Source organism: Trichosurus vulpecula, chromosome 3 (genome assembly GCF_011100635.1).
Source record: "Trichosurus vulpecula isolate mTriVul1 chromosome 3, mTriVul1.pri, whole genome shotgun sequence".
In the NCBI taxonomy this organism is placed as follows: Eukaryota; Metazoa; Chordata; class Mammalia; order Diprotodontia; family Phalangeridae; genus Trichosurus; species Trichosurus vulpecula.
Window position 1 is genome coordinate 55,409,610 of NC_050575.1, and position 72,089 is coordinate 55,481,698.

At 36.8% G+C, this 72,089-nt stretch overlaps 1 pseudogene; it reads right to left on the reverse strand.

Annotated features, from left to right (window-relative positions):
- Nucleotides 1-33,857: 33,857 nt before the first annotated feature.
- LOC118842067 lies at nt 33,858-34,324 on the reverse strand (annotated as a pseudogene).
- Nucleotides 34,325-72,089: the final 37,765 nt, after the last annotated feature.

The window sequence follows — 72,089 nt, forward strand, 5'->3', positions numbered from 1 at the left end:
GTTATAAAGTATCTAAAGGAAAAGAAGATTTTAAAGACATGAAAACATTATCTGATGCTATGGATGCCCAAAGAAAAGCTGACTAAAAAATTTCCAACTCACCAGTAACTACCAACCTTCTCATACACACATATGTATGTATATGTGTATGTATGTACACAAACATACATACATATATCAATGTTGTATGTGTGTATATACTATACAAAATATTTGTGAGGGTCATCTATATCCTAAGTGAGGCATCTTTGAAGACATTAGTAGTAGAGATGAAGGAAGTTTTCACACATGATGTTCAATGAATCACTTATTTTCCTCTTCATTATTGAAATATATAGAAAATATAAGATTCCATTTTGTTTATTGTTTGTTGCTTATGAGAGAATATGATAAAATGCTACCTTACAGGATTTTTACAAGAAAGTATCTCTTACCCATAATTCAAAATTATTTAAGACTTCTTGGAAGATGGAATAGAAATAATCCTATTCAATGACACTCTGATAATAAACATAATGTGAGAATAAATCAGGGAGACATATATTTGACAAAATTATTTATCAGTATAATGGAAGAGGTCCAGCATAAGGCCCCATGTCAAGGAGGGATTCCCAGGAAATAGTGGGGTATTCCAAATATTCCTGTTTGTGTTTGAGTTTATATTGATTGCTTCAAACTCTCAAGACATTGCAGATCATTCTGGAAGAGATCTGCAATAACCCAAAGCAATTTGGTTTGTCTATTCATACAGGAAAAAGTAAACAAAGGAAGAAAGTCTACTACCTAGATTTCAAAGTGCATGATTTCAAAATGCATCTGAATGGACATCCCATTCAGTTTGTCCAATAACATGTATATCTGAGACAAACAATGCAGATAGACGAGAATCAGGTCCAAAGATGAAAACAAAGAAGAGAACAGATTGATTTTAAGAAATTGCAAAGCACTTTTACTGAACTCATGCTTCTCATAAGAACAAAGGTTCATCCCTTCAGTATTAGCATTTTACCATGGTGCTTCATGGCATCAAGACTTGGAGCACCATTACTTCTGATGAATTAAAGAAGTTGCTTCATGGCAGCAAGACCTGGAACACCATAATTTCGAAGTACTAAAGATCAAACAAAGTGCAAGAGGCACATGGTAGCTATGATGAGGCTGTAGCACATAACCATAGAGGAATTCAAAAGAAGAGGAATTAGGATATCATCAAAAATTTATATAACAGAAATAAATGGGCTGGTAATTTGTCAAATTAGAGATAGCATTGACAATGGATGCCTCAATCAATCCACTACTATCTTTACAAAGCCAAGAGAAACTGAGGAAGGTGTCTAGTACATTTGGTGAATTGTTGGTAAATTTTTGGTAGATATAGATAAGAGTAGCACAAGATCAGCAGACTTGGATTTGTAATAACGTGAGTCACTGAAGGGATTTCCCAAATTTATGATATCACAAATACATCTGGGGATATTTGCATCTTCTGTATGACTAGTAATAGGAAGTACAGAATTTGGGGTTCGTGGGCTATGGTTTTAGAAGTTGGTTGATTGTTGTCCTTCGTTCTCAAAGACATCACTATGCTAGAGTCAAGTTTCAATGTGTCCAGCTGTGGCTGATCATACCAATATGAGCTCAGAATTCTCTACCACAGGTCAGGCACAAATACTCCCTGTGAATATTCTAAATTTGCACATCCTGTGTTTCCTTTGAGCTGTTTCAATTCTGCTTTGATGTTATGGTAATTAGGGTGGGACTTTTTTACTGTTTTCTCTTTTGGAGCACTTGGGTAATCAAGTGCTTTTGATGAGTCTGGACTTTGTTTCTTTGATTAAAATCTAGAGTCTTCGCTGACCTGCTTCTGTCAAGGGAAAACCTAATTCACATAGGTTTGATTCACATGGCTGTGACACCTGAAGAAACGTTATGTGGTTTTGAGTCATATGGCTGTGACGCCTGAAGAAGTATTACATGGTTTTGAATAGCATGTGACACCCTTTGTCCCTGAACAGGGCATATAAACTCAGAGGTTAGCATTTTCTTTGGGGCTCTCACTCACTGGAAGAGTGTTGTGTAATTTGACTAGACAAGACTCTGGTCAGCCATTGTCAAGAGCCCCCCAGCTTGAAAACCCATATGTTGGTGCTCCCCTGGTAACTATGTACTGAGATATTGGAGAGAAAACTAGAAAACTGTCTACTGGTTTGTGTTATTTGATCTGTTCATATTTTATGTTTGTAATTTCTGTTTGTATTTGCTCTGAAGTTCAGGTTGCTGGCTTTTCCCCCTGAACCAAGTGAATTATATATGTATGTTTGATTAAAGTGAGATTTTTAACCCCTCAAAGTTGCTTTCCTTAGAAAAACAGATCAAAGAAACCGTGCTGGCAGCCTTTCTATGTGTTGGTGTTGTTGGCCTTACACAGCCACAGTAGTGGCAAGCCACATTGCTGTTACATTTGCTCATAGAGCACAGCACTTTCTCTGATGTGGACATGCCATGCTGAGCAGTCCTCTGCCAGTATCTCCCATGTCACACAATCAAATACAAAGTTCTTGAGAAAGACTTTAACAGTGTCTTTGTATTGCTTCTTCTGACCACCATGTGAATGCTTGCCCTGTGTGAGGTCTCCAAAAAATAGTCTTTTTGGCAAGTGTACATTTTGCAATCAAACTATGTGGTCAGTCCATCAGAGTTGCGCTCTCTGAAGCAGAGTTTGAATGCTTGGCAGTTTAGTTCAACTAAGGATCTCAGTGTCTGGTACCTTATCATGCCAGGTTATCTTTAGAAGTGCAGAACCACAAAAAAAGACCCTAAAACATAAAGGTAGCATTCCCTTCCCTAGGGATCTAACCCACAAGTGTGAGTACAATTTGGAGAAATACCTAAGAGGGGGTTTGACTAACTAACTCTAGTCGAATCTTCTCTACATAAAGAGGAGGAAACTGAAACCCAGACAAAAATGAAAGTATCAACAGTTGTACAACTATTTATTAGCATAACACTGGTTTAACCTTGCACATTATAATTAAACATCTTCTACTCCCCAAAGTTCACAATACTTGAGTTTATCTAAAACTATATTCAAAATCTCATTAGCCTTAAAACAAAAATTACTTGGGTCATTTAATATAGAAGAGAAACAAGGATGAAGTCTCATCACAGGGACGTATCTTTAGAGATCATAAGTGTAAAGCAGGTCTAGACATCTTAGAAAGCCATAGAGACAAACAGTTCTATTTTGCAGATGAGGAAACTGTGGCCCAGAGAGTTCAAGTAACTTGTCCACAGTGATACATGTAATAAGAAAGGAACTTGTATTGAAACTCAAATTTTGTGACTCAAAGTTCAATTCTCTTTTCACTATACTAGTCTGCCTCTTGTATAATGCCTGTGCCATGAATGATCCTAATAATAACTGTGCTACAGCTGCTAGTCAGGTTATGCTGGAATGATCCCATGGAAAGAATCACACCATTTGCAGGTTATTTCAACTTTCTTTTGATAAATTTAGCTTTTACTTTCCAGGAGCCAAGATGGCAGAGTAAACAGTAAATTGTTGTAGCTCTCCTATATTCACCTCCAAATAACCATGAAATAGTACCCCAGAACAAACCCTGGAACACCACAGCCAATGGAAAGATGAGGTGGAGTAATCTTTTAGCAGAGGACACTTGGAGGATCAGCAAGAAAAGTCTGTCTAAGTCGTGTAAAAGGGGAACACATTCCAGGACAGGTAGTGTCCCAGCAAGCCCCAACTCAGCAAACGAGGAGGAGATCTTGAGCCCTAGTGGGGTGAAGTAGACAAATGCCAACACCAGTTCTCTCCACATACCTTAGCATAGCCAGGGGAACCAGTAGACTCCAGCTCTGAGAATCACCATGTGCTTCAGTATAGTCCTGGGCAAACCGGCATCCTCCCCGGGTCAGACCTTCTCACGCTTCAGCACAGCCCAGGGCAAATAGGCACCCTCCAGCGGCCAGACCTCCATGGGCTTCAGTTTAGCCCTAGGAAAACACAGAAAAACCCCACCAGGGCTCATCACACTCCAGACACCAAAACTAGGACCCCAGCTCAGCACCAAGTATGCTGCCAGATCCCTATGGCCTCCAGCAGCACCAGCCATACTCCACACCACCCCCTGAACACAGCACCAGATATTAGGGTCTCCAGTGGGCCTCAGGGCAACATCAGCACAGCACCAAGTAAACAACCAAGGCCTGTAGCCACCGGCACAGAAGCCTAAGACAGAGCCCCTTCCACCCCAAGGACAGAGTTCAAATTTAAAAGAAAGTAAAGGGGCCCAAAAATGAGCAAAAAACAACAACAACAAAGAAAAAAAGAATCTGACTTTAGAAGGTTGTTATGGTGATAAGGAAGACCAAGCCACAAACTCAGAAGAGGACAACAATGTCAAAACACCTATGCACAAAACCCCAAAGAAAAGTGGGAAGTGGTCTCAAGCCCAGAATGGAAGAGCTCATGGAAGAGCTCAAAAAGGAGATTAAAAATCTTAGAAGAGAGGCAGAAGAAAAATTGGGAAAAGAAATGAGAGTGATGCAAGACAACTATAAAAAAACAGTCCACAGCTTGGAAAACTGGTTAAAAAGTACAATTGGCCAAATGGAAAAGGAGAAACAAAAATCCACTGAAGAAAACAACTCCTTAAAGAGTACAATCAGCCAAATGCAAAAGGAAGTAAAAAAAACTAATTGAGGAAAACAATACATTAAAAGTTAGAATTGGGCAAGTAGAAGGTACTGATTCTATGACACATCAAGAATCAATAAAACAAAATCCAAAAAAGCAAGAAAATGTAAAATATCTCATGGAAAAAACAAATGACCTGGAAAATAGATCCAGGAGAGATGATATTAGAATCATTGGACTACCTGAAAGCCATAATCAAAAGGAGGACCTGAACAGCAAGCATCTCTCAAGAAATTATCAAGGAAAACTACCCTGATATCCTGGAACCAGAGGGCAGAATAGGCATTAAAAGAATCCACTGATTACCTCAGGAAAGAGATATCAAAATAAAACCCCAAGGAACATTATAAGCAAATTTCAGGACTATCCAGTCAAGGAAAAAATACTACAAGTGGCCAGAAAGAAACAATTCAAATATCAGGGAGGCACAATTAAGAATACAAAGGACTTGGCAGTTGCAAAATTAAAGGATCAGAGGTTATGAAACATGATGCTACAGAAGGCAAAGGAGCTAGGACTATAACCAAAATCATTGATTACCTGGCAAAATCAAGCATGATACATCAAGGGGAAAAATGTCATTCAATGAAATAGAAGGATTTCAAGCTTTCATATGGAGAAGACTGGAACTAAACCAAAAATAAGACCTCCAATATGAAGACCTGAGAGAAGCACAAACAAATAAAAAGGGAAAAGAAAACATAAAGGATTAAATTCTCTACAAGGGAAGATGATGATTGTAATTCTTAAAAAAAATATCACTAGTAGTACAACTAGAAGGAATATACATAGAGGCTATGGGTTTAAGGTGAATTGGAGGGAATCACATGAAAAAAATTTAAGGGATGAGAAAGAGTAGTACAATGGGTAGAGGATTACAAAGGGAGAGGTAGAATGGGGTAAATCATTTCACATGAAGTGGCACAATACATCTATGACAGTAGAGGGTAATGTGGGAGGGTTGGTGATGAGCATTATTTGAACCTAACTGTCATAAGTATTGTCTCAAAGAGAGAATAATATATACAACCAGTTGAATATAGAAATCTAACTTACCCAACAGGGAAGGAAAGAGGAGGAGATCAAGGACAGGGGACTGACAGAGGGGGTGACATATCAGGGGAGGTGGTAGACAGAAGCAAAACACTTGGGAAGAGGAAAAAGGGTAAAAGGAGAGAGGGGACAAACAAGAGGAAGAATAGGATAGAGGGAAATACACAGTTAATAATCATAATTGTGAATGTAAGTGGGATGAACTCTCATAAAACATAAGTGGATAGCAGAGTGGATCAAAAACCAGAATCCTACGATATGTTGTTTACAAGAAACACACTTGAAGCAAAGCCACACAGAGAGTAAAGGTAAGAGACTGAAGTAGTCTATTATGTCTCAGCTGAAGTAAAAAAAAGCAGGGGTAGCAATCCCGATCTCAGACAAAGTAAAAGCAAAAATAGATCTAATTAAAAGAGATAAGGAAGTAAACTACATCTTGCTAAAAAATATCATAGACAATGAAGCAATATCAATTCCAAACATATATGCACCAAGTAATATAGCATGCAAATTCTTAAAGAAGTTAAGTGAGTTGCAGGAAGAAATAGACAACAAAACTACACTAGTGGGGGACCTCAACTTTCCCCTCTTACAACTCAATAAATCCAACCAAAAAATAAACAAGAAAGAAACTAAGGAGGTAAATAGAATATTAGATAAATTTATCTTCTCTAGTGGCATCTCTTGCCTGTTCTGATAGTATCATTGGTGGAAATACAGAAGTTGCTGGCCTGGATACTTCCTGAGTTGAGGCATGGCATGGGAACAGTTAATGCAGCCTACTTTTGTTGCTACCCACATCCTCCCTATTTCCAGTCCTCCAGCCCTATTCAGAACCATTGCCAATGCACCCATCCACACTGGTGCGTTCATAATTTGGGAATGTGTATTGAATTTTCAATGCACATGGGATTATAAGATCATAAATATTGATATGGACATGACCTTTGAGGTCATCAAGCCCAATCCCCTCATTTTACAGATGGGAAAGAGAGGCACAGATAGTTTCAGGGATTTGCCCAAGGTCATACAGGCATAAAGTCTCAGTGCTAGAATTCAGAACCAGATTGTCTGACTCCAAACCCAGCAGTCTTTCACTACATGTTGTCCCACAGTATCATTCATTATAGTCATCTGCATTTGATTCTAATCCCTCTTTTCTACTTTATTGTTCTTGTTCAGCCATTTCAATCATGTCCAACTTTTTGTGACTCCATTCAGGGTTTTCTTGGCAAAGATACTGGAGGGGTTTGTCATTTCCTTCTCCATCTTATTTTATAAATGAGGAAACTGAGGCAAACAGGTTAAGTGACTTGTCCAAAATCACACAGCTATTATCTGAGGCCAAATTTGAAACTAGGTTTTCCTTACTCCAGGTCTGGTGCTCTATCCACTGCATCACTTCTCTGTCCCACTATAGGGGAGTTTCTGCATTATAAATTCCTCAAGGGCAACTTATTTAAATTTTGTGTCTCTCAAAGATACTGTTTATTCTTCATACAATATATAGATTACATTGCAATTAGAACCACATAAATTGGGGGAAAGCATCAATAGCCGTGGTTACCTAGAATCCTCATGTACAAGGCCTCAGGTACACACACTGAGAGTACAGCAAGAGTGGCACGGACTACAGAGTCTGAGGTCTTTCCATCCTGGGCCGAAGGATTTCATTCTTATGGAATTCTTTTTCTAGGCTATATGAAATAATATCTAAGGGTAAGTGACCAAAATATCAAATGCAAAAAGCAAAGAAGTTTAAAGTCTGGTACCTGCCAAGGCTAGGAAGGCATTTTGATGTTCCATTTATTCCCAACATTAAAGGAGTCCAAGTTATCTATTTTGCTCGGCAGCTGTTCTGAAAGTAATAGGCCACAGGGTCCAATTCTACCAAAGCTGCTGGGACACCAGCTAATTTGGGAACCTTTTTTCCCTTTCCTGTCATGACTCTCTCTCCTTTAAGTAGTAATTTGAAAAAAAAGGAAGTTAATTTTAGGGATCTGTCTAGCTGATGAAAAGAAAACTATTTTTTAGAAATGAAACCCTGCAAAGTCAAAATTGCTCCCCGCCCCCCTTCCCCAGGCAACAACAAGCAGGTTTCTTACTGTCACTGCCTCGGTTGGATGAAAGCCAAAAGTGGTTTATTTCTGAGGCATAATTTCACAGAGGAGGAAAAGTTCTCATGGAGGGTAAATGCATCTGCTTATTAAGGATCAGTCTCCTCTAGCTGAGTGCTAGAAAGGCCCTCACAGGATGAAAACTACAGTTCAATGGAAAATATAAGTGAGATAAATATTCAGATGATTTGGGTTGTGGATGTAAACAATTAAAGAAATAACATTTTATTCTATTCCAGATTTCAAAATTGCGTATCTGCCCTGATTAAATTACCTGGTTAACCATTCAACTCTCAGGTTTACCTTCCCAGCAAATGGGTGCTCTAGAGCTCAATTCTTCAATAGTCCAATGGAGTAAAGTATTATGGAAAATATTCAGAAAAATCAAGTCTTAATGCTCATAATCAAAGACATACACACATACACATGCCTACTTTTGGTGTCACAAGGAGGAAGGAATGGGAATAGGCACTTATATAGCAACTACTATGTGCCAGGCACTGTACTACGTGCTTATCAACATCATTTCATTTGATCCTCACAATAACAACCCTAGGAGGTAAATGGTATCCCAAATGGGTATTATTATCCCAATTTCATAAATGAGGAAACTGAGGCAAACAGAGGTTAAGTGATTTAGTGTCGCACAGCTAATAAGTATCTGAGGCCAGACTTAAATCCAAGTCTTCCTAATTCTAGGCCCATTGCTCTATCCACTGGTCCAAAAGTTGCCTCCAGATAGACTCCATTCTCACCAGAGAATTGTGGTATTGTATTCAGTTCTCCACACTTAATTGAAGTAAGAATATTGGAGAAGGACCAGAGAACCAAGGTGGCATAATAGCTTCTTTCAAGTATTGAAAAGCTGTTCAGTAGAAAAAAAAAGAATAAGCTTGCTCTATTTGGCCCCAGAGGGCAGAACTAGGAGTGATGGGTGGAACATGAAAAGAAGCAACTTTAAGCTTGATCTTAAGAAAAGCTTTCAAGCAATTAGAGCTGCCCAAAGGTGGAATATTTTCCTTGGCAGGTGTGGGGAGGGGTCCCTTTCTCTAGAGGCCTAAGAAAAGAAGGTAAATGACCACATGCCTATGTCATAAATTAAGATCTGTTCGGGGGCCAGGGTTGGGGTCGGACTGCATGGATACAGAGGTTCATTCCAACTCTCAAATTCTGTGAAATTAGGAGGACAGCTACCTCTATTTCCCATATGCTTTGTAAGTATAGGACAAGCCACCAATATTTCATTTTCCCCCTACTAAGTATCTAATGAAGAGCAAAGCCATTTTAAACTAAGTTCAGAGTGACAGTGAGTCTGTAGTAAGTTACCCAGCTTAAAAGACTGCATGGCCATCCCAGACTATTTATCATTTTTGCACACTGATGATTTTAGCAAATAAACAAATTACCAAGCGCCAAAAAGGGCTTTTGAAAAATACATTAAGGTAATTTGCAAATAATTGCAGTGTGCTGAGCTATTATGACTTTGACTTTTGAAGTATAAAATCTCCCTGAGATAATGATGATAATCATGTTGAAAACAGTTACTACCCTTTAATTTTCTAAGACAAAACAGAGGTCTTTGGCAATTCTGGACAGGGTCATTCTAATTGAACATCTGATGGAAGAGCAATTAGCAGGAAAAGCAAAGAGGTTGTAATGGCCAGCCTGGCTCTTTGCCCCTGCAGTCCACCAGTTCCCGCAGCTGGAGCTATGTGACCCCTAACCATAGGCTTAGCAGCATCTCAGACACTGGGACCACTTCAGCCACTTGGTAGGGATATTAGAAAGACACATCCATAGACCAGGTGGCCAAACAATAAGCCAATGTCAGTGTTGGTTTTGCTCTAACCTTGTATGCTGGTTTTACTGACTGAATCCTTCCTTTGTCCTTTCCAATCAAGCCCCATTCCTTGTGTCCAAGTCACTTGGATACCCTATACCCCAGGCCTTTTGCAGGCTAGAATACTGACCCTGAGACACAGTTCCTATTTCTGAGCCCCTACCGTCTGGGGCCGAACCTCTCTAACAGTGACTTCCTGACTATCTAGACACTAACACCCTGCCTACTCTTAAATTCCCTGGACACTGATTGTCCTGAAATTCCTCTAAAATCTGGCACCAAAATTCCCCCAATGCCTTGCCTTCAGATTAGACTCAGTCATAAATCAATAGAACTGGAAAGGATATAGAGAACATCTATATCAGTTGTCTCAGATTCAAATTATGTATTTATTTTAAGCTAAATCAACAACCTATTGCTCTGAATATTTTAGTTGTTCTATGGTTTATCAATATCTCATATTTCCATGCAAGTTATTTCTTTTTTTAAAAATAAACTGCATTTTTCCAATTACAGGTAAAGATAGTTTTCAACATTCATTTTTATAAGATTTTGTGTTCCAAATTTTTCCCTCCCTCACATTCCCCCAAGATGGCAAGCAATCTAATATAGGTTATATATGTGCATTCATGCTAAACATATTTTCACTCTAGTCATATTATGAAGGAAAACACAAAATAAAAGGGAAAAGCCACCAAAAATGTGAAAATAGTATGCTTCAATCTGCATTCAGACTCCATAGCTATTTTTCTGGGTATGGATAGCATTTTCCATCACACATGTATCAGAATTGTCTTGGATCCTTGTATTGCTGAGAAGAGCTAGGTCAATCATAGTTGATCATTTATGCAAGTTATTTCTGATAAAACATCTCCTTTCATAGTGGAACTTTCCTTATCAAAGAGAAGCAGTAAGCACAGACCTGCACAACTTGTAAATTTCTTTAGGCCACAATTAAGGTTAGACTAGAGACAGGCTGACTATGCCATGGGTCATGTGATAAACTGGAGACTGAGCAGTGGCAACCCTACATTTTTCACAGGCCCCCTGAAATCCTTTGGCCAGCCGCAAGCAGCCCATGGGCTGTATTTTGTGCAGGCCTGAGTAAGCACACCCACAACTGACACACATACTCTGATAGTATGTGAAACCTACAGCAGGGATATAATAGTATTTTAGAATTTCTTCTCTGGAGTTGAGATTGGACATTACAGTTAATGAAAGGATGAGATTTTTTAGAGCTGTTTATGTCTACTCTACATTATTGTAGTCACTATTAGTCATCCTTTCCCACAGTGTATTATTTTTACCCCTTTTCCTAAATTCCTTCTTTCATATCATGGAATAACATGCTATTCTATTCATATAGCACAATTTGTCTCCTCATTTACTATTCAGTAGATACCCACTTTTTTCCACGGTTTCTTTTATTTTTTGGGGGGGTGTTGTTTTTGTTTTTGTTTTGCTGTCACAAAACACTAATGTATTTGCACTACTACTGTCACTCTTCACAAATATTGTTAATGTGATATGTTTGTAGTAATTGTAATATGCTTTTTGGGGGGGAATACAGGAGTGTATAATATGGCTTAGGGTTTTGAGATTCCTAACCTAAACTACTTGCTCTCTTCATTACACAAATAAGACAATTGAAGCCCAAGGAGGTGAAATTTCTTCAATCTTATAGGTAGTTTGAGACAGAGATAATACTGGAACTAATTTCCCCTGATTCCTAATTTTTCCTTTATCTCAAGTTGCAACTTGCTCCTACTACTCATGGCTAAGGCCTTCCTTAATCAACTGCCCATTAGGGATGGGTGTGTGTAAGGATAGCGGGCATCTATCTAGTTACCCAGGCCCATGTATCTTCTAAGCCCTAGTATTGAAAGAGATCATAGGTCTTTTTTCAAGGCAAAATTTATTCATTTCTAATTACCATTGCTATCATGGGTGGCTAGCCCTTTACTTAAAAAAAAAGAATAATCCAGACATTTATATTGTGGATTGTACTGGTATTAATATAAGGAAGTACTTTACAATTATTCAGGTTATCCAGGTCAACCCCTTAATTTTACAGAGGAAGAAACTAAGACCCAGGGAATTTAAATGACTTGTCCAAGGTCACATGGGTAGTAGCAGCAGATACAGGATTCAAACCTCAAACTGTTGACTCCAAATCTAATGCCATTTCTACTACATCTTGCTATCATATCATATCATATCATATCATATGTCTATTACATCAACAGTTTGATAAACTAATGGGCTTCCTCACAAAGTTATTAGGACCTCATCAGTGAAGGTGTTCAATCAAAAGCATGCCATTTGTCATGGGTATTGTAGAGGGACCAAATCTTGAGTTATTCATATATCTACCTATCATAGCCTAGAAATTCTTTATCTACATGGCTTTTCTCATGTGTAGAGCTGTCAAACTCCACTGTTTTACAGAGATAATTTCAGAGGCTTTGCCATATTGTAGAGTTTGATGTAATAAGCTCAATGGCTTCTGAATATAGGAGTATCTGGAGGACTTCATCTTCTAAAGGACTATCTCTACTATTTGAAACAATACCTATAGTAGAATGTAAGTTACTTAAAGGCAGGGTCCACTCACTTTGGGTTCTGTAGCTCTAGCACATAGCATAGTTCGTGGAATGAAATGAGACTTTGATAAAGGCTTGTTGACCTATTTCAGAGAGACACTTTGAAGGCACGATAAGCATCACTCAGAATTGAATAAGAAAAAGAGAGTGAGCCAAATTGCATTCAGGAAATTGAGCATCATTTTCAATGACCCCAACCAAGTTCTTCCCTGAAACAAAAACTCACATTTCTCACACCAACCTTTTCTGATGCTAGATGGCAGTGAATCAGGTAATACCATGATTTCCAAGGAATAAGATTTGTGGGCCACCCAGAAGAGATAGAAAGATACCCACTGGACATAAATTGGCTACAGCATATTACCAACAAGGAATTGCACTCAAAAAGGTTTGTAAAAGATATCATCAAAGAGATTTACTACCAGAAAAAGAACTAGGCCATTCAGGTAGTAAGACTGAGAGATAAGAAATGAACAGTTTATGTGCTACCCTGAAACCCACATAGTGACAAAAGACCCAGGCAAGGACCTCCAGCAAGTTAGTTGGACCCTCCTATGCAAGATTTATAGGAGGATTCAGATAAGAATTGCACATGTTGAAGTGTGAATGAGCTGCATTCTGCACTATTTGAAGGTGTATGCACATCAATGAGAAAACAGATCAGTGTAAAGAACCGAGACACTGAAATCTGAAAGATGGTTCTTACATGGGTTGGTTGCCAGTGGGAGGTCATACAAGTAAGTGACAAGATTTGAACACACATTCTCTAACACTAGATTCAGTACTCTTTTCCCTGTCTTACCCCCACTAAAAGATCAAAAGACTACAGTAAGTCACTAATATGTCCTCTTTCCCTTCATGTAAAACGTATGCACAAAACATTCCAGAGAGATTTGGAATAGGTTTATCTTTAATGCCCTACCCTGATGTGAATGAATGAAAACAAAAAACATTTATTAAGCACTTACTATGTGCCAAGGGCTGTGCTAAGTGCTCAGGATAAAAATTGAAAAGGGAGGTAGCCCATGCTGTCAAGGCTCTCACACTCTAATTGTGAAAGATAATACATATATGAGGGTTCAATTTCAAGAAAGATGTTTAGAACTGAAGATCCTAAGAGCACAGAACCTAGGTAGTTTACAAAGTCTAGGAGTTCTTAAGATGCTTCAGGGTAATTGACCCCACAGAGAAGAAAACAGTGAGTTTAAGAGACTGAGTGAAGCTGGGATTTTGCATTCCTTTCAATAATGGTGAGGTCGGGGTTGGGGATGTCAGTGTTTGGCCCAGAACAAAACAAGTAAAGGTGCCACTGACAGAAACGTTGTGATTGGGCTGGGACAGCCAAGGGGAAAAGTGTTCCCACTTGACATCAACTCCATTTGAAAGCCTCCCAGGTACCCCCAGATAAAGTCTGGGCCTCCATGGGGAAGAAGAAAGACAGGGAGATTTCCACATGGCACCTGTTCTTACTCACCTAGAAGGATGCTTAAAGTTAAGGGAAGGACCTGCAGTAATTAGATCATAGTATAGTGGGATAGGTGAGGAAATTAAAGTCAGGAAATTCAGTTTGCTAACCTATAAAATGGAGAATATATAGTAGTTCTTGTGCTACCCACCTCAAATTATGGTTGTGGGGAAAACAATTTTTAAACCTTCAGGTGTCAAAAATTATTATTATTATTATTAAGTGACTTAACAATATGGCAAGGACCATATCGAATATGTTTTCTCTACACTCTAACACAGTCCAGAAGAATGTTAGGCACCTAAATGCTCAATGTCTATTGGTTGACTGGTTGAACATTCTTAAAGGAAATCCTAGAGATCTCCCGTATGCTTATTTACATTAGGGCTACAAAGTTTATTGACTTTTTTGGTTTGGGGATTTTTTTGCTTTTTTTTTTTTGCTTTTTGAGGGTTTTTTTTTGCTATTTTTAGCTATATATATACTAAGGTAAAATAAAATTATTTTGCTGATGCTGTCTAATTCTGAATTTATCATGAATAAGACATCTATTTCATCCCATCATCTATAAATAAATTACCAACTCTAAAAATGAAGTATTTTAAGAAAAGATGCATTAATGTAATCTGAAAATAATTATTGAAAACAGGGCTATTATCCCTTTGACTTCTGAAATACGAATGAGTTTAGAACTGATGAAGCAACAAACTACTACTTCAAAGGGATATTAAAACGGCATTTTAAAAAAGCACTACAACAAAAGATAGGAGACCTGAGTTCTGCATTCTGGGATCCAATACCAATTATAAATGACCTTGGCCAAGACATTTCATTTATTGGGTCTCATGTTGCCTCAGGGGACAACATGACACAATAGGAAAAAATGCAGTATTTGGATTTGGAGGATTTGAGTTCAAATTCCAGCTCTGCCTCCTACTATCTTTGTGATCTATGGGAAATTTCTTAGAGTCTCCTGGCCTTAGTTTGCCCAGATGTAAAATGAGATGGCTTCTAGCTCTAATTCCATGGTCCCATGCTCTTATGCAAATGAGGATTTAATCAAACAAACATCTCTTAGGGGAATACACTATGCTAGATGATATGTTAGGTGATGTCCTCATGGAGCTTATAGTCCAGAAGATGGGTTAGCTATATACATAGAATATTAGAGATAACCATCATTCAGGTCAATTTCCTCCTTGCAGAGATGAAAAGCAGGGATATGATGGTTCTAACATACAGCCATGCTGTCTCTACTTGGACCATTGCCCCTATTAGACTATTAACTCTCCCTCTCTCTGCCTCTCTATGTCTGTGTCTGTGTCTGCCTGTGTCTATGTCTGTCTCTCTGTCCCTGTCAGTGTCTGTCTATGTGTCTATCTCCGTGTCTGTCTGCCTGCCTGTCTGTCTGCATGTGTCACACACACCCACACACACCCACACCCACACCCACATACATGCACACACACACGCACACACACACACACACACACACACACACTTCCAAGCTCACCTTTATGTGCTGTCTTTCTACGTTGGAATATAAGCTCCTTGAGTGCCATGGTTGCCTTGCCTAATTGTATTTGCACATCGAGCACTTAGTACAATGTATGGCACATAGCAAGTGTTTAATAAATGCTCAATGTATCTACCTAGATGAGAAAACTAAGACCTAGGGAGGTGAAAACTATGATGTACATGGAATTACATAGTAAAACACAAAACAAAATATGCCATTACATCTAAAGAGGAAAGCTTTTGAAAAAGGAAGGAGCACAGAAGCCTGAATGAAAGGGGTGTAATATGAGCTGAGCGTTAAGGCATATCCAGATAGAAATATACCAGGTAAAAAAAGGGAAAGAGGACATAGAGACCTTCACAAGTAAAAATGCAAAAGTAGCAAAGCATAGCATTTGTTTGTGAGTGATTGGTTGGAGTGTATAGGGGAATAATAAAGCCAAAAAGAGATAATACTTTACCTGTATGAAGCTAGGAGTCTAGAGTAGATGATCTCCTTATGCCCTTTTAGTTCAATGATTTACATTTCTCCTAAAGCTAAAGGTAAAAACTCAGGACATAAATTTGTCCACAGAAAGAGAGTTTACAGCATTACACAAGACCTAGCAGCAGAGACATTAAAGGACTGCAGGTCTTGAAACACAATATATCGAAGAGCAAAAGACCTGGGGCTCCAACCAAAAATATCATACCCTTCAAATTTCGGTATCATTTTCAATGAAAAAAAATGGACATTTGACAAATCCCCAGACTTTCAAGACTTTGTTAAAAAAAATCCTCAACTCAATAGAAGATTAGACACACAAGAACTAAGAGATGCATAAAGTACATACCAAAGACTGACTATAAGGGATTTACAAGAACAGACTGTTTACCTTTTATATAACATAAAATGTAAAATGTATGTCTAACATTCTTATTAATAATTGTTGAGCTTATAAGAAAGAGGGGGATAAACCTGACTATGATATGAATTTAAAAATTAAAACAATTTAGAAACAGCTAAAAAGAGCAACTTTTATACAAGAGAGGTGCAAGAAGAAGAAAGGACACAGAGGATTAAGATGGGGGAGGAGGGCTGGTAGTTCTGGTAACCTACTTTCATCAGCAATGGGTTTAAGAGGGAACATTACATATGTATTAGGAAGAGTATAAAAGTCTTCTAAATTTAGAAGAAATAAAATGGTAGGGTTTTAGTAAGGGGGGAGGACAAGGGAGGGATTAGGACAAGGGAGGATTTTTAGAGGGGAGAATGAGGGAATAGGTAAAGGGAGTTTAGATTAATGGGAATGGGGGGATAGAGGAGGGATCCTTAGAGGGGGTAAGGCAAGTAATAGGAGGGCAGGGTGGTTACTGGAGGAGGGGGGTAGGCAAGTAATAGGAAGGCGATGTAGCAGGTAGAAGTAAAGTAGAGAAGGCAGGATAGGAAACAAAAGATAGGTGCAAACATAAAAAACAAAGATCAGGAGTAGATTATGTTTGGAAAAGTATAAGTCTATATACACATGTATATATATATATATATGTGTGTGTGTGTGTGTGTGTGTGTGTGTGTGTGTGTGTGTGCATATATCTGTATGTGTATGTATATATCAAGAAATATCTAAATTATATTGTAGCCTTCTGGGGGAGTGGGGGGAGGGAAAAAAAGTTAAAAAGTGCACAGCAGAGAACAAAAGAAAACACAAGGAAGCAAAGAAAAGATGGACAATTCTCAACACAAAGTGTATTATTTATCATATAGGCTTTCTTGAAATGAAAATTTATTGTTAAATATTTTGAATCCTCTCCTATGTTCTGCTAGCCACATGACATGCTTTTTTTTTCTTTTTTGCTTTATATTTAAGTTTCAATATTTAAGTTTATGATATGTTTTTTTGTTTCTTTTCTCTATTTTGTATTTGTGTTCTCGTAAAATAAAATTCAATAAAAGAAAAAAGAAAAAAAAAGAAAGAGATTTACCCTAGAATTCCACAACAAGTTAACAATCTCAATCTAATATTTTTATTTTTTGAAACTGAGGCTACCTTCCTGGAAATGGCCCGATAGGCCCGATAGGCCCGATTCCACCTCGGACTGCTATGGAAGTTTTCCATTCAATTTTTCTGATCTGGGCATGTTTGCTCTTGCTTAGGCAGTTTGGTGGCCTTCCACGCTCAAGGACTCACAATACTGGTGCCCGACTTGGGGCCCTGCAGCCCTACTGCAACTCAGAACTCCACAACTCAAGAGATCCACCAATCTCAGTCTTTCCCTGTAGCAAGGGTTGCAGCCCTATGCCACCACATTTAGCTCAATCTAATATTTACTCACTTGCTCAAAAGGGTGTATCTAGGACCATAACATTTTAAAGCTGGAAAGAATCATAAGGCTCATATGACTGGGTTTTACATGTAGTCTCCATTAAAACAAAGGATCTACGAGAGGTGGTATTATGTAGCAGATAGTGAGCCAGCCTTGAAATCAAGAATATAGGGGTTCAAGGCCCTTCTGACGCATAGAGGCTGGATGGTCCTAGGCAAATCATTAAGCCTCTCTGTGCTCTAGGCCAGAGGTATCAAATACTAGCCAGTGACAGCAGTCCAGAGTGAAGACTAAACTAAATTAAAATGCAATTTGGAAATATTTAACAAAATAAATAAAAGTACCACATAGATAATAAAATAAGAAATTTTCTAAGAAAATATGCAACCTGCAGGGGTCATTGTATATTATGTAGTGGGGCCCATTTCTATTTGATTTTGATGCCACTGATCTAGGCAACTCTCTAAGAAAGTAGTAAAGAACAGCAAATAGAATTTGTATTTGTATTTGGAGTTCTCTTCTCAGAGACTTCCCTATCTCAATGAAATCATAGGCCTGGTCCATATCCTTCATATTTCAATGCCGGAAGGAACTGTAAGATCATCTGATTTAACCTTAGAGGTAGCCGAGTCAGATGAGAGAAAGGGGATCTAAGTTTACCAGTAATGCCACCTACATTTGTTAACTTAATTTGACGAAAACCTTACCACATCCTTTCCACCACTCAGCCTTGGCAAATATGGTGCTTATGTTCTAAATGGGGCAGTGAATATAACATAAAAGTGTCAGATAAATGTCTTCCATCGAGGGGGACTTTTTAGCCAGTAACTGACAAGAATAAGCCTAAGAATAATTAATACATTGTGACAAAAATGAAAGGACCTGAGTTTCTGGCTCTCTCTACTCTGTCAATAAACCTAATTATATGGTTCTTAGGGCAAAGATCTAAGGTTTCCAGTCTGAGGCAGATAATTAGCAGTAGAAATACAGGCAAATATCTGATATTTCTTGGGCTTTCCTTTCCCCATATGGGAAACGGAATGAATCCTTACACGCTTTGTGAGCAAGCAGAGGGAGACAAGAACTTGAGCTTTGGAACCAAGAGTATCTAAAGGACTAACAGATAGGATGATGAGGACTGAAACTGATCCACAGGCTTAGAAGAAACCCTCAGAAACATGGATTAAAAATCCATTCAAAGTCTACCTAGCTAAACACTGCCCTCCTTAAGGGAACAGATACCAAGATAACTATATTTCCTAATTTTTACACTTTTCTAAATAGACGGTTCATTCTAGTACTGGTGGCTAATTGGCTAATTAAAGGCATGTGTGCTGTTTGTTGTTTTGTTTTGTTTTGTTTTTTTGCAGGGGGGAAGGCAGGGCAACTGGGGTTAAGTGACTTGCCCGAGATCACACAGTTAGTAAGTGTGTCAAGTGCCTGAAGCTGAAGTGTGCCGTTTTAGTATAAATCCTTTCCATTTTCTAGACTAGAGGATCATTTAGAACTAATACCAAGGAGGCTATCAGTAAGTTTCCAGAAAGAGTTGCAACTGAAGTAGTCAAGGAGAAGCCCAGAAAAAGTAATTCATGATATGATGCTCAGTATTCAGGAGACATAAACTGTTATCATTGCTGTTGTGTCATTTCAATTGTATATTGCTCTCTGTGATGCCATTTAGGGTTTTCTTGGCAAAGATACTAGAATGGTTTGCCATTTCCTTCCTACTTTATGGATAAGGAATTGAGGCAAAGAGGGTTAAGTGACTTGCCCAAGGTCACATAGCTAGTAAGCATCTGAGACCAGTTATGAACTTATGAAGATGAGTCTTCCTGATTCCAAGCCCAGTGCTCTATCTACTATGCCACCTAGCTGACATAAACCCTGAGATTGGTCAAAAGAAGAAATAATGTGAGTCAGAGTTAACATGGAAAGGAAAACAATCAATGTCAATATCTGTTAAACATGATTGTGACTGTAGTAAGAGTCTTGACCATAACCATCACACATTAAGTGCATTTCTATTTATCATTAAGTATTATACAATGACTCTATATACCTAATTCTTCTGGGAGCTTATTAACTTAATATCTATTAGCCTCATTTTCTTCAACTTCAAAATGGGGTAATAATAACACCTAGCTCAGTTATTGTGAGATTCAAATGAGCACAGTATAGCGCTTAGCACAGAATAGGCATTTAACTCGTTTGTCTTTCAACTTAATACACACAGTAGGTGTGTTTAACAAAAACTTATTTGAATTTTTTTTTCAAACCAGCAAGATCTATTTTTATATATATATATATATATATATATATATATATATATACATACATATATATATATATATATATATATATATGTGTGTGTGTATATATATATATATTGCTGTTTACAGGTAATTTAAACAAAACAGGTAATTTAGCCAAAAGGAAATTCTTTAGTCATGTTGTTAATCTATTTAAGAGACCTGAAATGGAGAAAGTACCCACAGATACTTGACTATATTTTTCTCCTTCACCATGATTAATCTAAGCTATAACCAAACTCCTTTCTAAGAAGAGGTTGTAATTCACCCCACCAACTGTCAACACATACATTTTGAAATCAGTCGCGAATGACAGCCCCTTGTAACAATTTCGGATGTTGGTGACCTTTCGTCATATCAGTTAACAGAAAATATAGAGGGGTAATCACATAGGCAGGCTTTGGAATTTATGAAATTTCTCACTGACACTGATTTAAGACAATCTAAGCATTTCTTTTCTTTCTTCCTATTTTTTTTTACTGATTTGACTCATAGTGGTCAGTCTGATCTTGTGTATATTATATAGAGTATTTTCCATGGTGTTTGATACTGACATATAGTGACTCCACTTAAATCTATCAGAAGTCCTATTCCTTTTTTAGATTCTAACCTTTTCAATAAAATATGTTGGCGCCCACTGACATGTTTTTGGATCAATGTTGCCTAAAATACAGCAGAACTAAGAATGCCTTCCTTTCAACATACCACTTGTTACTTGTCCTAAATCAATTCAGTATAATTTAATTCAACTGCTATTGACTAAGAATCACAATGACACTGCAATAGATATTATAATCTGTGACCTGCTTTTGACCCAGATCAGAATCTTGCTCCTGGACTTCAGGGAATCAGACCAAACTGAAGAAACAAATTCAGGGAAGAGGAGAGCTGCTGTGATAATCACATCTTTCCATTTGAGTGTTAACACAAAATTGTGTTCCTAAAGAGATAATTACATTACTTAAGGAGAGAGAGTCACTTGTATAGTAAATCCCAGAGGATCAAAAATATTTCTTTTTTTATTTCAAAATTAGGGAATAGAGAAAGCAAAGAAGTCACTGATGATAAGATTGTACATTATGATATAAAAGGTAAGTCATTAAAAAAACTACAATCCAAAGGTACCAGAAACCATGTCAGTGTCATGAAAAAGTAATAGTATTACTCTTCTAGAACAGTTGGAATGAGTGCTAGACTCAGAGTCAGGAAGACCTGAGTTTGAATCTTGCCTTCTTCAGGCATTTTACTTCTCTTAGTCTCAGTATCCCCATCATGAAAGTATCACCAAATGGTGATAAAAATGGTGAGGGTGCAATGAGATTATGGTTTGCAAAGCTCTCAGCAAACCTTAAAGTGATGTATTAGGCCACTAGTTGATATAATAGATGGACTATTGGACCCAAAATTAGGAAACTGAGTCCAAACTTGGCCTCAGACATTTGCTAGCTATGTGACCCTAAGCACTTCACTTAAACTCTACTTCATTTTCCTCATATGTAAAACGGATATGATAATAGCACCTACCTCCCAGGACTGTGAGGATCAAATGAGATTATATCTGTAAAGTGCCTTGCAAATCTTAAAAATTTATATAAATTCTAGCTATTACTATAAATGTAGACTAAATAAATATAAAAACTGTAGCTGTCAAATGATAAAATTATGGGTGTCTTAACATACCTTTGTGATGAAATAGACTGCATGTGAGATTTGGAACACTCGTCCCTAACATTCTGTGGATGTTTTATGGCCTTTTCCCCAAGCTCTCCTACCTAATAAAATTATCTCTTGCTGATACCAAAGTAACCTGCTTGGCGGGGGTAGGGGGGTGGTGGGGAGCGGCTTGAGCAGGGGGAAGCAGAGCTGGGGTGAGTCTAGCATTCAGCAACTGAACTACTGTGCATAAGAAATCTGCATTCATTAAAACTCAATAAAGATTTGTATGTAGCAAGAGGCAGCTTATGCTATACCTAACCTTTCTCCTTCCTGTCCACCATAGCCTGCGCAAGTGTCTTAAAGGATACTTTGTCTCAGTTCCAAAACATGCCTAGTTGGAAAAACATTCTGAGCGCCCAGCACCTCACAGGTGAAAAGCAGCATCATATACGATTTGACAATCATAAAGAACTTTGCAAAATCCCCAGTCTTTCTTGATTCTTATTGCCCTTACAAAACTAATCCTGCTGTTTCTATACAACCTCAGAGAATAACTCCACATTTGAAGTGATATACAGTTATCCCTTCCACATCATGACTTTCCCTATAGCTGTTTAGCTTTATCATGGGTTGACATAAGAAACTAAATGGGATTTGGGGGGGGGGAAGTTTTGCTGAAGCTGCAGACAACACACAAAGGCCAGCAGATGACACTAAACCTAAGACCAAATACTTAACCCAAATTTTATAAGGAGGTACTGTAATCACCCCATAAAAGAAAAAGAAAAAATTCAGAGTTCTTCTCTGGTACAAAGAGAGGGCCAAAAGTTTATGCAGATTTTCCAGATTATGGGGGCACCCTTCCCCTAAGCCCCACAATATGGAAGGAATAAGTGTAGAGAGATAAAAAACACTGGAGCCACCAGATGGTGAATGTGGGTAAGATGCAATCTTTATGAGAGTCAGTATTCTCTGTATGGTAGGATTGACAAGACTGTTAGACCTGCTTACCTAACATGATTATATAAAGGAATTTCTCTGTCTCTTAACTTTGAGTAGCAGATGTTGGAAAAAAGCTGCAACTGATCTCCATGCTTATAATAATCATGAGGATTCTGAAATGTAATGACCAAATGTCTCATGAAATAATATATCTTATTGCTTTGAGTGCAGTATGAAACCAAACTCTGCTTACCTCTCCAAGAAGAATCTATGAGTCACCCTCTCACTTATTGACCACTTCTTTTTGTCTTCTGGTTTCTTTTATCATAAGACTATTGATACTATGCAGTTCCTCTTGTAGTTTGTTGATAGATTGATCATTGGACAAAGATCTTAGATTTTGGGTAACAAAAATTAAATTTATACTTATAGAAAATGTCATTCTTAGTACCCTCTGGCTAGCTTTCTCCACCCCATCGCAATCATTCAGAAGAGACCATAGTTCATTTTTATTTTTTCTTTCTTTCACTGATGGAAATGGCCAAAGAAGACATCACTTCCCAATCAACTTACTGGCAATGAATCTTTCTGCAATAAATTAGATTTGCCTCCAGATAGCAAATAAAGTCTCTTGTTGGAGCCTAAGTCAAAACCTTTCTACCATAGTAGAATTAGCTAAAGCATATACTCCACTGTTATGATCTTCAAGGTCCCAGAGCTATCTGTAAACAGCAAGGAAGTCTTGGAGTCAGACTTTGTGAATGCACTTTGTACCCAATAGGTACTTAATAAATGATTGTTGTTTGCAAAGTGCAATGGAAAAAAGTACTGGTTCTGGAGTCAGAGGATCTGGATTCAAATCCCACTTCAAATACTTACTAAACTGTGCAACCTTATCCAATTCACTTAACTCAATGGGCCTCAGTTTTCTCATCTGTAAAACAAAGGACTTGGATGAGATGATATCTCAACTCCCTTTCAGCTCACGATGCATGGCCCTACGATCCTCTCTCTGAGTTGAAGCAGCATCATATATGTGAAAGTGCTTCAGAAGCTTCAAAGTGTGACTGAAGTCAGCTAGCAAGGATTACTTTTATTCTTAGCGCTCCTCCTCAGAAAGAGAAGAGGAACCAACAACAGCCTGGGCCAAAGGAAAGAGCTTTGTGGAGCTGTTTTCAAGAGAACTGATTCACTCTACTATGGGGTTGCTTTTTCACTCTATTTCTAGATTTAGTTCTGGTTTCACACTTCAGAAATATACTATCATCTATCCATCCATCTACCATCAATCTACCTCTCATATATTTATCTCTCATCTTTTCATTTATCATCTATCTATCAATCTATATCCCCCATCTATCTATCTATCTATCTATCTATCTATCTATCTATCTATCTATCTATCTATCTATATCCCCTCTTCTGAACTTCCCTATAACTGTTCTATAACTAACAGGCTCTCAAACTAAATATCATCTTCATTTTCTCACTCTCACTCACCACCACCACCCCCCACAGCCAATCTCTTGCCAAGGCCTGTTTATTCTACCTTTGAGATAACTCTCATATCCCTCCTCTTCCCCGACATAGCCAAAGTCATGGTGAAAACTCTCATCACCTCATGCCTAGATTGTTACAATAGTTTTCTAGTTGGTCTACCAGCTTCAAGTTTCTCCCCACTTGTGTTCATCCTTCACTCAACTGCTAAAGTGGCTTTTCTAATGTGCAGGTGTGACCATGTCACCTACATACCCTACTCAACAAACTCCAGTGACTCCCTGTTAGCTCCAGTATCAAATACAAAATCCCTGTTTGGCTTTTACAGCTATTCACAACCTAGCTCCTTCCAAATTCCCTTAGACTTTACTGCCTTCCACATACTCCATGATCCTAGCTGGCCTCAATTGCAATTTCTCTGACAAGACACTCCATTTCTCAACTCCCTGCATTTTCACTGGCTAGTCCCCCCATGTCAGGAATTCTCTCCATCCTCATCTCCCCCTCCTGGATTCCTTGGCTTCCTTCAAGTCCCACCTCAAATATCACTTCCTACGTGAAGTTTTTACCAGTTCCCCTCAAAGCTAGTGACTTCCTTCTTAGCTTATCTTTCATGTATCCTGTATATCTTGTATGTAAATAGTTTTTTTTCATATTGTCTCCCCAACTAGAACATGAGCTTCTTGAAAGAAGGGACTATTTTTGCTTTTACTTTTTCCTCTAGGGCTTAGCACAGTGTCTGGTGCATAGTAAATGCTTAATAAATGGGTTTTGTTGATTACTAATGTATGTTTACATTGTTTTCCCCTAGCGAATGTAAGTTCCTTGAGAGCAAGGACTGCTTCTATTTTTTATTCATATCAGCAGCACCTAGCACAATGCCTGGTACAAGAAGGAATGAGACTTAAAGGAAGCCAGGAAGCAAAGATGAGGAGGGACGGAATTCCTGACATGTGAGATAGCCAGTGAAAATGCCTGGAGTCAAGAGAAAGGATAGCATGTTCATGGAACAGCAAGGAGTCCAGTTTTCCTGGACTGCAGAGTTTATGCAAGGGTGTAAGGTATAAGAAAAGAAGGCACTTAATAAATACCAGTTGACTGACTTTGCTTTTGGTTCCTGTTGAATGGTGATTATTATTAGATAACTGATCCCTTTCCCCAAGTCAGCAATGAAACTAAATAAAGAGCTATTCTTGCTGCTGTTACTTTTGCTATGAATGGCAATGGTCTCATGCCAAGATTTATTTTCTACAAAACAGAGGGTTGCCCTCTGGACAGTTACTTTCTTTAATGGTTTTAAAAATTCTGATATCTAATCTCCTTCCTACCGTAATCCCTTTCTCAAAAAAAATTACTCTATGGATCGAAACATATTATATCAGGATAAAATTGTGAGTGATGCTGTCTTTACCCTAAGTTGAAGGTGCAAAGGAGAATGGACAGATAGGATGAGCTATACAATACTTAATAGAACATCGCATCATTCTGGAGCTTTTCATTATGTCACCCTTCTGTTTTAGGATTGGCAAGATCAAATCAGCTGCGGCAATTAAATGATACATTGCTTGCACTGTTCATTTGGTCTGTTCAGATGATTGAATAAGTCCTTACTTTACTTGGCCTTAACAATGAAGTGTAGCTTCACGATGCTATTAAGGCCCCCAACAAAATTGATGATGGGCTGAAAATTGGTTCGGTGACCAGCCCCACTAGCTGGTTTGTAATGAGTCTTTTTATTAAAGTTAGTGTTTAATATACATGATTTATAATCTTTAGGTGATTTATTTTCAGATAGGCTACTTAGTAGGAAGGTTTTGCAGTTTGTTACAGCAATAAAATCTAATTATATTTTCCTTTTTTTTGCAAAAAAAAGAAAGAAACCCTTTACAGCTGATTAAAGAATATAGCCTAGTGTAAGCAGGTGAAATTTTAAAAATGTTTCTGGAATAATGAAAAGGAGTTGGGATAAAGGATAAGTCACAGATAACATACTGGCTTCTGAAAGAATGCTCCCCAACTCATTGTAGTCACAAATTGTTTTAAATAGGTATACATATACATATGTGTGTATCCTCGTAAATTATTATTTTTCATTCTATATATCTGTATATATGTTTGTACATATAGACTCATACTCTGAGGCTAGATACTGCTGAGAGTTGCTAAATTGTCTTGGTAAAGGTAGTTGTCTTACCAGGAGTTCATTACACTAATAAAATTACAAGCCTGGGCCCTCTTCCCCTCTCCTTACCATCAAAAAAGTCTGTAAACATATACGTGTATGTGCATGCATATATACTAGAGACAGAGAGAACGAATATTTAATCTGTAAAATGAAAAGTAAGGGGCATGGACTAAATAATTTTATCATCTTTAAGCTCTGAAATGCTATTGTAAAATTTCTTACAATACTGAGATAACCTTGGTGATGGTATCACTGGATGTGTTTCTTGCTTTTCTAGCACATGTCATGGAAATCTAAATAAAGCATTATTAATCATATCTCTTTCCTGTCCCTGCTTATGTAACCTGCCATCACACACAGCATAATGGTTCCCAGAAAATAAGGAACAGAAAATAATAAATCTTTGCTTGAATTAAAGGTTTAGATGATGATGATAAGAGATAAGAAGAGGTAGGAGGGGAAAAGAAGATGAGGGGAAGAAAAGAAAGAAAAAACAAGAGAAAGAGAAGACAACGGTATGACTTAGCAGTGATTTTTGGTTTATAGTGAGTTTTCCTTACAAACTTATAAGATAGTTAAGTATTCCTTTTACTTGTCACCCACATGAATACACTGATAATTTGTTTTGTAATTAAAATGTAGTAATATTTTAAAAAATGATTTCAGCAGCCAAGGCTGCAAAGAGAAGCCAGGAAGTTGCCTGAACTCTCCCCAGTTTCCTTCAGAAACAATATTAAATAAAGCCTCTTAGCCACAGCATATATCAGCAAATGAAGCCCCTTGGTCCTGGCTCAGCAAGCCAGTGGCACAGCAAGCCAGCCGTGGGGCCTCCAGTCCCAGCACAGAAGGCAAATTGTGAACCTCAGAACCCAGGCAACAACAGGCTCAACTAGGCTAGGCCACTTAGCTCAGTAAGCAAGGCACCATCAAATGAGACCCCAGCACATAAAGCCAGTGATCAGGATCCTGCACCCCAGCACAGGAGGCTTGGGACAGTGGCCCCTGTGCCCTAGGAGCAGAGCTCAGCTTTAAAATCCAGAAAATAGGCAAACGAGATGAGCAAGAAGCAAAGACAACATTGACCATAGTGACAGGGAAGACCAAAGCAAAAACTCAGAAGAGGATAACATTGTCAAAATACCTACATGAAAAACCTCAAAAGGGAATATAAATTGGTCTCAAGCCCAAAGATTCTTTGTAGAAGAGCCCAAAAAGATCTTCAACAGTCAAATAAAAAAGGTAGAAGAAAATCTGGGAAAAGAAATGAGAGGTATACAAGAGAGAGTCAACAGTTTGAAAAAGGAAGGACAAAAATTAACTGAAGAAAACAATTGATTAAAAAATAAAAATGGCCAAATTGGGGGAAAAACACTTAAGAAACAAATTGTTAAAACTTAGAATTAGCCAAATGGAAAAGGAAATACAAAAGCTGACAAAAGAAAATAATTCTTTAAAAATAAGAATTGGGCAAGTAGAAGCTTGAGACATCTCTTGAGACATCAAGAGTCAGTCAAACAAAATCAAAAGAATGAAAAAAATAGAAGAAAATGCAAAATACCTAATTGGAAAAACAATTTGCCTGGACAATAGATCCAGGAGAGATAATTTTAGAATTATTGGAGAGAGAGAGAAGAGAGAGAGAGAGAGAGAGAGAGAGAGAGAGAGAGAGAGAGAGAGAGAGAGAGAGGAGAGGGAGAGAGGGGAGACTGGACAGCATCTTTCAAGAAGTTATCAAGGAAAAGTGCCCTGATATCCTGAAACCAGAGGGTTAAAGAATCCACCTCCTGAAAGAGATGCCAAAATGCAAACTCCAAGAAATATTGTAGCCAAATTCCAGAATTATCAGGTCAAGATGAAAATACTATTAGCAGCCAGAAAGATACAATTCAAATATCAAGGAGCCACAGTTAGGATTACACAGGACTTAGCAGCTTCTACATGGTGTCCCTAAAGTCTGGACACATAGGCAAAAATGCATATTTTGAAATGTTTGGAATATTAACAGATCGTAGCCCCCTTGATTTCTTTTCTGAGGTATGCTAAAGGAGAAGGTGTACTCAATGAAAATCACAGATGCAACACACTTGATTGAATGCATCAACAGTGGAAGTGCTAAAATTGATGGTAATATGAAGTTATTACATCAAGTTCACATGAATCTTGCAAAGCGTATCAACTTTTGCATCACAAATGATGGAAATCATATTGAAGATGTTATTTGTTAACATTCCAATTAAATAAATATTGTTGAAAATTTCATTTGTTTCATTTCTTGAAAATACGCATTTTTGCCTATGTGTCCAGACTTTAGGAACACCCTGGACATTAAAGAATCAGAAGGATGATATTTCAGAAGGCAAAGGAGCTTGGATTACAACCAAGAATCAACAACCCAGCAAAACTGAGCAAAATCTTTCAGGGGAAAAGGTGGACATTCAATGACATAGGGGACTTTCAAATTTTCCTGACAGAAAAACCAGAGCTGAACAGAAAATTCCATCTTCAAATAAAAGACTCAAGAGAAGCATGAAAAGGTAAACAAGAAAGAAAAAAATCTAATACAATAAGATTTAAACTGTTTTCTCTACATGAAAAGATGATACTTGTAACTCTTGAGAATTGTACATATATTAGGGCATTTAGAAAGAGTATATATGGGGGGGCAGAGCCAAGATGGCGGCGGGTAAGCAGGGACTAGAGTGAGCTCCATACCGAGTCCCTCCAAAAACCTATTAAAAATGGCTCTGAACCAATTCTAGAATGGCAGAACCGACAGAACAGCAGAGGGAAGCAGGGCTCCAGCCCAGGACAGCCTGGATGGTCTCTGGGTGAGGTCTATTCCACACGGAGCTGGGAGCTAGGAGCTGGGAACGGAGTGGAGCAGAGCCCAGCCTGAGCGACGTGGAACAACCAAACTTGGAGTCGGGTGGATGGGGCCCCTAGCACCCTGAATATGTGATCTGTGGCAGTTACCGGACCCACAAACACTAAAGACTGCGGAGAGGTTAGTGGGAAAAGCTGCAGGAGTAGAAGGAGTTCCCGGTTTGGCTTCCAGCCCCGGGGGCAATGGAGGTGGGGCAGCTACAGCTGTTGTTACTTCCGGATCCAGGCCCACCTGGTGGGAGGAGTTAAGTGGCAGATCAGAGCAGGAGTGCACAGTCTGCCAAAGATCTAAACCCAGTCCGGGTTGGGGGTTGGGGAAGGAGCAGTGCTGGTGTGGCAGAGCTGGCACCTCCCCCCCAAACGTGGATCATAGAACTTGTTAGTCTACAAGCAGTCATACCCCACTGAAAAACTCAAGGGTCAAGTTAGTTGGTTGGGAATATGGCCAGGCAGCGAAAGCACACCCAGATTCAGTCTCAGACTTTGGATTCTTTCTTTGGTAACAAAGAAGACCAAAACATAAAGCCTAAAGAAGACAACAAAGTCATAGAGCCTACAACAAAAGCCTCCAAGAAAAACATGAACTGGCCCCAGGCCATAGAAGAACTCAAAAAGGAGTTGGAAAAGCAAGTTAGAGAAGTAGAGGAAAAATTGGGAAGAGAAATGAGAAGGATGTGAGAAAACCATGAAAAACAAGTCAATGACTTGCTAAAGGAGACCCAAAAAAATACTGAAAAATACACTGAAGAAAACAACACCTTAAAAAACAGACTAACTCAAATGGCAAAAGAGCTCCAAAAAGCCAATGAGGACAAGAATGCCTTGACAGGCAGAATTAGCCAAATGGAAAAAGAGGTCCAAAAGACCACTGAAGAAAATACTACTTTAAAAATTAGATTAGAGCAAGTGGAAGCTAGTGACTTTATGAGAAATCAGGATATTCTAAAACAGAAACAAAGGAATGAAAAAATGGAAGCCAATGTAAAATATCTACTTGGAAAAACCACTGACCTGGAAAATAGATCCAGGAGAGATAATTTAAAAATTATTGGACTACCTGAAAGCCATGATCAAAAAAAAGAGCCTAGATACCATCTTTCAAGAAATTATCAAGGAGAACTGCCCTGATATTCTAGAGCCACAGGGACAAAATAGAAATTGAAAGAATCCATCGATCACCTCCTCAAATAGATCCCAAAAAGAAATCTAGGAATATTGTCGCCAAATTCCAGAGCTCCCAGATCAAGGAGAAAATACTGCAAGCAGCCAGAAAGAAACAATTTGAGTATTGTGGAAACCCAATCAGAATAACCTAAGATCTGGCAGCTTCTACATTAAGAGATCGAAGGGCTTGGAATGCGATATTCCGGAGGTCAATGGAGCTAGGATTAAAACCTAGAATCACCTACCCAGCAAAACTGAGTATCATGCTCCAAGGCAAAATATGGATTTTCAATAAAATAGAGGACTTTCAAGCTTTCTCAGTGAAAAGACTAGAACTGAATAGAAAATTTGACTTTCAAACACAAGAATCAAGAGAAGCATGAAAAGGTAATCAAGAAATGGAAATTGCAAGGGACTTACTAAAGTTGAACTGTTTTGTTGACATTCCTACATGGAAAGATGATGTGTATGATTCATGAGACCTCAGTATTAGGGTAGTTGAAGGGAATATGCATATATATATATATATATATATATATATATATATATATATATATATATGTTTATGTATATATATATATATAAGTGAATGTGTATGTATGTATATATCTATGTGTATATGTATGTATGTGTATGTATGTATGTATATATATATGTGTGTGTTTATATATATATATATATATATATGTAAAAGAGAGAGAGCAGACACAGGGTGAGTTGAAGATGAAGGGAAGATATCTAAAAGAAATAAAATGAAATTAAGGCATGAGAGAGAAACATACTGAGAGAGGGAGATAGGGAGAGATAGAATGGGGTAGATTATCTCGCATAAAGGTGGCAAGAGGAAGCAGTTTTGTGGGAGGAGGGGAGAGGGCAGGTGAGGGGGGAATGAGTGAACCTTGCTCTCATCGGATTTGGCCTGAGGAGGGAATACCATACATACTCAGTTGGGTGTCTTACCCCACAGGAAAGAAGAGGGAGGAAGATAAAAAAAAATAAAAGGGGGGGGATGATGGAGGGTAGGGCAGATGGGGTGGAGGTAATCAAAACAAACACTTTGGAAGGGGGACAGGGTCAAGGGAGAAAATTCAATAAAGCGGGATGGGTTGGGAGGGAGCAAAATGTAGTTAGCCTTTCACAACACGAGTATTGTGGAAGGGTTGTACATAATGATACATGTGTGGCCTAGGTTGAATTGCTTGACTTCTTGGGGAGGGTGGGTGGGAAGGGAAGAGGGGAGAGAATTTGGAACTCAAAGTTTTAAAAACAGATGTTCAAAAACAAATAAAAAGTTTTTGCATGCAACTAAAAAATAAGATACACAGGCAATGCGGCATAGAAATTTATTTGCCCTACGAGAAAGGAAGGGAAAAGGGGATGAGAGGGGAGGAGGGGTGATAGAGGGGAGGCTGACTGGGGAACAGGGCAACCAGAATATATGCCATCTTGGAGTGGGGGGAGGGTGGAAATGGGGAGAAAATTTGTAATTCAAACTGTTGTGAAAATCAGTGCTGAAAACTAAATATGTTAAATAAATAAATTAAAAAAGAGAGAGTATATATAAACACAGAGTATGGGTTTAAGTTGACTTTGTATGATGATATTTTAAAAATTAATGGGTTGAAAAAAGGATTGCATTAGGAAAAGAGGAAAGGGAGAGGCAGAATGGGGTAGATTACATCACATGAAGAGGCACAAAGAACCTATTATAGTAGAGAAAAAGAAGGGATGGGTAAGCAATGTTTGAACATTACTCTCATGGAATTTGACTCAAAGAAGGAATAATCTACACACTCACTTGAGTGTATAGATTCATTTTGGCCAATAAGGAAGTAGGAGGGGAAAGGGGAAAGCAAAGTGAAAGGGGTGCTGAAAGAAGGAAGGCGGATCAGAGGAGGTGATTGTCAGAAGCAAAACTCTGGTAAGGAGGGACATGGTGAAAAGAGAGAGAAAAGGAGAAATGGGGGAGGTGAGAATTGGGATGGAGTAAATATAGAGTTAGTAATCATCCCTGTGAATGTGAATGGGATGAACTCTCTCATAAAATGGAAGTGGGTAGCAGAGCGGATGAAACACCAGAATCCTGTAATAAGTTGTTTATAGGAAAGACATTTGAAGCAAAGAGATACACACAGAGTAGAGGTAAAAGACTAGAGCACAATCTATTATGTTTTAGCTGAAGTAAAAATAAATAAATAAACAGGGCAGCAAAACTGATTTCAGACAAAGCAAAAGAAAAATATATCTAATTAAAAGAGATAAGGAAGAAAACTACATTTTGCTGAAATAGAAAATGAAATAATATTAATACTAGACATGTGTGCACCCAATAGGATAGCATCCAAATTCTTACAGGAGAAATTAAGGTAGTTTCTCTAAGAAATAGAAAGCAAAACTATACTAGTGGGGGACCTTAACCTCTCCTTCTCAGAACTAGTTAAATTGAACCACAAAATAAACAAGAAAGAAGTTAAGGAGGTGAATAGAATTTTATAAAAGGTAGCTATAAGATATGATATACTGGAGAAAATTGAATGGGAATAGATGGCACCTACACAAAAATTGGTCATGAGCAATGGTTTTATAAACCTTTCAATCAAATGCATAAAAGCAAAAAAATATTAAATGTATACCTTTCATATAATGATGTAATAAAATTTATATGTAATAAAGGGCCGAGGAAAGATAGGCTGAAAATGAATTGGAAGCTAAATAATCTAATCCTAAAGAATGAGTGGGTCAAAGAACAAATAATAGAAACAACTTGATCAAAGAGAATGACAATAATGGGAAAATAAAGCAAAACTTATGGGATACAGTCAAAGCAGTCCTTAGAAAAAATTTTATATCTCTAAATTCTTACCTGAAGGCAATAGGGAAAGAACAGATCAATGAATTGGGCATGCAACTAAAAAAGTTAGAAAAAAATTTAAAATCCCCAATTAAATATCAAATTAGAAATTCTGAAAATCATAAGAGAGATTAATAAAACTAAAAGTAAGGAAACTATTTAACTAATAAAGCTAAGAGCTGGTTTTATTTTTTAAAAAATTAAAAAGCTAAACCTCAAGTTAATTTGATTTTAGAAAAGAAAGAAGAAAACCAAATTACCAGTATCAAAAATGAAAATGGTTAATTTACCATCAATGAAGAGAAAATTAAAGCAATAATTAGGAGCTATTTGCCTAACTATATGCCAAGAAATCTGACAATCTAAGTGAAATGTATGAATATTTACAAAAATATAAATTGCCCAGATTAAAAGAAGAAATAAAATACTTATATAATCCCATTTTAGAAAAAGAAATTGAACAAGCCATCAATGAACTCACTAAAAAAATGTCTCCAGGGCTAGATGGATGTACAAGTGAATTCTACCAAACATTTTAAAAAACAATTATTCAAATACTGTGTAAACTACTTGGAAAAATAGGCTAAGAAAGAGTCCTACCAAAATACTTTTATGATACAAATATGATGTTGATACCTAAACCAGGAAGAGCCAAAAAAGAAAATTATAAATCTATTTCTCTAGTGAATGTTGATGCAAAAAAAGTTTTTATTGCTTTAAATTTTGTTTTATTTAGTCCAATTTAGTAGATGATTAACATTTTCCACCAACTCGGGGCTCAGAAACTTTGACAGGCTTCACAATTTTTTGTTTAGGTACTGCCTTAGTAGGAGCCTTAGCAGCAGATGCAGCTGTCTTCTCAGTTGCTTGCTTGTCCTTTTTTGCTTCCTTGGCAGCCCTGATGGCTTGTTCTCATTGGGCCTTTCGAACTTCAGGTTTCTGGTTCCTCTTGGCCATTATATCAGCAAGAGAAATCCTGGTGATGGCCCTCTGGAATTTAACAGCCCGGCAGGTTCTTTTCTTTTGAATCTCTTCTGACTGTCCCTTCTTGAGCTTTCTTCTATAGTCCAATTGATCTGCCAGGGGTTCCTGTTTGAATTGAATGCAGACTTGCATTTTGCATTCAAAAATTGGAAAACCTTCCCATCCCTGCTGGCATGGCACCTTCCATGACCTGGGTAGATCTTTTACCCACTGAACCTGCACAGCTCAACCTTCATGGCTGCAAGCTGGTCAAAGATGGTGAAGAGAAAGAAAGTGAGGCAAAAATTTTAAATAAAATATTAGCAAAAATATTACAACAATTTATTCTGAGGATAATGCAATATGACCAGGGGGGAATTATACCAGGAAGGCAGGGCTAGTCAATATTAGGAAAACTATCAGCATAATTGACCATATCAATAACAAAACTAACAGAAATCATATGACTATCTCAATAGATGGAGAAAAAGCTTTTGACAAAATATGGCACCCATTAGAAACACTAGAGAGCATAGAAATAAATTTAGTTTTCCTTAAAATGATAAGTAGTATCTATTTAAAGCCATCAGCAAACATTATACATAATGAGGGTAAGCTAAAGGTTTTCCTAATAAGAACAGGAGTGAAATAAGGATATCCATTGTCACCACTATTATTCAATATTGTACTAGAAATGTTAGCTTTGGAAATGAGAGAAGAAAAAGAAATGGAAAACAGTAGAATAAGTAGTGAGGAAATAAAACTATCACTCTTTCAAGATGATATGTTGGTATACTTAGAGAATCCTAGAGAATCAACTAAAAATCTACTGAAAATAATTAACAACTTGAGCAAAGTTGCAAGATATAAAATAAAGCCATATAAATCATTGGCATTTCTATATAATACTAACAAATCCCAGCAAAAATAATAGAAAAAGAAACTCCATTTAAAATAACTGTAGACAACATAAAATATTTGGGAGTCAACCTGCCAAGGCAAATACAGGAACTATATGAACACACTTATAAAACACTTTACATACAAACGAAATCAGATCTAAACAATTGGAAAAATATCAATTGCTCATGGGTAGGCAGAGTTAATATGATAAAATGGCAATTCTACCTAAATTAATTTACTTAATTAGTACCAAACCAATCAAGCTACAAAAATTATTTTATAGAGCTAGACAAAAATAACAAAATTCATTTGGAAGAACATAAGGTCAAGAATATCAAGGGAATTAATGAAAAGAAATGCAAGGGAAAGTGACCTAGCCATACAATGTCTAAAACTATATTATAAAGAGGCAATCATCAAAACTATTTAGTATTGGCTAAGACATAGAGTGATAGATCAGTGGAATAGTATAGGTACGCAAGACACAATACTCAATAACTGTAACAACCTACTGTTTAATAAACCCAAAGATTCCAGTTGCTGGGATAAGAACTCAGCACTGGGAAAACTAGAAAATAAAATGGCAAAAACTTGACATATCTAACGTCTCATACAATATACAAAGATGAAGTCAAAATGGATACGTGATTTAGACATAAAGAGTGATATCATAAGCAAATTAGGACAGCAAAGAAGAGTTTACCCATCAGATTTATGGAGAAGGGGATAACTTATGAATAAACAAGAGATAGAAAACATTATGAAATACAAAATGGATAATTTCAATCACTTTAAAAATGTTTTCCCAAACAAAGTCAATGCAACCAAGATTAGAAGGAAAGCAGAAAGTTTGGAAACAATCATTACAGTCAATGTTTCTGATAAAGGCCTCATTTCTCAAATATATAGAGAAATGAGTCAAATTTATAAGAATACAAGTCATTCCCCAGTTGGTAAATGGTCAAAGAATATGAACAGGCAGTTTTCCTACGAAGAAGAAATTAAAGCTATCTGTAGTCATATGAAAAATGTTCTAAATCACTATTGATGAGAGAAATGCACATTACAACAACTCTGAGGTACTACCTTACACCGATCAGATTGGCTAATTTGGCAGAAAAAGGAAATGATAAATGTTGGAGAAGATGTGGGAAAATTGGAAAACCAGTGCTTTGTTGGTGGAGTTGTGAAATGACCCAACCAGTCTAGAGAGCAATTTGGAACTATGCCCAAAGGGCAACCAAACTAGGCATACCCTTTGATCCAGCAATACCTCTACTAGGTCTGTATCCCAAAGAGATCATAAATAATGGAAAAGGACCCATGTGCACAAAAATACTTGTAGCAGCCCTTTTTGTGGTGGCAAAAAATTGGAAATTAAGAGGATGCCCATCAATTGGCGAATGGCTAAACAAGTTGTAATATATGAATGTAATGGAATACTCTAGTAATATAAGAAATGCTGAGCAGGCAGATTTCAGAAAAACCTGGAAAGACTTACATGAACTGATGCTGAGTGAAGTGAGCAGAACCAGGAGAAACTTGTACATGGTAACAGCAACATTGTGCAATGACCAACTTTGATAGATTTAGCTCTTCCCGAAATACAGTGATCTAAGACTATTCTAAAATACTCATGATGGAAAATGCTATCCACATCCAGAGAGAGAGAACTACAGTCTGAATACAGATCAAAGCATACTATTTTCAATTTTTTTTTCTTTCTCATGATTTTTCCCTTTTCTGATTCTTCTTTCACAACATGATTAATTTAGAAATATATTCAATATGATTGTATATTTATAACCTGCATCAGATTGCTTGCTGTCTTGGGGAAAGGGGAGGGAAGGAAAGGAGGAAGAAAAAGATTGGAACTCACAATCTTATAAAAGTAAATGTTGAAAACTATCTTTACATGTAATTAGAAAAAACTAAAATACTATTAAGTGGGGAAAAGCTGGTTCGATTTTTGTGGGATATTTTTTGGTAGTGAAGATAGTTGCAACTAACTTGGCTGTCAAAAATATTTATTGGTATGTGTGTGAGTATATATCTAGACTTAATCTGAATATTAATAATGATAATAATACTAATTATTATAGCTAATATATAATGTATGGCAATTTTTAAAATAAATTTATTTATAACTTAAATTTTTCCCTGTATCCCTTCTCCTTCCTCCTTAGAGTCATCCAATATTACTATATGCATATATACATATTTTTTAAAAAAAGAGGAAGAAGAGGACACTCAGGAAAACATCAATAAACCCCTCAAAAATATAATATGTATGTAGTATTCCAAAACAGTAGATATACCACCTCTGCAGAGTAGTAAAGGAAGATATTTTCTCATATGTGTTTTTTTTGGGTCATGTTTGTTAATATAATTTTACATTATTCCTTCTCTTTGTATTTCTCACCAGATTTCTCCTACTTCCCTCTCCCCCCAAAATCATCCAATATAAAAATTATATTTCTATGTTTCAGATTATATTTTAAATAAAATTATTATATCATTCTCTTAAAGGAAAAAAAGAGGAAGAATAGACAAAAACTTCCCAAACCAATCAGTACTTCAAAAAAATCTAAAAACATATTCAATGTACCATGCCAACTTCTCAAAATAGTGTGGTTGGGATGTGTTCTCATATCTCTTCCTTGGAACCATGCTTGTTCTTTGTCATTTTACAACAGTCATGAGAGAGGCATAGAGAATGACAGACAGAGAGACACAGAGAGACAAAGATGAAGACAGAGAGACAGAGAGGCAGAAACAGAGAGAGATACTAAGAGTGACAGAGAGAGACAGATAGACAGACAGAGTCAGAGACAGAGACAGAGAGACAGAGAGAGACAGAGAGTCGAAGGTAGAGTACCCTGCCTGGAGTCAGGAAGACTCTTCTTCCTGATTTCAATTCTGTCCTGATACCTTGTGTTACTTTGGCTAAGTTGTTCAACCCTGTTTGCCTTAGTTTCTTCATTTGTAAAATGAGCTAGTGAAGGAAATGGCAAATGATTCCAGTATTTCTGCCAAGAAACCCACAAATGGAATTAGAAAGAGTGAGACACAACTGAAAAATGACTTAACATATGTGTGTGTCTTCATTCCATTTACATGGTATATATTGCATTGCTCTTATTTCACTCTGCAACAGATTGTGTACATCTTCCCATGCTTCCCTGAATTCATCATATTCATCATTTCTTACAGCACAGTAATATTTCATTATATGCAGGTGCCACAATTTGCTTAGCCATTACCCAGTCGATGGACAACTACTTTGCTTCCAATTCTTTACTAACATGACAAGTATTGTTATAAGCATTTTGTTATATAAGGGGGCTTTCTTCTTATGGATAGCTTCCTTGGGGTCCAAGCCTAGCACTGGATCCTCTGAATCAAAATGTATAGACATTTTGGTCACTTAATTTGCACAATCCCAAATTGCTTCTCAAAATGGTTGTGATAATGCACAGCTCTAACAAACCAAACCTGCATTAATGTACCTATTTTCCTACAGTCCCTCCAACATTAACTATTCCTTTATTTTGTCACCTTTTCCAATCTGCTTGAGGTGAGATGAAATCTCAGGCTTGTTTTGATGCCTTTCTCTTATCATTAGTGATCTGGGGCCTTCTTTCATATTGTTATTATTAGTTTTCAATGTTTTTGAGAACTCTTTGTTGTATATAGCAATTTAAAGTTCGCCAAACACTTTCCTCACAACAACCCTGCAAAACATGTAATACAATATGTCTGGCCCCATTTTGTAGATAATCAACTGAGGTTCAAATAAGTTAAGTGACTTGTGAAGGGTCATAAAGATGAAGGGTATCAGTGTTCTCTCTGATACATCATGTTGCTTTATCAAACGTATTTTGTTTATATGTTTAAGTTACATTCTTAATATTTCTTTCCTTGTTACTGTAATTTACCTGGGATTTTACACTCCAAGAGAGCAATTTTTCTTTGCCTCTTACATAATATAGTATTATTCTTTACCTACAGTGTTTAGATACTAATGACAATGATATTGGCCAATTGAACTTAGAGAAATCATTTTTTTTCCTTTGGCATGTCATGATTCACAAGTCATAATGCTTGGCTATAAGCAGTTAATGGGAAAGGAAGATAAATGGAAAAGAATGTATACTTTGATTAGAGAGTGGATTGTTTATCCTCACATTTCACATACATATCTCTTTAATAGAAAGCTCATTTCAAAGATAAGAGGAAGATTCTATCCAGTGGGGGATAGGGGGGAGTTGTGCAGGGGGAGATAGGAACAATAACCTTTCTCAAATCCTAAGCTTTAAAAAGGGATAATGGAGTAGGGATAAAAAGATCATGGGATGTTTTCTTAGATTGTGGCAAATATCTATGATGAACCTTTAAGTCCTAGCTCTGTCCCCAAACATTTCAATCAACTCATTCATACAAAGAGTCTAAAAATAAAAGCTTACATTTCAGTGACATTAATGATTTCCTGGCCCTATGTTCCAATCTGCCTTCTAGCTCTAAGTCTTAAAAATAATCTGTTAAATGAATTTCCCACAGGTGAAGATTCAGAATTGATAGTGTGGAGCCCAACTAACAAGTCATTCAATCTAATCACAATCTAAAAAGAAAAATGTCGACACCTGCCCATCAAGAATGGAAAGATGCTAACAACACACCTGGCTAATTCATTGCACAGCTGTCAGTTTCTGTTCCAGATGGCAATGACTAATAGCTGCACTGACCTGGACCAATGCTGAACCTCTGGTCACATCCCATCCCTTTATGGAGGACTCATTAACGCCAATTATGATCTTTGATTAAACCTGTGCTTGACAAATGGAAGTGTCTAGCCTACATATAACTTTGCAGTTAGTATAATAATCAGGGATAAAGTTTGGCAGAAACAGGGTTTGCTCCCTCCTGGCAAAAAAAATAATAATGCAGCTCAGTTCATGCCATATAATCTTTCATAGAAGCTTGTTAGAAATGAACCACAATCGAACCTCATTCATTTTTCTCTACTCTCAAATGTAGCAGATACCTTTAAAAACAAGCCTGAGAAACAAAATTGGTTGTCTACTACACAATGTCTAGAATTCCCCAAGAAACTGAACACTAGGAATTTAAGAAATACACCATGAAGTGGGTTCTTGAATTTTTCTTGCTATTAGAATGGGAAGCTTTATTTGGTGAGAAATCAGGTGATATTTATCTTTTATTACTTCAAGTACATTTAAAGCTTTGCAAACAAACTGAAATCTATGTAGTCACATATGTAAAATAAAAGAATAGAGGGAGACAAAAAATTGATACATATTGAAATTTATAATCTATCATATCATAAGTCAGCAACTGACATGTTCAAACAATAGTTATTATAATAAACATATTCTTATTGAGTCCAATAGTTTTATACTTACACACCATGGACCTCTGATTTCAGCCTTTCTCTAACTTACGGTTTCACAGATGGGCCTAGAGGTCAACGTATTTGTCGATGGCCATGTAACCACTAGGTTTCAGAAGAAGGATGTGAACTAAGGTCCTCTTCACTCCAAATCCAGCACTTTATCCTTTAAACCACTCTTATCAAAAATTCAAAATTAAACTAAAGTCATAAGGAAACAAGATTTTATTGAGCATCTACACACAGTGTGCCAAGCACTATGGTAAGTGATTAAACAAATATTATCAAATTTGATCCTCACAACAATCCTAGGAGGTAGAAGTTATTATTAATTTCACTTTACACATGAGGAAACTGAGGCAGACAAAGATTAAGTGACTTTTCCCTGGTCACACAGCTAGTAAGTTTCTGAAGTCAAATTTTAACTCAGGTCTACCTAACTCCAGGCCCAGTGCCCTATCCACTGTACCACCAAGCTGTCTCTGCCTCACTGAACATGGCTCACATGTTCCCCACATCATACCTGTGCTCACTCAGTTTTCCCCTCCCTTTGCCCTTCCATTCTGCCTATTCACATTCTACCATTATTTCTAAGTCCAACCTCCAAATGTCTCTAACCGCTAAACCCCTTTTGGCACATAATCACACACAACTTTGTACTTTTAATGATATGTTTTCATGGGGTTTTTTGCCTCCACTGCAAGATTGAAAGTTCCTTGAAGCCAGAAGATGTTATCACATTTATTTTAAATCCTTCCCAGTACCTCACAGGGGTTTTGGCATACAGTGACAACTCAATTAATTTCTGTTCCATGTATTTTAATATACTATAGTAAAGGTGATGAGCAATTTAGGTAAGACTATTGGACAGGGCAAGGAAATTATTACATTCAATAGTACAATTACATATCTATTATCCAGAGAATTTCTGTGTGTTTCAAATTGGCAGTGCCAATTGTAAAATGTGTTTGTAATTATGAAAAAGGAAAAGCAGTGATATTTTGGTTTGCTCTGCTCTAAGACTACGTTGAGTGCTTTCTGGATGAAAGCAGATAATACCACGACAAGAGAAAGAATAGCAAAATAAAACTACAAGCAAATAATGTGATTTGCATAATACTTTCCAATGACATTTCTTTAGTGTCATCCATTGCCTACTAAAATCAGCCAGCAGAGCTGATGAGAGCCAAGAAGCCAAAGTTGCAGATACAGGTTTACAAGATGGCAGGTTTGCCCCCATATGCAATAATAATACTCACACAAGGTAAAATTCTGTTGTATAGCCAAAACCTGCCCTAAACCTCACCAGAAATCTGTATCACCAATAAAAATGGGATGAAGGAAGGAAGAAAGGAAGGAGGAGGGGAGGAAGGGAAGAAAAGAGGGAGGGAGGAAGGGAGGAAGAGAGGAAGGGAAGAAAGAAGGCAGGGAAGGAGGAAGGAAGGGAGGGAGGGAATATGGATAATTAAATGCAAATCCATCACCATTCCAAGAAAAAAGATGTCAAGTTGTACATCTTCTCTAGTCAGCACAACTGGGTAAATGTCATTAGCTGGAGATTGAAAGTTAACATCACACTACTCAAGGTAGACAACCATAGATTCCCCAAATAAAAATATTAGCATATAGATTAGGAAAAAAGTTTCCACAAATTGTTTATTTATCCTAATATTACAGTGAGAGTCTTCATAGTCTATATGTATGTTTGTTTATTTGAATAAAATGCTGCCATATAGCAGTCATTATAATAAAGCAAAAATACAAAGTAGGTAAACTATAAAGTCCAATTTGGGTTAATTGCCAGTGTGATGGCAGAATATGGTGCCCTCCCGGATCATTTTTAAAATGCTCCTGAACTTTAAGATTTGTTTTGATCTGTCTTGAATAACAATGATTTCACAGGGTAAAAATGGAACTCTTCATATTTGTGAATAAATGGGCAAAATATATAACCCCCAAAAGACAATGCTCTAAATCTAATGTTTCCTTTAAAATAACTTTCTCTTTGCATATAACACTCAAAAATACTAGTATTCTGAATGGGGGAGGGCATATTTTTCCAATAATATTTTGCTAGCTACTATAAGAGCACTGAACAGTTTCAAGTATCTGTATATTCCTCTTTTGTTTCTGATGCAACAGAGAATAGAAACGTTTAAACCTTCAGTAGTCTATTATTTCGAGAAACTCAATCTTATTTGACTGATTGCATGCTACTGCTACATTTACAAATAAATTATTCTTGGCTACATAAAACTTTATATAACAAATTCTGCCTGGAAGATCAAATGCCTTTGAAACAGATACTCAATAATGGAAAAGTCACTATTGCTTCATAAGATCTACATTTAAGTTAATGGGATGTCAAACGAAAATAAGAGCTTGATACAAATACTAAATGTAAACAAAACTAGAAGCAAAAGCACTTGGTGTGAAATATGCATGCATGGAATTATTCTGTCAATAACCAAACTGAAATTCTCTCTCTTTCCAGAGGCCTTTTAAGTTCCAGAATTCCAGTGATCATTTGGTTGCATGTATGGTATCTGTGCAATGTATAGATATCATTTTGTGGCTTTAAGACAAATATTCAGCTCATCTCATTTCAAACAAGTTCACCTTTTTGTGGCCTTCATTTTGATAATTTAGGCCTCAGTGGACAATTGGATCCATGTATAACCATCAATTTGATGTATTTTTGTCATTGTAATAGCTAAGCACAGAACAATGAATTGTATGACCAGATGACTGGACTAGAAATTCAGCAGTTGAGAGGTAGCAGCCACAAAAGTACCTACCTCATCTGACTGAGGCGTTTTACATCAATTAGTGTAGTTTTGTGTTTGCAGCCAACATTTAAATGCCAGTGCTTACATTTCCTGATATTTGATAAAGTCTGATAAATCAGATAAAGAATTGAAGACTTCGTAAAATCATCAGATCATAAAAGCTTTGAGTTGATAAGGACCTTGACTAGCATCTTACCCACACAAGAGTTTCTGTAGTGTCCTATCTGGCAGCTATCTAGCTATGATCTCAGCTCTGGTTTCACTATTCCCTCCATTAGTACAGCTCGCAATCCATTCACAGTACCTCCTTTCATGTAATTCTTATCCACGTTCTCCTACAAATCCTAACCAGCATGATGGAAGCTGTTGTTTATGACACTTATCATTTCAGTGCTGGGGCTTTCCAACCGCTACTTCTCTATATCTACACAATTGGTCTATCCTTTTTTCCAAGAATATATTTCATCAATAAAGGAAAATAAACTATCAAAATCAGAGCTACAGAGTTTGAAGGAATCGTAAAGTCGAAGTCCAATCCCTTCAATTTTACTTATGGAGAAACTGAAACATCTGGAGGTCAAGACTTACCCAGGTTCACACAGCCAATATTTGAGGTAACACTTAAACTCAGGTCTTCCTGATTCCAAGTCCACCATGCTATCCACTGCCACCCAGCTGCATTCAATATAGCTTACATTTACACGGTAAAATCTGACTTTCATGTTGCTTTTCCAAACAGAAAGTCCCAGAAACAATATTTCTAATGAATATTCCTAAGACAAATTATCAGTGTGTCTAACACATGTGGAAGATAAAATAGAACCATAGAAGAACTTGACAAATGTGGAGAACTTGCAGGTTTTCTATTTATTGATCCTTATTAAGAAAAGTGTTTTATCTCAGAGAACCTTTATTCCACATAATGATCATATGCATTGTAAACCTTTGCCTTCTGACTCACTTTTGCTTTTGAAGGAGGAAGGCAGAAGAGATCAGAAGAAGGCACATGGAGACCAACTAGAACAAAAAGTATGCATTTTTAGTTAAAATCATTTTTAACTGACCAAAAAAACTTTCAGAAAAAATCTTCCCCTGGATAGTAATTGATATTCTGACCATGACATCACCATCTTCCTACTCAATAAACTCAAGCCTCACTATTACCTCCAGGAGAAAATCTAAAATATTATTTTGTTTTTTAATGCCCTTCAGAACCTGCCCCCTCTTATTTTTCCAGTTTTCTTGCACTTTACTTCTTGTGCCTTCCATGTACACTATGATTCTAGTGACATTAGCCTCCTTGCTTATCTTCAAACAACAGGTATTTTCACTGGCTATCTCTTAAACCTGGCATTCTCTCCTTTCTCACCTCTGCTTCTTGGCTTCCCTGGCTCCCTTCAAATCTCAGCTGGATCTCAGCTTTTAGTTCTTCTCTCTCCTCTGTAGTGCTAGTGTCTTTGATATGAGACTATCTCTAATTGTGTGTGTGTGTGTATGTGTGTGTATAATGTGTAGTTATGTGAATTTTTTTATTTTTTTTCTTTTGTTAATTTTACTTGAAGGTGCCAAGACCATTTCTATTTGTTAGGAGGTTATTGATATGATTGCAACTGGTTCCATGGGCCTCAAATATTCCTCAGATAATAAGCCAGATTAAAGATGGGAAGGGGAGAAGGGATTCATGAATTCTCAAGTAATTTGACCTGCCTTATTTGAGAAAGTGATTCTTCTCATACTGACTTTGTAGCATGTAAATCCCTCCCCCCCATCAACTCGTTTGCAAAATCTCTAAATGTAGTTTAATCCATAATCTGACAGTTTACTTATAGAGTCTATTTAATTAGGTTTGTTTCCTTAAGAGATGCATGAGACTATGATTCTGTTTAACTAAATTTGTCCCTCTTTTTTGACATCGAAGGAAGCATGGGATTATGAGTGGTTTGGATTTGTTCGTTGGGTTTTTTTTACTTTTAAAGCCTAAAAGAATGCACAAGATTTTGTGTAAAAAAGAGTCATTTCTCTTTTACTCTGGTGTAATTCTGTCTGTAAGAAGTCTTGCGAGACTAGCAATTGAGGTTTAAGGGTTACTTTTCTACCACTCTAAACCTGTGCTTACATATAATAAAATCCTTCTAGAATTTCTACATTATAATAGAACTATTTCAGCAGCGGTTACTTAATACCACATGAACTCAGAAAGAATTTTTCATATATGTTCCAATATATTTGCATACACACATACATGTGCATATAAGTGTGTGTCTTGTTTGCACATGGTGGTTTACAAGTAGTCTATCCCATTCTACTGTGATCAACTTGATATCAGGGAATAGTTTTCCTATTCTCTATATACTCCACACTTAGCACAGTGCCTGGTATATAATAGGTCCTTAATAAGTGCTCATTGACTTGATTTGACTCAGTTTTACACAGGTTTATGGGAAGTCATTAAATTTATATACACAAATGTCATAAAATCAGAGGTAACAAAGATCAGATATTGGCCCAGTCATTTCAATTTGTTGTGACAGGTAAAGATAAACATTCATATAATAAGGCCAACATTCCTGCATCCCTATCATTCACTAGGGTGGGGCCACAAACTAGACCTACTATCACACTTATGATTTAGCTATGGAAATTTAGAAGAACAACTGTGGTATATGGGAAAGTGAACAAAATTTGGAATAAGAATACAGGTTCAAATTCCATTTCTGCCTCTTACAAACTGTTTGATATTGAGCAAGTGACTTAATTTTTATGTGCCTTGGTTTTCCCATATGTAAAATAAATGATGACACATATGCCACCTATCTGGGAGAATGAAATAAAATAATAGCTATAGAGCATTTTATAAACTACAAAGCACTCTATAAATGTCAATAATCATTATAGGCACATGCTAAGTAATGCCCACAGACAAAAAAAATAGGGGAATGAGTAATTACTTGATAAATTTAATTAGCATAGATGGCACTTCTCTATATCACATCCTCAATAAGTTTTTAATGAATTGAATATTTTGTTCCTAAATTATCTAGATAATATATCTCAATTATCTTTATTTAACATATGCAGACAGCCTAAATTAGCTGGGTGGCGGGGGTTCACAAGGAAGGATTTTTGCTATTATGGTAATGAAATTCATACATCAGTATTTTTCAACTCCAGTTTTGCATTGTTTTTCACACTCAAATTCCTCTCTGAGTTCATTCCTATTCCTAAAAGGTAACTTGAGCATAACCAGACACTAATAACTCAGTTTGCTCATCTGCAGTTGTGATTTGCACACATATTAACATGCTCAGAACATAGCCAATTGTTTGTTGCATAGTATTCTGACACCTAAAAGGATGCAAGGGTTGGGGTGGGATAGGAGAACTAGAAGAATCACTTATTCTACAAACATGCAATTTATCAAGTCCCTCAAAGGAGCTAAATGACAGGAGGGAATAATGGAGAACTGCAGGCTGTCACCTTAGATTATTGAGGGAGGTTGACAGATCCTGGTTGGAAGTTCTCTGCTTTAAGTCACACAAAGTGATATTACAGAATAAGAGATTATTCCATCACTTTAATATCAGCTATTTTCTCATCTCTTCTGTTTTTCATAGGTGTTATACTGTTGACACACTCTGTACTATTCCAACTGAAATTGTCTATCTTCTCCTGAAATAAAACTCATCTCATTCTTTTTTTTCTCCCAAGAGAAATTAATGTTTGATGATGTCAGCCTCTTGGTAAGTTCTCCATCAAAGCAAATAAGAAAATGTGCTTCAGCACAGTTGAATAGGATACACCTACAGCTGCCACCCTTCATGACAGACACTATAAATATGGGAGGAGGTAAGTCACAGGTGCTTACTATCCATGTACCCCCTCAGGAAAAGGGTTCAGAGATATCAGGTTGTAGCAGGCAGGCCTAGACACAGGGGATGGAGAGGCTTATGAGGGTCATTGTCAATTAAATTTGTCTAATCAAGGCATTACATCTATAAGGGACAGAGCAGGACAACCAATCATCCTTACCAATATCTCAGTTCTTTACTCTCCCTTAGACTACATATCTAATAAGTTGACAAATTTTATCATTTTTGCCTCAACAATATCTCTCACATCTGGTCCCCTATTTGTCCAACTATACCCCCATTTTTGTTATCTATAGTACAGCCAAACTGTCTTCTGAGTTCTTCATTACAGACTTTATCCTAAAATTCCACATCTTTGTCCTATCTGTGTCCCATGCCAAGAAAGTATCCTTACCTTTCAGCTCTGCTCAAATGACATTTCTACAAGAAGACTTTTCTGATGCTCCCTACTACTAGTGCCCTCTTCCTTGAAAAAATTATCTTGCATACATTTTATATGCATGTGCATACATAGTATAAGTACCATGTAAAGTATAAAATAATTTCAAGAGACAAAGTTTTAAGGTAAATTGTAATCAATTTTATCAATCATGGCCAGCAAGTCATTGACTAAAAGGGCTCCTTATCCTCTTGATGGTCAAAGAGCAAGCATGGCCACTTCTTGAGGTTTATATGCCCTTGAATGGGAGATGTTTCAGCAGATGGCAATCAACTCCAATTGACTAAAAATTAATAAGAGGTGGGCTTTACAAAGAGAAGTGAATTCACTGCAATTAGGGGCTGAGACTGACATCATGTCACTCTTGGACAGACAGACTACCCCTATATCCAGACCACCCCTAGCCTTGGGCAATTTATACCAAGAATCAATATCCTCCACCCAAGCATGAGCTAGTACAGTGGAGTAGCTATGCCCAGGAAGTAGAGAATTTTAATCCTATCTTTCATCAACCCTTTCTTAAACTCTTTATTAAATTGGACACTCTATGAGGAGAGACACATTCTATCTAAACTTTATCTCTTCCAGTACCTAGTTGAAAGCTCTGAACAGAGCAGATGCTTAATAAATTTTGGCTGATTGGGTGAATAAAATAATTCATTCTTTCAATAAGCATTTTACACTGTTATTACATGCCAGGTATAGTGTTAGGCAAGGGACATAAAAAGTCAAAAATGAAGTTGTTCCTGACCTCAAGGGCAAGAATTATTGTGGGAAATACCAGGTATAAAAAATTATGTACAAAATATATACAATGTAGATATGAAGTTATTTCTTGTGTAGAGGAAACCAGAAACTGGGGGTGAGCAGGACAGGTTTCCTGTAGGAGGTGGCACTTGAGCTGATCTTTGAAAGATACTCAGGATCCTAAGAAGCTGGGAATGAGTATATTCCAAACATGAGGCCAATCTGTGCAAAGGCATAAAGACAGCAAATAAAATGTTACATATGAAGAACAGCTAAGTAAGAAAGTACAGTATATGAAGGGTCATGTGCAGTAAATGTGAAAGGGTAAGCTGGATACAGTTTGTGAAGGGCTTTAAAAGCTAAATATAAGGACAGATATTTTATCCCAGAAGGAAGAGGGAGTCACTGAAACTTGAGCAGAGCAGCAGCATGGTCAGAGGAATACTTGAGGAATATCAATTTGGAAAGTCACTAAACTCTATATACCCTTTGAGTCAGATAAAATTCTCCTGGTAATGTATTACATAGTGGATCAAGAGCCAGTCTTGGAAAATCTATGTTCAATTCTTACCTATGACACACACTAGCTGTGAAACCCTAGAGAAGTCACTTAACTTTGCAGGCCTCCTACGCAACGAAGACTGTAAGAATCAAAGCAGATGTGGATGTATATTGGTAGAAGAATTTTCCTCACCAGGAGTTCCCTACACCAATGGTATCAAACTCATATAGAAAAAGGGGCCACTAATTACACCATACATAAGTATCCCTCTGGGATATGTGTTGACTTAGAAAACCACATATTAACATTATCTATATTCTATTATATTTTCATTTATTTTATTAAATATTTAATAATTACATTTTAATCTTGTTACCATAACTATCCTACCCTGATCAAATCACAGGTCCAAGATCAAAAAGAAAAGTAGCACTACTAAGCAACTAAGCATAGAGGAGGATAAAGACAGAGAAAGGCCCAACATAGACAAAATTATTTCTCACAGAATTTTGTGTAATAGTAAAGAGATGAAAAAGAGTGGGTATCCATCAATTGTGGACTGTCTGAATGAATTCTTGTATAATAACTTAATGGAAAATCATAAGAAATGATGGACATGAAAAATTCATAGACACTGGGGAAGATATCTAAACTGACAAAGAGCAAAGTAAGCAGGAGAAGACCAATTATGTGATGACAATAATAATGTAAAAGAAAAGCAACTCTACCTGTGTGACAATAGGCAAGATATTTATCCTCCCTGGACCCTAGTTTCTTCATCTGTAAAGGAAAAATATTAGAATAAATGGCCTCTGAGGTTCCTTCCAACTTTAGTTTTCTCAAAAAAATAAAATAAAATAAAAGAACACTAAAATACATCAGAACTCAGATCAATTCAGTTATCAATCATGTATTGCAAAGACTGATGATGAAGCATCAGAGAAAAAATGATAGTAATATTTTTAAAGTCCCAGTGAAGCTTTTTAAAAGGAAAATTAATTTGTCAGTCATGTGAAAGTTGGACTTGAGAGGGAAGATAGTGGAGGCAGGGAGTTTGTCATTTCCTTTTCCAAATCATTTTACAGGTGAGTAACTGAGGGAAGCTACTGCAATAATCCATGTAAATGATGACAAAGGTCTGAAAAAGGGTAGTGACTGTATGAGTGGAAAGAAAAGAACAGATGGGAAATATATAAGATATTAAAGGTTAAAAGTACACTAAGACTTTGGGACACCTTGTATTTGGACATGGAATTAACAAGACTTGGTAATTAGATGTCTCATAGAATTAACAAGATTTGGTAATTAGATGTTAATCGGAAAGAAGATGGAAGAGGTTGAGGTTGTCAACCTGGGTGACTAGAAATATGGTGGAAACCTCAACAGAAAAAGGGAAGTGAGGTTAAGAGGAAAACTTGGAAGTTAAGATAATAAGTTGTGCTTTTAACATGTTGAATGTGAAATATCTCTGGGACTTCTAGTTCATGATGCCTAATATATAGTTGTTGATAACAGGACTGTAATTCAAGAGAAGGAGACTAGAGAATGAATGAATTTGTTAGGAATTCAGTGTTTCAAGCCAACTTGCTTTGATTATACACAAGGTAGCTGTTTTAGTCTTTAGGAAGACTTGAGCCCAGTTTAAGCAAGAGGTGCAAATAGATTTTAATAGAAGAGTGCATTGGACAGAGGAAAGTGATAAAGCTGATGCCTCAGAACTCAGTCACGAATCTATGGAAAGGATGAGAGTGTTAAAGCTAAGGGTGAAAATGAGTTAAATTTATTAGTCAGAATCACACAGCCAACAAAGTAAATGACAGTGGTCATGCAAGCAGTCTACCCTATTAAGGAATTGATTCCCTTGCTAGCTAGCAATTCTGAGGAACATTCAGCAAGAGTCTGATAGAACATTGTAGTAGGCTGAATTTCACTATATGAAACAGAAATACCAACACTAGTCTGTTAACAATGAGGAGTTAGACATAAAGTCAGGAAGAGGAGGGTTCAGCTCCTGCTTAGACACTTGCTCTATGTCCCAAGTCAGGTCATTCAACTTCTGTCAAACCTACTTTCTTCATCAGTAAAATGGGGACAGTAATGATAGCACCTACCACACAGGACTGTTGTGAGTATGATGTATGAGATAGTGCATGTAAAGGGCTTTATGAACCTTAAGGTGCTACACATTACCTGTTAATCTGATCAATGAGCGAGGGCAAACACGTGGACTTTGGGGGAAACTTCTAGCTCAGTATCATTCAGTCATTTCAGCTGATTCTTCATAATCCCATTTGGGGTTTTCTTGGCAATATTATTCTCGTTCTTGTTGAGTTGTTTCTGTAGTATCTGGCTATTTGTAACCTCATTTGGGGTCTTCTTGGCAAAGTATCTTTTTGGCAAAGGTACTGGAGTAGTTTGTCACATTTGCTCCTCCAGCTCATTTTACAGATGAGTAACTGAGGCAAACAGGTTAAGTGACTTGCTCAGGGTCACATAGCTATGCAAATATGAAAAAAGTTATCTTATGTATTGAAAATACAACTTTTTAACAATGACCATAAAGATAGAGACACATAAGCATTCCTGAAAAGGAGAGAAAGTAGTGAAAAGATGAACAATCAAATGCCTTGAATGTGGATCCCAACTCCAGCTTCCTAACTGTGTGATCCTATACAAGTCAGACAGCTAGGTAGAAACAGTGGATAAAGTGCTGGACTTGAAGTAAGAAGGACTTAAGTTTGAATCCAGTCTCAAACACTTTTTGGTTTTGTGACACTGGGCAAGTCACTTTACTGCTTTCTGCCTCAGTTTCCACATCTGTAAAATGGAGATAATAGTAGCACCTACCTCTCAGAGTTGGGTGGATCAAAGGAGATAATATTTGTAAAGCACTTTGAAAACCCTTAAGTGCTACACAAATGCTAGATATTGTCATTAGTTAAGTGGTTTCAGCTCCATGGGGTTCAGTTTCTTTATCTCTACACTTGCAGGTAGGGGAGGGATTATGAAAGTTGAGCTAGATGAACTCTAACATCAGCAATACAGTCTTCTTTTCCACTGTTATATCCCTGCTAGGAGAAGATTGTCGCTTAGCCAGAGACATTAAGTTAGAGTCTTCTCATTTTGTTGTGGACATGCCAAGTCCATCCACACTGACTTCCTTTTTCTTAATTTGTTCCCTTTGCCTCAACCCTCTTTTTTTCCTTTGTGGAATCTCCCTCCTCACTGTTCCTTCAGGGTCAATCTCCAGTCCTTCCATGATTCTTCCAATCCACAATGTTCATTACCACATCATTGATAAATTATATTCCATCATTAGATGAAATCAAATAAGATTATGTAAATTATTTTGAAAAATTTAAAGCATAATATAAATGTGTTGTTATTATTGATGTTAATATTTTTATTATTATTGAGAGGCAGCATGATTAGAGAGAGGAGTCAGAAAAACCTGGATTCAATCCTGCCTCTGACACATACTAGCTGTGAGACCATGGGCAAGTACCTTAACACCTGGGTAACCGTAAGCAACTCTCAAAGATTATAAGTTACAGAGAAGCTATTTATGTACTTTTAGAAAGAGATTCCAGGCTAGTAGCTCCCCCTAGGACTGAAATGACAGATCTAAACACACTTCCCCATCTCCTCCAAAAATAATATTCTTATTGTTATCTATTACTTGATGCATATTAATTTTAATAAGGATAGCACTTATATAACACTTTCAAGTGTTTTGCTAGTATTTTACATGCAGCACTTCAATTGACCTTCACAACAACTCTATGAGGTAGGTACCTATTATTAAATTCATTTTACAAATGAAAAAAATCAAGCTTCAAAGAGGTTAGATGATCTGCTCCTGGTCACTGGGCTAGTAATTGTCTGAGGAAGGATTTGAACTGAAGTCTTCTTTCCTCTAAGTTCTACACACTGTTGACAATGCTATCAAGCTTAGATTGTTGGCATGTCTCCTTAGCTTATAAGCTCCTTATAAGCAGAAGCCAGGTTTCATGCTTTTTTACAGTATCCCCCATAGCTCTTAATATAGTTCTAGCTAGGTAACAGGTACTTAACTAATACTAGGTGATTTATTGATTGGAGCACAGAGCTAGTAGAAAAAGTGGCATATAATCAGAAAAAATATAAACAGTATCTCTTAGCAGGACTCCTGAGTGATCTAACTTAACTGCATCCACATACCTAGCATGATAATGAGGCAGCCCATAAAACTACAGCCAAGCTAAAAACACCTTTGCTCAATTCTGTGCCCACCCGAAACCCAAACGTCAATACCATTTAATGTCTGCGGCTGTTGTGCTCTCTGGAGTATCCATTCTGGAGGGATAAAGTAATGCATTAAAATTCAAATTCCACTCCCATTGACTGCTTTGTATTTAGGCAGTGTCTTTCTTCCAAGCAGCTGAAATGAGTGGTAACAACTCTATTTAACATGAAATACAGTGTACGTCTCAAACAGTGTAAATGAATTGAAATTAAGACTCATGGGAGTCATTCCAAAAACCTCTCTTGGCAGCATGACATACAAACTGGAAAAGAAGGATAAATTCTTTGGAGATAAAGCTTAGGAAGTTCACTTAGGCTCTGAAATTAAAATTCCCATTGGACTAGAAGCCAACTTGATATGACATGAGAGTTACATGCATTTCCACCTCAGTAACCTTCATCCATTTAGCTGAGAAAGCCAGAAGCTTCTCTTGTGCTGAAATGGCAAATCTTTTGTTAGTACACTGGGAGAAGTCAATAAATATTAATTGGATAGAAGAGTGACTTGTGTTGTTGATACTGTCATCCAATATCTTTGGCAAAATTCATTGTGCACTTATGAAGTCTTTCCTAGAATGAAAGCTAATGGCCTTCAAGCTAATTCAGGATTCCCCAATTCCAGGGATGTAGGCCATGAATTTGAGAGGCACCTGAGAGGGTAACTTCCAAGTTCCTTTCTGGCTTTTTAAGCAGAGTTTGACCAAGATATCAACTGTAGATGAAAGACTTGTTACATAAAATTCTGATCAGTAGGGTGGCATTCCAGGCATTTTCACAATCTAGTTGGGAAGGTAGTCTAATTGTAGTAGAGAATCACTCATAGTGTCATCATGAGCTTTCATAATAACTAAATAAATCACAGGCCAAGGTCTTCCACTGAATCCAGGGCCATCTCCAGTCAGGCTAATACTATATCTGGCCATGGACCCAGATGGCTCCTGAGGAGAGACTGAGGCTGGTGACTTTGCACAGCCCTCCCTCACTTAAATCCAATTCTCTTGCAATTCATGGCATCACCTTCCTGATTTCATAGTCCTCTTAGGGAACAAAGGACAAACAACAACAACATATCACAGAGATTCTCCTGAGATTGTATTATAAGGCAGGACTCTGACAAAATTCCAAAATCATCTGATCCATCAGGAAGACATGAGTAAGAGAAAATGTGTGGAATAAAAGACCCTTGGCTTGAGAAGAAAGAACAAGTGGAAAATGGAACTATGAGCTCCAAAAGGAAGTTGGAGGAAAACAGTCTATTGCAAAAAGCCAACAGACCCTGGAACATGAAAGCCAGCCAGTCAACAAGTATTTAGAAATCACTAGGTGCCAGGAACTGGGCTAAACATTGGATATACTGTCATTGTCATCAAAGAACTCATATTCATTAGGGGAGACATTGTAAAAATAACTAGGCACATAAAAGATATAAATATTTGATCTTGGAGGTAAGAAGAAGCCTCTGCAATTTATTTGGGGGAGTAGAGAGGTTGGTTGATGATATCAGACCCACTTTAGGAAAATCACTTTGTCAGTTGAGTGAAATATGGGAAAAGGAAGGGAATAAACATTTATATAGCATCTATTATGTTTCAGGCACTGTGCTAAGCACTTTATAAATGTTCTCTCATTTGATCCTCACAATGACCCTGGGATATAGATACTAGTGTTTTCCCCATTTTTCAGTTGAGGAAACTGAGGAAAACAGCAGTCAAATGACTTGCCCAGGGTAACACAGCTAGTAAATATCAGAAGTCAAATTTAAACTGAGGTCTTCCTGTCTCCAGGTCTTGCATTTTATCCACTGTGTCACCCAGTTACCTTGCAGATGTATTGGAAGGCAGTGAGAGAAAAGTGGAGAGACCAATTAGATGGCTATTCAACAATCTAGGTAAGAGGAGATGAGGGACTATAATTAGGCGACATATGACAAATGTTGTAGCAAATAAGGGAACACCTCAAATACTCTAGAGCAAATAAAATAAAATCACAAAACAAAAGAATTTAGATTTGGAAGGAAGCTCAATGGACATCTGGTCCAAATTGTACCTCCACAGGAATCACCACTGAACATCCTTGGCAAGTGCACGAAGACCTCCAACCACCCCACAATTCAGCCCATTCTACTTCTGGGGAGTTCCTGTTATGAAGGAGGTTTTACTGACACTAGCCCTAGATTTGCCTCTTTGCCACTTCTATCCATTGCTCCTTGTTCTTTGCTTTGCAACCTCACAGTACAAATTTATTCCTCCTCCTCCACTGCAACCCTGTTAATACCTGTGGAAAACTATCATGTCATCCCTGAGGGCTTGGTCCTTTGTGTGTGAAGGTCAGTCCCAAGCACCTCAGGAGCTCTGATTCAAACTGAGGTGTAGGAGATGGCTGCACACAGAGGGCAAAAACATTGCTATTCTAGGATTAACAATGTATATTACAGTTTAGTGGACCCATCCATTTGGTGGGAATCCTGGAATGCTATTTCAGATTCTGTATTTAGTTCTAAACTCAGGGTGCCAATCTTGCTTGTATAGTCAAACTTCACTTTTGCCTGTGTCCTCCCACCCAGTGTGGATTCCAAGACAACAACTTAGATTTGCTTATTTAAGTTCTACATTTTTATGTCTTTACATTTTGACCTCAACCTTCACTTGCCAAGCTGTGGCCATGCAGCTGGGAAGCACCCTGTCTTTGGGGATGAAGCCCTTAAAGTCACCCTCTAGAATCTTTTATTTGATTCTTTATTTTTAGCATTGCTTCCTTTTTAAATTTGGCATTCCAAATTCTCTCCCTCCTTCCCACCCCTCCCCTACCCACTGAAAAGGCAAAACTATGACATCAATTACACATGACAAATCATGCAAAATATATTTCCATATTAGCCATATCACAAAAAAGCAACATAAAGGAAAGAAAAAGTGAGAAAATTGTACTTCAACTTGTACTCAGTGTTAATCAGTTCTCTTTCTGAAGGTGAATAGCATTTTTTCATCATGAGTACTTTGGAATTCTCTTAGATCACTATATTGATCTGAGTAGCCAAGTCTTTCACAGTAGATCATCATTACAACATTGCTATTACTGTGCACAATGATTGCCTGGTTCTTCTCACTTCATTTTGCCACAGTTCATATTTGTCTTGCCATGTTTTTTTTTTTTTTCTGAAACCACCCCCTTAGTCATTTCTTATAGCACAATAGTACTCCAACACAATCATATGCCATGCCTTGTTCAGCCATTCCCCAATTGATGAGCAACCCTTCAATTTCCAATTTTTTCCCATCTCAAAGGAGTTGCTATAAATATTTCTATACATGTTGATGTTTTTTGCTTTTTCTTTGGTTTCTTTGGGCTACAGATGTAGTAATGGTGTTGCTGGAGTAAACAGTATGTTTAGTTTTATAGCCCTTGGGAATACCACCTGATGGTTCTCCTGTATGGTTGGCCCATTTCACTACTTACCCATTAATTAATGTACCTATTTTCCCTCATCTTCTCCAACACTTATCATTTCTGATGGGTGTGATATAGTACCTCATAATTGTTCTAATTTGCCTTTCTCTAATCGATAGTGATTTAGAGCATTTTTTAAAAAATATGACAATAGATAGCTTTGATTGCTTCTTCTGGAAACTGCCTTTTTTATCCTTTGACTATTTATCAGTTGGAGAATGACTCTTATTTAATAATTTTTTCTCAATTCCCTATACATTTGAGAAATAAGGCCTTTGACAGAGAAACTGGCTATAATTTTTTTTTTGTATTACTTCATTGTCTTTGGTAACTTTTAGGAAAATGTAGCTTACTTGATTTATCTTTTTCAATCAGGTCTATTTTTATTTTCTTTTGTCTGAGATCATGATTGCCACCGCTGCCCTCCTGATTTCAGCTAAAGCTTTACAGACCCTGCTCAAACCCTGTATTTTAAGTCTGTGTGTGTCTTTCTATTCTGAATACACTTCTTGTATACAACATATTATTGGATTCTGGTTTCCAATCCATTTTGCTATCTGCTTCCCCTCTGTGGGTTAGCTCATCCCAGTTACATTCATAGTCATGATCATTGACTATGCATTTTCTTCCATCCCATTTCCCTCTGTTTATACTTTTGTCTCTCTTTTTATCCTATCTCTTCTCAAAAGTCTGTCTTGCTTCCAACCACAGTCTCCCCAAATCTCCCCTACTTCTTGCCATCTCTCCCCATATTTCTTATCCTTGTCCCCTTCTATGTCCCTTTTAAAGACAAGGGGCAGACTTTTTCTTTGCTATGGAAAAAAAAAACACAAAAGATTTAGTAACTGGAAAATAAATGTAATTCTGTATTCAGGACACATTGAATTCAAGACCTGTAGATCACATATTAAACCTCTCATTTATTGATTCAAAAAGAAATTAAATTAATAACTTAGATTCAACACATGAGAAATTATGGACTAAAAAAGTGATTCTTTAAAAGCATAACAAAGCAAATGTTTCAGAATATAAGTGATTTTTAGCCATTCAGTAATGATTATAACAATAAGGAAGAAAACAAGCATTTACTAAATGCATATGATATACAAGGGACTGTGCTAAAAGCTTTACAAATATTATGTCATTTGATTCTCACAACAATCCTGGGAAACAGGTGTTTATTTTTATCCCCATTTTACAGTGAAGGAAACTGAAACAGACAAAAGATAAGTGACTTTCCCCAGGTCACATAGCTAGTAAGTGTCCCAGGCAGGATTTGAAGTCAGATCATGCTGGTTCCAGGCCCAACACTCTATTTATAATGTCACCTAGCCACTTCTAGGTAATAAACATTTGATTTCAATAAATCTATCAAAGATGAGCCTGCATCCCAACATTTTCATTCAAATACCTGTACATATATATACATATATACACATATATATACATATACATACATACATATACACATATAATATGACTTTATCCACTTGCATGTTATTCAAGGAAACATTAAAATTCAATGGAGAGTAATGTTTCTCTGCTAAGTTCATCATACACAAAGAAGAGAAAGAACATAAGAAAATAAAATAACAACAATAAAACTTGCTCACATTTCCAGAGGGCTTTAAAGTTTGTGAAGTTCTAAACTTTGGGAAATTCTATAGGTGACTAAGGCAAATACTGTTATCCCCCATATTAAACTGAGGAAAGTAAATTTTAAAAGCCAAAGATGACAGACTAAGTTAGAAATTTGCAGTCTCTCCATTTCCTCCACAAATAGAAAATCTTCAAGAAATGAACATAGAGCTGCGAAAACAAAGCAGTTGTCCTCCTAGGACACCTTGAGAGGACCTCAGAGAAGACTCCAGAGGCTGAGGTTTGGTCTGAGTGAAATGTAAACACCTCCAGGCTGACACCACTGAATCAACAAACATAATCTCTGAGGGAATCAGAAATTTCACCTCAACTTCCACATCATTCGAGGCCTCAAGAAATTTCACCTCAGGAACTTTCACCTCATAAACTTTCATCAAAAGAATAGCAGATGTTAAGTGAGGGAAGACTGAAGGACCTGCTGCTATTTCCAGAAGTCAGGGCTAGCAGTGCTGACTGGACATGAACCCAACCACTTAAAGCTACTTTGGTATAAAAGAAGATCTGGGTTCAAATTCAGAGGAAGATAATGAGGTTAATAAAAGCTGCTCTGACCCTAAAAAAATAATGTGAAATGGTCATAAGCCCAAAAAGAAATCTTGGAGGAACTCTAAAAGGAATTCAAAAATCAAATAAGAGAAAACAAGGAAAAATTAGAGGAAAAAAGCAATTCAACAAAAGTATGAAAAGATAGCCAATCAGAAAAAGAGATACAAAATCTAAAGGATGAAAATAAAAAGAAATTCAAAAATAAAATAAGAAAGAATGAGAGAAAAAGAGCAAAAAATAAACCCAAGAAAATTATTAATAGAAAGTTAACCAATCAGAAAAAAAGACAAACGAAATCTTAAGGAAGGAAATAAGTCCTTGAAAACCAGAATCAGGCAAGTGGAATTGAATAATGTTCTAAGATGCCAAGATATAATAAAACTAGAAAAAATAGAAGAGAATCTGAAACATCTCATTAGAAAAAACAACTGCTCTGGAAAACAGATTGAGGAAAGACCACGTAAGAATTGTCAAACTACGTGGAAGCTATGATAAAAAAAAATCTGGATACAATATTACAATAAATTATTAAAGAAAGATGCCCTGGAGTTCTATAACAAAAAGCAAAGTAGAAATAGAAAGAATTCACCAATCACCACCTGAAAGAGATCCTAGAAAGAAAACTTACAAGAATGTCAGAGGCAAGTATCAAAATTCCCAGGTTAAAGAGATATTTTACCCCATTCTGCCTCTCCCTTTCCCTTTCTCCCAGTACATTCATATGTCACTCTTTAATTTTATTTTTTTAGGTATCATCCCTTCGTATTCAACTTATACCTGTGACCTCTGTCTATATATACTCCTTCTAACTGCCCTAATAATGAGAAAGTTCTTATGAGTTACAACTATCATCTTCTCATGTAAGAATGTAAACAGTTTAACCTTGTTATATCCCTTATGATTTCCATTTCCTGTTTATCTTCCTATGCTTCTTTTGAGTCTTGTATCTGAAAGCCAAATTTTCTATTCAGCTCTGGTTTTTTTTCATCAAGAATGCTCAGAAGTCCACTGTTTCATTGAATGTCTATTTTTTCCCCTGAAAGATCATACACAGTTTTGCTGGGCAAGTGGTCCTTAGGTAAACCTAACTCCTTTGCCCTCTGGAATATCATAGTCCAAGCCCTCTGATCCTTTAATATAGAGGCTGCTAAATCTTGTGTTATAGGGACTGTGGCTCCACCATACTTGAATTGTTTCTTTCTGGCTGCTTGCAATATTCTTTCCTTAACCTGAGAGCTCTGGAATTTAACTATCATATTCCTGGAAATGTTCATTTTGGAATCTCTTTTAGATGGTGATTGGTGGATTCTTTGAATTTCAATTTTATTGTCTGGTTCCAGAATAGCAGGGCAGTTTTTCTTGATAATTTCTCAAATGATGATGTCTAGGTTTTGATCATGGATTTCAGAAAGAATAACTTTTTTTAAAATCACCTTTCTTGGATCTATTTTCCATGCCAGTTGTTTTTCCAATGAGATATTTCACATTGTCTTCTATTTTTTTTGTTCTTTTGGTTTTGTTTTATTATTTCTTGAAATCTCATAAAGTCATTAGCTCCCATTTGCTCCATTCTAATTTTTAAGGAATTATTTTCTTCAGTGAGCTTTTGTACCTCCTTTTCCATTTGGCCAATTCTGATTTTTTAGGCATTCTTCTCCTCATTGGCTTTTTGTATCTCTTTTACTATTCGACTGAATCTTTTTTTAGGGTATAGTTTTCTTCAGTATTTTTTTTTGTCTCCTTTACTGAGCTGTTGACTCTTTTTTCATGATTTTCTTCATTACTCTCATTTATCTTCCCAATTTTTAGGCCACTTCTATTATTTGACTTTCAACATCCTTTTGGGGCTTTCCCATGGCCTGAGACCAATTCATATTTTTCATGGAGGCTTTGGATGTAGGAGCTTTTACTTTGCTATCTTCTTTTCAATGTATGTTTTGCTCTCCCTTGTCACCATAGTAACTTTCTATGGTTAGATTTTTTCTGTTGTTTGTTCAGTTTCCCAGCCTACTTCTTGACTTTTAACTCTTTATTAAAGCAGGTAGGACTCTGCTTCCAGGAAGGAGGGAGCACTATCCTAGGCTTCAGGGGTTTTATGAAGCTATTTTCAAAGATACTTCCAAGGACCTATAGGTTTATCAGATCTTCCAAAGTGATACGTTCTAAGGAGAGTTGTATTTACTACTCTCCTGGCCTGTGCTCTGGTCTATGAGTGACCACAAGCACTATTTTCTGCCCTGGAAACTATGAAGAGGGTCCCTGCTCCACTGCAGCTACAAGCTCTGGTGTGCTAGTGCTTCTCCTCACCCTGGGGCTGCCATCCTGGTCTATGACTGTGTTGGTAACCAAAAATGGGCTCCTTAGCACTTAGTCAACAAGTGCCCTTGACTAGTTTGGCTTTTTCCCCTGAACTGAATGCTGTTTGTATGTTGGACTGGAGTAATCTTGTTGGCCCCTTCACCTTGCTTCCCTTGCTCAAGCTGATAGAGAGAACCTGTGCTTTCCCGGTCAATCCCCTCACCTTGCTTAAGCAGATTGAAAGAACCTGTGCTTTCCCTGGCATACCTTACACCCCCACAGAAGCCGGATGGTTAAAAACAGGTTCCATTGGAGCCAGAGGCTGCTACAGCTACAGCCACAGCCGAAGCTGAAGCAGGAGCTGCCAGTAGCAGAGCTGACCTACAGGAGGAAGCTGAACAAGGACTTGAGGCCAGTGGGTAATCTTTTTACCATAGAGGGGAAGCATGTATATGATTTTGCTGTACACCATCATGCTTCTCTGTAGCCTCCTGGTTACTCTTGTGAGACGTACTTATTGGGCCTGGAAGCTTTTGATCAATATATCAAAATGGGGATGCTTGTTTGTGGATCTGTTACTCTGGAGCCTAAATATATGCTTTGATTCTTCTGCCTCTTATCTTGAGAATTTCTTATATCCAAGCAGTTCTGAACCTTTCAGACATATATATGATCCTCTTTGAAATTATAAACTCTGCCCTCCTAATACAGTGACCTGGATCAATATATGGGCAAAGCAACAGAGTCCTGCCTCAGTGCTAGTAAAGAGACCCCCGTAATCTCCTTCTGACCAGTTGTTTTACTCCCTAACCATCTGTGGGTGGAGAATTCTGGAAGTAGCTGCTACCACTGTTGATTCAGTGGTTCCTAAGACCTGTTCCTTACTTGCTGGGACCAGGGCTATGTGAGCACAGCCTATTCTAGACTGTGTTACACTCTCACCCAGTTTTTATGCTGATCTTTTAAGTTGTCTTTGGCTGGAAATGTATTTCACTCCATCCTTTTGTAAGTTCTGCTGCTTCATTAATTTTTATGACATTATTTAAAGTTGCTCAAAAGGATTTTAGATTAACTCAGGTGAGTCACTGATTTTTCTCCATTTTGGCCCCTCCCCCTAAAAGAATTTTTAAAGGGTTAAAAAAGAGTCAAATAGAACAATCTTTCTTTAGGAGGATTTTGAATATTTTACCAATAGGAGAAGTTCCACACCAATGCTCATCAGCATTTTTTAGCCTTTCCCTTTCCCTGACGCAAACACATCAATGTTCCTCAAAGATGAATTGATGATATTAAAAAGTTGTCATGAGTTGCTTGGATTCTAATCACAGCTTGACTTTATTGGGGTCCTAAATAATTTCTGTGTCCTGTGTATCAAAACTGCCTTGTATAGGTTAACATATTAATTCCTCTATACAGATAAGTACAAACACACACACACACACACACACACACACACACATACATACACATTCTTATGTCCTAAAAGTCTTCATGTTCTTGATGAATTTCTGTTTCACCTGCCTTGTGTTTGCTAAGCACTGAAATTCTCACTAATATTATGTCAGTAATACACTCATGTAAGATGAATGCTGTAGAACAACATGAATAGAGTATGATACATAGTACTAGCAGATTCTGGCCTCAGTTTAATGAGTGCAGTATGGAAAATGTGATTATTAATTAAGGTGCAATATGGTGCTACTAGAGAGTTATGAGAAGAAGCCAGTATGATAAGTAGCCATCTGGAGATCTTTGGGTTTCAGAGCCACAACCCAATTGTCACCTCTCCATGGAGTCTGCCCTTGGAAAAGCTATAATAGTGAAAATGCCAGGAAAGTCTCCTAGGAGCATGGAAATAAAAGAAAATACTGGCCAGCCAGTGAGCTAGGACTGCCTGCCAGGGAAAGGCCCACTGTAACAGAATGACATGATGGGTAATCCTATGTACTGCATATTTCTGTGGACCAGATGAAAAAATGTCCAAGCATGTGTTAAAGTATTCACCAGATGAATCACAGTTCTTAAACTACTTAACACGTCCAATGTTCCTGACAGGTTTCACTAATTAGGATTTCCATTCATCCAAGCTCAACAAGCTCAAAGGGGAAGGGTCTTAGGCATCTATAGGTACATAGAACTACTGGATGATAATTGCAATTGTGGAGAGACTGGGAAGATAGGTACCATCATCGTTAGCACTGAATTTTTCATCCCTTTTTGAAACAACAAGGTGGCAGAGTAGATAGAGCACTAGTACTAGAGTCAGGAAGACCTGAGTTCAAATTCAGCCTCAGACACTTGCTAGCTGCATGAACCTGGACAAGTCATTTAAAATCTGTTTGCCCCAGTTTCTTAAACTGTAAAATAGGGTCTGAGGACCAATGAATAATATTCACAAAACATTAAGCACAGTGCATGACATATAATAGGAATTTAATAAATGCTGGAAATAGATCCAGGAGAGATAATTTACAAATTATTGGTCTATCTGAAAGCCATGATGAATAAAAGAGCCTGGACAGCATCTTCCAAGAAATCGTCAAGGAAAACTTTCCCAAAGTCCTAGAACTATAGGGTAAAATAGTCATTGAAAGAATACACCAAACATCTCCAAATTGAAAATGCAAAGGAATATTATAGCCAAATTCCAGAATTACAAGGTCAAGGAGATGGACATTCAGTGAAATAGCAGACTTCCAGACCTTCCTGATGAAGAGATCAGAGCTCAATGGAAAATTTGATTTTCAAATACAAGACTCAAGAAATACATAAAAAGGTAAACAGGAAGGGGGGACCCCATCCTATTCAATAATGGCCAATTATATACATCCCTACATGGGAAGATGATACTTATAAATCTTGAGAATTGTATCTTTATTACAGTAATTAAAAGGGATACACATAGAGAGAGGATGTGGGTATAAGTTAACTGATGTGATGATTTAAAAAACGTAATTAAAGGGTATAAACAGATTTTAAATGGATAAGAGGAAAGGAGGAGGCAGAGAAGAGTAAATTAAATTGCATGGAGAGGCACAAAAACATATTACAGTAAAGGGAAAAAAGGGAGGGAGATGAGCATTGGCAAAGGCTAAGAAATAGAGTGGTCGATCAGTGGAATAGGTTAGGTACACAAGACACAGTAGTCAATGATACTAATCTACTGTTCTATATACCCAAAGAACCCAGTTTCTGGGATAAAACTATTGACAAAAACTATTGGGAAAACTGAAACATAGTGTGGCAGAAACTGGGCATAGACCAGTGTCTTACATTGTATACCAAAACAAAGTCCAAATGGGTACACATTGTAGATATAAAGGCTAATACTCTAAGCAAATTAGGAGAGCAAGGAATAGTCTACCTGTTGAATGGAGGAATTTATGACCAAACAAGAAATACAGGACATTATGAAATGCAAAAGGGATAATTTTAATTACATTAAATTGAAAAGTCTTTGCACAAACAAGGCCAATGCAACCAAGATTAGGAGGGAAGAAGAAAATTGGGAAAGAATATTTTCAATCAATGTCTCTGATAAAAGCCTCATTTCTAAAATATATAGAGAACTGAGTCAAATTTATAAGAATACAAGTCATTACCCAATTGATAAATGGTCAAAGGATATAAGCAGACACTTTTCAGAGGAAGAAATCAAATTATCTATACTCATATAAAAAAAGTTCTAAATCACTATTGATTAGAGAAATGCAAATCATAACATCACATCTATAAGATAGTCTAACAGGACAAAAGAGGAAAATTATAAAGGCTAGAGAAGATGTGAGAAAATTGGAACACTAATTCATTATTTGTGGAATTGTGAACTCCATCTAACCATTCTGGAGAACAATTTGGAACTATGTCCAAAAGTGTGCATACCTTAGACCCTAAAATACCATTTCCATGGCTGTATCCCAAAGAGATCATAAAAGATGGGGAAAGGATCCACATGTACAAAAATGTTTATGGCAGCTCTTTTTGTGGTGGCCAAGAACTGGAAATTGAAGGGATGCTCATCAATTGAGGAAGGGCTAAACAAGCTGTGGCATACGAATGTAATGGAATATTATTATGCTATAAGAAATGATGAGCATGCAAACTCTTAGCAATGCAAGGACCTAAAACATCTCCAAAAGACTCATGATGGACAAATGCCATCCACAGAAAGAAACATGGAGTCTGAACTCTGATCAAAGCATAAAGTTTGCTCTGTTTTTTTTGTTTAGTTTGTTTTGTTTTGTTTTGTTTTTCTCGTGGTTCCTCCCATTCACTTTGATACTTCTATACATGACCAATATGAAAAAAAATTTAATAAGAATGTGTAGGTAGAGCCTATATCAGATTGCATGCCATCTTGAGGAGGTGGAGGGGAGGGAGACAGAGAAAATTTAAAACTTATGAGGTGAATGCTACTAAAATACATTAATTTAAAAAATAAATTACAGAAGAAAACTGCCCTGATAGCTTAGCTCCAAAGGGGAAAATAGAAGTTGAAAGAATCCAAAGATCAACTCCTGAAAGAGATCCCAAAATGAAAACTCTCAGAAACATTTTCTCTAAATTCCAGAGCTCCCAGGTCAAGGGGAAAAAAGTTGCAAGCAGCCAGAAATAAACAATTCAAACATAAAGCTGCAGTCAGAATAACACAAGATTTAGCAGTTTCTACATTAAAAGGTCAGAAAGCTTGAAATGTGATATACAAAATGCAAAGTATCTAGGATTATAACCAAGAATCAACTACCCAACAAAACTAAGTATAATCCTTCAGGTGGAAAAAAATTCACATTTAAGGAAATTGAAGATTTGCAAGCATTCCTAATGAAAAGACGAGAGCTAGATAGAAAATTTGACTTTCAAATACAAGATGCAAGAGAATTATTAAAAAGGTAAAAAAGGAATGAGTAATCATAAGGTAATCAATACATGGGAAGATGATATTTGTAGCTCCTATTTTTTTTCTTTATAAAGGTATTTAAAAGGAGTATGCATAGATAGAGGGCATTAGTGTCATTTGATGATGATTGGATGATATCCAAAAAAATAAAATTAAGGGATGAAAAAAAGGAATCCACTGGGAAGAGGAGGAAAGGAGAAGTACAAGGGGGTAAATTATCTCACAGAAAAGAGGGACAAAATAGCTTTTACAGTGGAAAGGAACATGGGGAGGTTGGCACACAGTTCTTGAACCTTATTCTCATTGTAATCATCTAAAAGAGAGAATAACATATGCACTCACTTGGGGATAGAAATCTATCTTGCCCAACAGGAAAGTAAGAGGGAAAGGGGGGACTGATAGAAGGGAGGGCAGATTGAAAAAGGCAATAGTCAGAAGCAAAACAATTTTGAGATGTTAAAGGGTGAAAAGGAGAGAGAAAGAAGAGTAAAAGGGGTGAGGAGTTAGAGAGAAGCAGAATGAAGGTTAAAAAAAAACAGCAACCGTATCTATGAATGTGAATAGGATATTCACCTATAAAATGGAAGTGGATAGCATAGTGGATTAAAAACCAAAATCCTACAATATGCTGTTTACAAGAAACAGATGTGAAGGAGAGAGAGAGGGAGAGGGAGAGAAAGAGAGAGAGAGAGAGAGAGAGAGAGAGAGAGAGAGAGAGAGAGAGAGAGAGAGAGAGAGAGAGAGAGAGAGAGAGAGAGAGAGAGAGAGTAAAAGTAAAGGGCTGGAAAAGAATCTATTATGCTTTATCTAAGTTTAAAAAAAAAACAAAAGAACAAAAGGTAGGGTAGCAATCATGATCTCAGACAAAGCAAAATCACAAATAGATTTGTTTAAAAGAGATGAGCAGGGAAACTACAATTTGCTAAAAGGTACCCACACATGCACCAAATGGTATAGCGTCCAAATTCTTAAAGGAAAAGTTAAGTGAGTTAAAGAAGGAAATAGACAGCAAAATCATACTAATGAGAGACCTCAACTTGCTGCTTTCAGAATTAGATATATCTAACCAAAATTTTTTTTAAAAAGAAGTTAAGGAGATGGATAGAATTTTCAAAATGTTAGATATGATAGACCCCTGGAGATAATCAAATTGGAATAGAAAAGAATATATGCTTTAAATGGTGTATGGCACCTATGCAAAAATTGACCATGTATTAGGGCATAAAACCTCACAACCAAATGCAGAAAAGAAGAAATATTAAATGCATACTTTTCAGATCATAATAAAATAAAAATTACCTTCGATAAAGGGCCATAGAAACATAGATTAAAAATTCATTGGAAACCAAATAATCTGATCCTAAAGAATGAGTGATTCAAAGAATAAATTAATAACTTCATTAAATAGAATGATAAAAAATGAGACAACATACCAAATTTATGGGATGCAACCAAAGCAGTAATTAAGGGAAATTTAATATCACCAAACTCTTACATCAATAAAATAGAGAAAAAGCAGATCAATGATCTGGGCATGCAACTAAAAAAATAAAAAAGAACAAATTTAAAATTCCCAGTTAAATATTAAATAAGCAATCTTGAAAATCAAAGAAAAGATTAATAAAATTGAAAGCAAGAAATTAATTAAATTAAATTAATAAATAAAACTATGAGCTCATAAAATAAAAAAAAAATAGATGTCACTGCCTAATTTTATTTTTAAAAAAGAAAGAAGAAAACCAAGTTACCAGTATAAGAAAAAGGAAAAACTTGAATTCACTACCAATGAAGATTAACTTAAAGGAAATATTAGGAGCTATTTTTTCCCAGTTATATGCCAATAAAGCTAACAATTTAAGTGAAAGGGATTAATATTTGCATAGGGATTAAAAATGCATAAATTGCCCAGATTAATGGAAAATAAATAAAATATTTAAATAACCTTATAATAGAAAAAAAAAGTTGAATAAGCCATAATTTATTTTCCCCAAGAAAAAAAAAATTGTCAGGACCAGATGTATTCACAAGTAAATTCTATCAAACATTTAAAGATATTATACACATACGCACACACACAAACACACACACACACACACACACACACACACACACACACACACACACATACTTTGGAAAAATAGGCAAAGAAGGAAACCTAACATATTCCTTTTATAACACAAATATGGTGCTGATACCTAAACCAAGAAGAGCAAAAACAAAGAACAAAAACTATAGACCATTTTCCCTAATGAAAACTGATACAAAGTTTTTTAAATAAAATACTAGGAAGGGGGTTGCAGCATTCTATCACAAGGATCATACACTATGACCAGGTAGAATTTACACCAAGAATGCAGTTCAATATTAGGAAGACTATCAGCATAATTATCTATATCAATTATAAAACCAACAGAAATCATATGATTATGTCAATACAATACCCATTCATATAAAAAGCACAATAGAAGATAGGAATAAATGGAGCTTGCCATGAAATTAAAAGTAATATTTATCTAAACAATTAGCAAGCATTAGCTTTAATGGGGAAAGCTAGAAGTCTTCCCAATAAGATCAGTGGTGAAGCAAGGATGCCCATTACCACCACTATTATTCAGTACTGTACTAGACATGCAAACTGTAACAATAAAAGAAGAAAAATAATTTAATGAATTAGAATAGGCAATAAGGAAACAAAACTATCTCTCTTTGCAGATGATATGATAATATACTTAGAGAAAGCTAGAGCATCAATGAAAAAACTAGTTGAAATAATTAACAATATCAGTAAGATGAAGATATAATGTAAACCCATATAAAACATTGGCATTTCCCTCTATTGACAACAAAGTCTAGCAGGAAGAGATAGAAAGAGAAATTCTATTTAAAATAACTGGAGACGATATTAAATACTTGAAAATCTACCTATCAAGACAAACCCAGGAAGTGTATGAACACAATTACAAAACACTTTTTGTACAAATAAAAGTCACATCTAAAGAATTTGAAAACATACTAATTTCTCATAGGAAGATTGAGCCAATGTAACATAAACGACAATTCTACCTAAACTAATTTACTTATGTGGTGCCATACTAATTAACCTACCAAAAAAATTACAATTGTGCGTTAAGAAATGATAAGAAGGATGCCTTCAGAAAAATCTGGAAAGACTTACATGAACTGAAGAAAATTGAAGTGAGCAGAACCAGAAGGACATTGTATACTGAAACAGCAATATTGTATGATGATCAACTGTGAGTGACAGTTATTCTTCGTAATACAATGATCCAAGACAATTCCAAAAGACTCATGACGAAAAATGATATCCACCTTCAGAGAAAGAACTTGAGTCTGAATGCAGATTGAAGCTTATGATTTTTCTCTTTCATTATTTTCATTTGCTTTTTTGTGACTGTGTTTTATTCCACAAGACTAATATGGAAATGTTTTGTATGACTGTACATGTAAAACCTATATAAAAATTCTTGCTGTCATTTGGAACTATGCCCAAAGGGCTATAAAAATGTTCATACCCTTTGACCCAGCAGTACCACTTCTAGGTTTGTATCCCAAAGAGATCACACAACTGGGAAAAGGCCCCGTAAGTACAAAAATATTTATAGCAGCTCTTTTTGTAGTAGCAAAGAATTGGAAATCAAGGGGATGCCCATCCATTGGGGAATGGCTGAACAAGTTGTGGTATATGTATGTAATGGAATACTATTGTGCTGTAAGAAACGGGGAAGATATGGACTTCATAATAACCTGGAAAAACCAACATGATATAATGCTGAGTGAGTGAAGCAGAACTAGGAGAACAATATAAACAACCACAGATATATGGATTCTGTGATAACTAACCTTGATAGACTTCACTCTTCTCAGCAATACAAGGTTCAAAGACAATTCCAAAGGACTCATAAGGGAGAGAGATATCTATATCCAGAGAAAGAACTACGAAGTATGAATGCAGATTGAGGCACACTGTTTGAACTCCTTTTTTTTCTTTGGTTTTTTTTTTTCTCTCTTTTTTTTTGTTGGTTTTTTTTTTGGTTTTGTTTCTTCTTTCTCATGATTCATTCCATTGGTAACAATTCTTCTTTACCACTTGACTATTGTGTAAATAAGTTCAATGTGAAATTATATGTAGAAGATATATCGGATTCCATGCTGTCTTGGGGAGAGAAGAGGAGAGGGGGAGGAAGAAAATCTGGAACTCAGGATCATGCGGAACTGAGTGTTATAAACTAAAAATAAAAAATCTTAATTACTACAAAAAGAAAATAATGTAAAAAAAGCTAGGTTATGGCCACTTGATCATAATTTCTTTCAATAAAATATCCTCTTATAAAATAAAAAAAAATTCTTGCTGTCACAACTAGGGGAGATTGGTAGAGAGAGGGAGATTGGAACTCAAAATTTTAAAAAATGAATGTTAAAAATTGTTTTTACTTGCAATTAGAAAAAAAAATCAAAAATAAGAGAAAACAAGTGTTATCTCATTTGATTCTCACAATTTTTCTGGGGCAGTGGTGTTATTTTTATCCTCATTTTGTAGAAAAGGAAACAGGTTGAGAGGGTAAGTGATTTCCCAGGGTCACATAACTAAGTGTCTGAGGAAGGATTTGAATTCAGATCTGCCTGACACCAGGGCCAGTGCTCTATCCACTCACTGCACAAACTACTTTCCAATAGGTTGTTTACCCATTTCCATCTCCTAACAACTGGTCCAGGCTCACTACACAAAAAAAAAATCATACTAAGGGAGGGACCATAGTTTCAACAGTACCATGTCACTCTCCTATTCAATAAACAACACTTTCTTCCTGTTACTATATCTCTAATATCAAATGCAAATACTTCTGTTTCTCATATAAAGCCTTTTGAAATCTGGCTCTAATATAGCTTCCAGTCTTATTATCTATTATTTTCTTTTACACACTCTATGGGCCAGCCAAACTGGCTCACATGTTTCTCACACAGAACACCATCTCCCATTTTTGTACCTTTTTACAGGCATATCTCCTATGCCCAGAATCCATTCCCTCCTCATCTCTACTTCTTAAAACTCTAGTTTCTTTCAAAGCTCAGTTTAAACATCACCTCTGTGAGAACTTTGCTGGTCTACTTGTCTGCAAGTTTCTACCCACCCACCCCCAAAAATACTTTGTTTATTTTACATACATTTTGTATATACTTATATATTTACATGTTGCTCTCAAAAGAAAATAAGATCCTTTAGGGTAGTGACTATTTTACTTCTATATCTCTATTTTCAGCACCTAACATGGTGCTTGGCACATAGTAGGAACTTAAAAAATAAATTATTGCTGATTAATTCATAGATAATCCAAGTATCATCATCACTATTTTATAGATATGGAGACTAATACTCAAAGAAATTAAGCCACTTGCCTTCACTCACACACTTAGTAAGTATTGTACCTGAGTCCTGAAGCTAGGTCTCCTGGCCCACACTGCCTCCTCAAATGAATCACTACAATGATCTATGTTCTAGGCTTCTTTGGCTTTCAGATGAGGAATCCAGAATCAAGAGTTTCAATCAAGATAATCTTAAAATAAAAATATTTCAGCTCTGTGGCCTCTTCGGAAAACAGAAATTGCCGAAAATAGGCAATAAAAGAAATTTTGTGCTGTTTGCCATCAAAAAAATGTCTCATATTGTTCACACAGGGCACAGGGAGGAAAAGTGATAAATGAGTTTTACTGATAATCTAGGTAAAAGTAAAAGCATTGAGAAATCTATTGGCAAAGAGAAGTCAGCATCTAAATATTACATTTTCAATGTGGTATTGGTGGATCTGCAGGTTTTCTGACTTCACACCTGTTTTACAATGCCTCTGTGAGTAGCTGTAACAGGAACACTCTCTTGTTTAGGAGCTGCCTAGCCATCTGTGGGCCATCCATTAGGGATGTGCAAAGCACATTAGAGACATTAGTATATGAAGGAAAGCAGTGGAAAGCAAGAAAAAGGAGAACAAGTCCCTAAGCACACCTGTACACATGTGTGAGCTTTTAGGAAATCAAGAATCATTGTTTTGGTAGCTAAAACTTCTGCAATGGGTGCTAAGAAATAGCAGTGGGGATCGTCATGAAACATTGACACCTTTTCCTAATGTGTCTTTAGAGGAGGATGCTACATTAATATCTCCTGAGGCAAATAGGAGCCAGGAGAAGGTGTGGTCAGGGCTGATTCATTATTCTAAATTTA